Genomic DNA, 72,089 nt, shown 5'->3' on the forward strand with positions numbered 1-72,089 from the left:
TAAAATCATTTTCTCATCTTTTCCACTTATTCAAATAAATCTTAAATTTTCAAATCTTTTTAATAAAGTCTTTGACCTAATATTTAGGGTATTAAAATTCTCCCCCTTAAAAAAATCGTCACTGAATTTAAAGAAATACTTGAACCAAAGATATATGGAAACTGCATTCTCATGTCCTCCTCTCTTTCCCAAGTAGTTTCTTCAACCTTAAGATTTTGCCATAGTACTTTAACTAAAGGAATCTTTTTAATACGCAATTCCTTGTTTTCTCTAGCCAGGATCCGTACTGGTTCTTCTTTATAAGTTAAATATGATTAGATCTCTATCTTCTCTGGTGTGATAATGTGGGAAGGATCTGATCGATATCTTCTGAGCATCGATACATGAAAAATATTGTGGATCTTATCCATATCCAGAGGCAAAGCTAATTGATATGCTACTGGTCCGATCCTTTTCAAGATCTGATAAGGTCCCAATGAATCTCAGACTCAGCTTTCCTTTGCGCCCAAATCTCAAAACTTTCTTCCAAGGCAACACCTTCAGAAATACTTTACCTCCCACTTGTAATTCGATTTCTTTACGGTTCAAATCAACATAAGATTTCTGCCGATCGAAGGCTTTCTTTAGATTGCCCTAAATAATTTTTACTTTCTCCTTCATTTCTTTAATCAACTCTGACCCAACTAGGTCTCAGTCTTTCAGTTCAAACCAATTTAATGGTGTTTGACACAGTCTCCCATACAAAGCTTTATACGAGGCTGTCTTAATATTCGATTGAGAACTGTTATTATACGCAAATTCCACTAAAGGCAAATACCTTTCCCATAATCCTTTAAACTCAATCACAAATGCCCTTAGCATATCCTCAAGTATCTGGATAGCTCACTCTGACTACTCATCTGTTTGCGGATAAAAGTTGTGCTGAAGTTCAATCGAGTACCCAATGCCTCATGCAACGATTTCCAGAATCTTGAAGTAAACATTGGGTCTCGATCGGAATCTATTGAAATAGGCACTCCATGTAGTCTGATTATCTCTTTTATATACAACTCTATAAACCTATCCATCGAGTAATCTACCCGAATAGAATAAAATGAGATGTATTGGCCAATCGATCTATAATTACTCATATGGAGTCATTTTTACCTGGTGATAAAGGTAGCCCTGAAACAAAATCCATGGTAACTCGCTCCTATTTTCACTCAGGAATGGATATCGGTTGAAGTAATCCGGGAGGGTACTTGATGCTCAGCTTTCACTTGCTGACATATCAAACATTTTGTCACAAACTTCGATACAGCTCTTTCATACCAGGCAGGCCACCAATAACGACTTTTTAAATCCTTATACAACTTATTCCCTCCTGGATGCATCATCAAAGGGTTATAATGTGCCTTATAAAGAATATCTTTCTTTAATTCATCATTATTGGGAATGCAAAGTCTTCCCTAATAATATAAACAACAATCGACTCTTATTTCGAAGTCTTTGGTCTCTTTCTTTTCGACTTGTTCCATTCTCGCCAAGCATTTCTCATCTTGACCTTGTAGTTCTTTTATCCGAACCAAAAACATCGACTTTAACATAAGCTCAGTAATCAAGGCACCACCTTCTTTTAATGATATATTCGCATCCAAGCCCATAGAGACGAAAACATCTTTCGGCTCAGTGCATCCTCTACCACATTCGTCTTTTCGGGATGAAAATCGATAATTAGATCATAATCCTTTAAAAGCTCGATCCATCTTCTTTACCTCAAGTTCAACTCTTTCTGAGTCAACAAGTACTTTAGACTCTTGTGATCCGTATAAATAAGGCACTACTCACCACACAAATAATGACGCCAGATTTTCAATTCAAACACAACTACTGCCAATTCTAAATCGTGCATCGGATAATTTTTGTCATGATTCTTCAATTGTCTCGAGGCATAAGCCACAAATTTTCCATCTTGCATCAGCACACACCCCAATCCATTATGGGATACATCACTGAGAACAACATATTCTTTACCTGACTCAGGTTGTACTAGCATAGGGGCCTCTATTACTTTTCTCTTAAGCCTTTCAAAACTTTCTTGACATTTATCCTTCCAGAAAAATGGCATATCCTTTTGTAACAACTTAGTTAGCATCAACACTAACATTAAGAAGTTATTCACAAACCATCTATAATAACCAACAAGTCCCAAGAAACTCCTAACTTCAGAAACATTCTTTGCGGGTTGCCATTCCACTATAGCTTGGATCTTTCTAGGATCTACACTTATGCCTTCTGTGGAGACTATGTGACCAAAGAAAGTAACTTTGGCTAACCAAAATTTGTAATTTGACAAATTGGCATACAACTTCTTCTCGCGAAGTGTCTAAAGAACTACTCGAAGATAAGCATCATGTTCCTATCTTGACTTGGAATATACCAAAATATCATCTATAAATATTACCACGAATTGATCCAAGTACTGTTGAAATACTCGGTTCATTAAATCCATAAATGCTGCAGGTGCATTAGTCAAACCAAATGGCATCACTACAAATTCATAGTGCCCATACCGAGTCTGAAAAGTTGTCTTTGAAATATGATCCTCTTTGATCTTTAGTTGATGGTAACCCAACCTTAGATCTATCTTAGAAAACACCGCTGCTCCTTTCAATTGATCAAACAGATCATCAATTCTCGGAAGATGATACTTTTTCTTTATTGTTACTTTATTTAACTGATGATATCGATACATAATTGCATATACCAATCATTCTTTTTAACAAACAGCACAGGTGCTTCCCATGGAGAACCATTGGGTCTTACAAATCCCTTATCGAGTAAATCTTGCAGTTGGGCTTTTAATTCTCTCAATTCAGTCGGACCCATCCTATATGGAGCCATAGAAACAGTTTCGGTACTCGGGTAAACCTCAATCCTGAATTCTACCCTACGATCTGGGGGTAATCTAGGTAACTCCTCGGGAAAAACGTCCAGGAATTCTCTAACCGTGGGAATATCATTTACTCTAACTTCCGATATTTAAGTATCTATCACATTGGCTAGAAAAGTTATACATCCATTTAACATCATTTTTCTTGTATTCATAGCTGATATTAAATTTGATGGTGATTTCGCTTTTTCGCTGATCATTATGATTTCTGAACCTTCTGTATCTTTTAGAAGTAAGCGTTTCTTAGGACAATCGACTCATCCATAATGTGAAGACAACCAATCCATGCCTAAAATGATTTCAAATTCATGGTAGGGTAACTCCATCAAGTTTGTCGGGAACACAATCCCTTGGATCTTTATAGGGCATTTTCTACATACTCGGGTTACTCTCGCACTGTGACCCATAGGGTTTACTACTATCATCTCACTAACAATTGGTTTTAAAAAAATTCCTTTAGCTTTAACCAATTTTGTACTGATATATGAGTTTGTAGAACCAGGATCGACTAAAATAAATATATGCTCATAAAAAAGATGGAAAATATATGTTATGATTTCAAGGTCATTTCGGTCCTCATTAGTCTTAATGTTGTAAATTCTAGCGACTCCCTGAGTCTCTTGTCTTTACATTTAATCCAATTATCCCCTGGATCTACCCCTTTCTCTACTTTTATTCGAGGCGGCCACCGATCTTTCAAATTACACCGAATTATCCCCAGATTTCTTAGGACAGTTTTGAGCAAAGTGACCAGTCTGGCCACATTGGATGCAAGCTCTACTGAGAAGTCTGCATGCTCCACTGTACAATTTACCACATTTTTGACATGGAATTCTTTCCCCAGATGCTCTACCCAAGCTAGCATCAAAAGACTGAGATTGTTTATTTTTCTGTGAAGCTACAACAGAACTATCTCTATTAGTATATCTGGAACTCGAGCCCTTACCTCTTTTAACATGATGGGTAGTGGAAGGCATTCCCACACTTTTCCCCTTCTGTAAACTCTACTCCGTAGCTAACATCTCGTCTTGAGCTCTTTCAATAGCTTTGGCTCGGTTTATGACTTCTTGTAGACTCGACAAGTTCAAAGCCAATATCTTCTCTTTCAACTTTGGCCTCAAACCCTCTATAAACCAATCACGTCTTGCTTTATCATTTGGAACTACTTCAGTAGCAAAACGCCTCAACTTGTTGTACTCAGCCTCGAACTCATGTACGGCTCAATCACCTTGCTTCAGATTAAGGAACTTTAACATCATTGATTGTATGAATTGTTCACCCACATACTTGTTCTTGAATTCTTCCATGAAGAATTGCCAGGTCACTTGCTCTGGTGGTACATACATTATAATATTTGACCATCATACCCGAGCTGATCCTTTAAGTAAAGATACAATTCCACCCAACTTTTTCGGAATCGAGCATTGAAGACTTTCGAGCATTATTATAACATAATTTAGCCATAAGTCGGCCTCCATATGATCCTCACCCTCTTCTCCCTGGAACTCGAGAGCTCCCAAACTCTTCAACACTTTTGGGATCAACATTCTCAGTGTTGGAGGAGCAGGGGGGAGGTTGAAATTGAGTCAGTATGGTGTCAAGGGCTTGCATGAAAGTTCCAAACTCAAGCACCAGAATCCCCTGATATGCAGATGCACTAGCATTTTTAGAGGGGAGAGGCTATTCACTATTAGCCTCATAACATCCACTACTAATTTCTTCTTGCATCTCTTATTCCCCATCTCTTATTCCCTATCTCTTCGTGAATTCGAAGGTTTCGACATCTATTATGACATACATAATAATAACATTACAATTAGTAAGGAGTGTCATCAATTTCACTTTAATGACACCATACCAGTAACATTGACAATCTTTATGACATGTAATCCCTTTTCTATTTTAAAATAAAACCAGTTTTGACCGAGAATCGGCTAAACCTATAACTCTGATACCAATAATTTTAACACCCATCTCTTCTATACCTTTTTGTACACAAGGTACAAATGTCACATCACTTTTAAAGCATTTCCTCATTTGAAAACCCATAAAATTTTGTTTTTCGATTTCTTAAAACATAACATTTTTAAGATAAAGTCAAACATTGATTGTAATATATTACAAAGTTCTACTTAATTAAAAATTTAGAGCATTTTTAGCACTTTAATTACATGCCAAATAAGTTTTCCAAAAATAAACTGAATTGTCCTATTTTCACTGACGAGTCAACCTTAATTAATGATAACTACTGCTACAACTACACTCCTTACTCAGATAATATTTGTCTTTACCTACGTGTGAAATCAACACACGTTAAATATGTACTTAGTGAGACATAATATTGTAAATAAACAATAATGTATACTTAAGCATATCATGGTTATTTGATTTTGAACTAATTCGTATCATCCATAAGGATTAGATAAGTCCCTATTATTGAAACCAAACTTTGTTCACACTATTGTCATAAACATCCTTAGTATGTCCAATATATTTTTCTTTCTTGTACATTTTTTTTTTCATTTTTTAGTAATTATTTGTTAATTTCATTTATGGCACCCTTTCATGCCTTAATGCAACCTTTCATGCATTTCATTTATGGCATCCCTTCATGCCTTAATGCATCCTTTCATGCATTTCATTTATGGCATCCTTTCATGCCTTAATGTATCCTTTCATGCATTTCATTTATGACATCTTTCGTGCCTTAATGCATCATTTCATGCATTTCATTTAAGGATTCGTTTTATAGCAGTTTATACTCTAAAACTCATTCATAATATCCTTTCCCTACATATAATGATAACATATTAAATACTATAAAACATACATTAGCTTAAAACGTTCCAATTTGAATCATTGCAAATCTTCTTCATCTCAAATAATTATAATAAATGTACTCACCTGGTAATCCCCGCTAATAAGTTTGGCTAATCAGCAACTTTATCTTTCCCCCTTTTCTTGCAGATTCAATAGCTTAGTTAGGATCTACACAAGCATCCATTGCCGACATATATCATACCAATTGTTAGTATATTCCCTAACATTTATACTTTAATAATACTTAAAAGTACCATTACTTCAATTTCTATCACAATTTTAACCTATCTTATAGTTCCATACTCAATAGTATCGATACCCTACCATGGTATCGATAATTCTAAACTATGATACCGATACCTTTCTCTCAGTATTGATACTACTACACTATGGTACTGATACTCCCGTTTGGTATCAATACTATTTTGGCATTTTGTTATCTATGGTATTGATACTTCCCCATGTTAGTATCGATACCCCATCAATATCGATACCACTCACATCAGTACCGATACTGTTTGTCTCATTTCTACCCATTTAAACCTATAATATCGGTACTGTTCTATCAGTACCAATACCATTTCCTAGATTTACCATTTCTCAGTTCACTAAATTTTCCCTTCTAATCTTTTACTTTTAAATCCAACAATACTATTAAAGTCTTCTTTCTTTAACCTAACTAACTTTCTTTCATTTAGCCTCTTATAACATCTAAAATCTTCATGGAACATCTCAATCCAAGAATCATATCAATTTTTCTAACATGTTTTTAATCCTATCCAATGTTTCTAATATCTTATTCACTCCTTTGACAAGTCAATTCTACTAATAAACCTAAATAAAAACTCATATATAAACATATCATTCAAAAATTCATTTCCTTCAATCTCATATAAAACATCCACCACTTAGTTTTAATCATCTTTAATCCTTTCTTAAGCTTACATAAAACTTAATGTTACAAGAGCAACCCAAAATTTAAAGGAAAAACTAACTAATTGAAGTTTACCTTATGCTAGAGAGGATAGCTCTACCCACATGAGTGAAGAAAAAGAATAGAAATAACTTAACTTTCTTATTTTTCTCCTTTAAAATCCCTAATATGGGATATATTTTAAATTCATTTTCCCTCTTAAAAAACTAAAGTGCCCTCTTAATTTATCTATTGGTACAAATTAGTCTAAACAATATTTAAAATCATTTTCTCATCTTTTACCACTTATTCAAATAAATCTTAAGTTTTCAAATATTTTCAATAAAGTCCCTGACCTGATATTTGGGGTATTACAAAAACATCATCATTCAGCCAAAGAAGATAACTTTGGCGCCAAGATGAACAAGCATGTCACCATTCTTCCAAGGGAGATGTATCTTCATCCTAGCCGAACCAATATGACTCCTTTGAAGAGATAGTCGAACCATCATCATTCCAAGGGACTCATCCTTTCACTTAAAGTATTATGTACTTTCATTTAAGTTATGTACATAGACGAAACATAAGGTACCTATTCGGCCAAGCCCTCTCATTTCCTATAAATTGAGAGGCATGCTTTCATTTGTAATCATCTCATTCATATTATAAAAATAACTTCTTGTGATTTAATCATTCTTCAAAGTTCTTTGAGAACTTTATCGATTAAGAAAGTATATTTCTATACTTGTGGCGTCATTCCTTCACTTTGATTCTTATAATTCCTAGATCTTATATCTAGTGGGTTAAAGACACCATTAATATCCTTCAAGCAAGTTTGTGAAGATCGGGGTTGTGCTCCCTAGCATAGCTTTTTCTTTGGCGTGTTTGAGATACACTATCACCACCATTTTCCATACAACTTCAACATCATCAACCATCTTCCATTGAAGGCCACCAATATCATCATCTATAATTCTGTAGACATCTCTTTTCTCATTCTTATTTCATTACTTATTTTACTTATCCATTTCTTATACCATTACTAATATTACCTATTTATCATCCTTGTTGCAGCCATACTTATAATTCAAGGGCATTACTACTTATCATTCCTAGATCGGGACAACAATAAGGCTATCTATTCACTTCCCTTGAAGAGTGTAGATTTGTCTTATATCACAGTCCACCATACGCTACAATAAAGCAAAGTTGTTGAGCGGATGAATATAATAATAATGGATAGAGTTTGTTGCATGCTCTCCAATATTGGTCTCCTAAAGTTGTTCTAGGCTAAAGCGGCTTTGCTAATGTGTTTTCTAATTAACATGTCTCAATCCATGGCCACTGATAAAAAGTCTTCGCAAGAGTTATGGTTTGGTAAGCTTGCGGACTATTTTGATTTAAAGATATTTGGTTTTCATGCGTATGCTCATGTAAACAATGATAAATTAAAGCCTAGATCCAAAAAGTGCAAATTCATAGGATATAAATCATGAGAAAAAGTTTATAAGTTGTGGTGTCTCAACACTAGAAAGGTATTTATTAGTAGAGACGTGATATTTGATGAATCTGCTATGTATTAAGGATCACCCTTAATGAAACTACCAAGGATTTATAGGAACTAGAGTCCGCCCAGAAGAAGGTGAAGTTTCAGATTGAAATAGGGTCTGATTCTAATAAGTCTGTAGAGATTTGAAATACTCTGTAACAGTCTGATCCACTATTTTTATTGCACGAAATAGACCCAAAAGGGAAATCAAGCGTGCATAAAGGTATGTTGAGGCTGATCTAGCTCTGTACGCTCTAAGTGTTGTAGAAGATATTGAGGCAGACCCAGAGCCATCATCCTATAAAGGTAGTTGTGAAGACTTAAGAAAGTAAAGCCACCACCCACCTGCAAGACAAAAAAGGAGAGACAGAACGAGACACAGAAACAAAAAAAAAAGGATACCGCAGGAGAGACAGAAACCAAAGAAAAAAAAAAAAAAAAACAAACAGAGAAAGGAAAAAACTATACCACGATCCCAGTCTACAACCACAGCATAAACCAAAGGAAAAGAAGAAGAAGACTTACCCTTGAAGCTTTTGTGGCCCTCGGAAGCCAAACGTTGCCAAACCGCCGTTTAAGAAGGTAGAAACCCTTCGTTTGTTTAGATTTACTCCGATTAGGATCTTTTAGAGAAACAAAGACCGAATCGGTCTTAGGCATTTAGATCTACAATTTGGGGGTGTTTTTGGTGAATTCCGACCACCGTTACGGTGGCCGGCGGCGGTGGCCGGCGGCGGAGTACGGTGGCCTATGGCTGCCGGTTTCCCTCCGGTGGGGAAACCTAGAGAGGCGAGAGAGAAATCTCTCTCTCAGTTTGAGAGAGAAGAAGAAAGGAGAAATGAGATACTGGCCCGAAGGCCAGCCAACCTAGGGTATTTACCCTCTCTTAAACGGCGTCGTTTAAGGGAGGACCTGTGCGTAATTATAGAAAGGTTAATCCTTTCCGCAGTTCTCTAAATTTGTAAACTTTATATTTTAGTCACTGAACCTAATTTTAGATCTTTATAATTTGGTTCTTTAATTTTGGATTTATTTATTTTAGTCCTTTCTATTAAATAATATATTTAGGATAAATACGTATTTAATCCTTTAATTTTAATAAATAATATTTTAATCCCTAGCTTATATTTTTAATTTATTTGAATCTAATCCGAATTTTAGATGATTTTATTTTAGTCACTAAATAAAATAAAAAAATAACATATTTAATCCCTATAGTTTTGATTAATTATGAATTAGATTTTTTAATTTTATTGCAATTTAGTCATTTATTTTATATGTTTTAATTTATTTATTGTTTTTAAATATATTGTTTTAATAAATTATTCTTTTATTATATTGTTAAATATTTTGATATATATTTCATAAATATATATATAATAATATTACTTTTAAATATTATTTTTAATATCGAAGAAAAGGACAGTCTTAATACAACTGGATGTCCTATTCTGATATTTTAAATTAAACAATATTATTAAATTAATTTTATCATATCAAAGAAAAGAGCTGTCTTAAGGCACCTAGAAGTTCTTTTCGATATTTTTAAATAAAAATATTTTTTATATAATTTTGAAATAATAGAATTATAAATTAATATATTTTTGAATTTTTAAATTTTTAATACTAGAGACAATTTATTATTAAAAAGTACCAATTTTGGGCGTTGTAGGGGTGCTAATCCTTCCCTAAAGTAACCGACCACTAATCCCTTTTTATTATTAAAAAGAATGAATTTTTGGTTATAAACGCAGATCAGTTTTATTTTTTTTAATTGATGTTTTATTAAAACTCTTTTAAAAAAAATAATTTTTAGGTATTCGACCTACCTGACCCAAAAGGCCGATGGCGACTCCCAAATTATTTTCAAAACCATTTATCACACAATTTTCCCGCCAATAAATATTTGTGCCCGGACGAAAACCGGTTACACAGCTTGGCGACTCCGCTGGGGACCTGTCAAACTTTAAAATCATTGTAAATTGTCTTTATCAGTTAGAAATTAAAAATTCATATATTTAATTTTTAATTCTTTCCTTTCAAATTTTTTATTACTTATTATTTTTTTATATATATTATTATTACTTATTATTTTTTATATATATATATTATTTTTTTATTTTATTTATTTATTATATTCAAGATTAATTATTTTGTTTGTTAGAGGTTTTAACATTTCTCCTCAACACAACACTTGCATAACATAAAGCTCTATAATTGAGTTTGTCCCTTTTAAGTGGGAGTGAAAGCGACGTCTTCGTGAGAATTTATTCTCCGTGTCAGACCTAGCAAGTAACTTTTGGGGTTCATATGCTCTATGTCTTCGTGAGAATTTATTCTCCGTGTTAGTCATAGAGAAATGTATCCCCTCGAATTGAACTCGATCCGTTTAAGTCTGTAATGGACTATGATCGAGGGTTTGATAGCCCAAGGGGGCATCAACAAGGACAGTTCGAGTACCTATACTCCTAGAACTGAAAACCTGCATATAATAAACCCTAGAAACTCTCCCGATCTGAAACCATGCCGAAATTTTGTCAGTAGGTATACACAAAGGAGAAATAAACTCTAGCTTTTAATTTATTTCTTTTTCCTGAATAAATGCATGCGAACTAGAAATCATGCAGTTAGGTTAAATTTTCCAAACAAAGCATGGAACTAGAAATCATGAGGTTAAGATTTATACATTGACATATAGTTTTTTTTAGTTGGTACTAACTATTCTATTTTTTTTATTATTTTTTTTCATGTATATTACATTGCTCTAATATGTTCATATTGATTTCTTTTGTTTGCATTACATGATCATGCATAACCAAAAGGTGTTTGGCTTGAAAGACTGTTCATCATATTGGAAAGAAATCGTAATGGACAAAAAGTTTTATGATCAAACAAATATGATGCGGCCAGGAAAGACATCCTGAAGAAACTACGAGGATCGAGGGAAGTTCTGCACACAGAGAATCGGTTATATTAATACCAAAAGTAATCCATAAAGATTCTGCCAGATTGATACCAAAAGCAGTCTATGGTAAGAGTATCAGACATTCAGAGTAATGGAGATTTTTATGAAGCTCAAGCATGTTATTTGAAGGACTTGAATGACCAAAATGAGAAATTGAGCACAGAAATGAAAACCATGCATGAAGATTTTCAGAAGATCAGTCAAACCTTTCAAATGCTGGCCTAGGAAGTACCCCAGAAGAATGGATAACAGGGTCACCAAGCTGAAAAAGAACTGCAACATATATGAAGATCTTATTCAAACTCCTTGGACAGAAAAGATCTCTTACAAGGAAAATGAGCAACTCCGAGAAGTGACAGAAAATGAAAGAATGTCATGGAAGATGTTGCAGTCCAGACAAACAATATCCCTTAAGTTGATAGACTAATTTGGCTTTGGAAAAGTTAGGAATGAAATATCCCTACATGTAAAGTTTTGTTTGATGTACCAAAACTTTTGCGTTCAATGAATCTGTTCTAGATGATCACTCTTGAGTAACACCTTTTCATACATGCATTGTATTTTGCATTTGTACATTTTTACGTTTGTATTTACATTTACATTTTTAAATTTACATCATGCATTAAAACATATTTAATTAAATAATAATGTTTATTTATTTCAATATCAAAGAAAGGGCAGTCTTAATATAACTGGATGTCCTATTCTGGTATTTTAATAATTTACATTTACATTTTTACATTGCTATCTACATTTGGCATCTTTGCATTTTTATGTCATAATACATTAAACATTCATTCATTAAAATAGGATTTCAAACGAAGTGATCTTGGTTTTTCCTTGAAGCAAGAACGCTCAGCACGACACAAGAAAATGTCTAAAGAACTGAGGATATTCTATCCAAATTAAAGATAGAGCAAAAAGAGATACTGAAGAATTGAGGAGCAAGTAGGCACAAATCGAAGCTAATTCTCAGATCGATCTACTGAACAATATGAAAGAATGATTGAGAAGCATTTGCTGCTAGAAGAATCTTGTTGAAACTCCACAATCCTCTGGGTATTACGCCTGCTCATATTCCTGAGCACACCTCTGTACGTCAGGAAATCCAATCACCAGTTCACTTCACTGTTAAGAAACAACAATATCAGGCTGGAGTTTCATTCCCTACTGACTGTCTTACTGCTTCTGGGTTAAAGCCAAATGAATTCTGTACTACTTCTAGAGAGACGGTTGAGTCATTTTATGAGTTTGACGCCAAATAACTGAACTTGGTCCCCGACTTAATTCTCCCACCAATTTTAAAATTCCAGATTTTAATATAATGGGACCACATATCCTGAATATCATATCACTATGTACTGTCGTTGTATGACTGGCTATATAGAGAATGAGAAATTGTTGATCCACTGTTTCCAAGACAGTTATCCGGGTCTGCATCCAAATGGTATATCAGCTAAAACGTACTCAAATACGTTTGGAGGATTTAGCTCAGCTTTTTTGGGTCAATACAAGCATGACTGATATGCCCCTGATCGAACAATGTTGTAAAGCATGAATATGAAGTGTAATGAAAGCTTTCGACATATTCACAATGATGGAAAGACGTTGCTTCTCAGTACATCCACCATTGACTGAAAAGAGTTCACTACTTTGTTCATCAGCACATTAAAATTTCCTTCATCAAAATGGCTATCAAGAATGGCAAAATAAGAGGCTCTGACAATACTAAAGTCAAGAAAGAAGCTGGGGTTAATACAGTGAAGTCTTATTCAGTTAAACATGGTGCCAAATCTTATAGAGTGATCAAGAAAAGAAAAAGAATGTGCAGGGATTTCAATTTCCTCCCTTCCACTGTTCGAGTGAAAAATTGCATCAAAAAATGCTCTCAGCCAGATCAATTACTCTACAACTTGATCAATCACAATGGCCTCCAAATGAGAATTGGACCTATAAGGAAGTTCATTGGATAAATCAGACTAGAATTCCAAATTGTTCAGCTAAGGTTCCTGGTAACCTTAAGGGAAATTTCCAAGACCCTTTAGAGCAAGCAATTCAAAAATGCAAGATAAAAGAAGGGGTTAAGGTTCAATGTTCAGAAACCATTGTTGCAACAGAGACTAATGTGACCAAATCCTGCAAAGAAAATGGGAAAAGAATCAAAAGGCTCCCATGGATGTAATTCAAGATTGGCCCATAGGTCTAAGAAGGAATGAGGCAGATATAACCCAGAAGACACCTCAGATACATGTATCAGATTTTCCGAAACCCAGTAAGGCAAAGGACACTTAAGAAATCTGGTTAATATTACCCCAGTTATAGCTAAATGAGCATTCAGAACCCCCTCGATAACATGAGAGCATTCATTCGGTCAGAACGATCAAAGAAAGTGATAGCCTCGCGAGTAAGAAAAACTCTGAAGGTGTTTCAAGAATCTATCTCAGACCTGTACCCTCATTTGGTTAAAGGTCACTACATTACACCAAGATTGGTGAAGGTGTCACCAAAGCCTTATGCCCATTGCTATGATCAAAATAGCTTCTGTAATTTTCACTTGGGTATCTGGACATTCAACATGGAATTGTTGGTCACTGTTAAGGAAATAGAGACGCTCGTTGACAAGGGAGTCTTGACACAAGAAACGATCAAGAATGGGGGGCAAATAAAGATAAAAATCCTGGGCTAAGTACACACCCAACATTAGAGGAGTAATGATGCATAAACAAGTGGAAGTGTTATCTACCACTGTAGTACTTTCTATTTTCAGCATCTTGTTTGAATATGTTTTTTTGTTCCTTTCTCTGCCTTTTGTAATAAATAAATATGTGTTTCTTTTATGGTTATGAGCAAGGAGTCAAATTTTAATCTTGAGATTATTGAGTATCAAGTAGATTAAATATCTTTTAATTTTTCAAGAGTTATAGATCTATTGGCAAGTGGTAAAATTATATCTTCAATATCACATCCAATGCCAATTACTCAACCAAATCCTGACACTACAAAGATTCTGAAGAAATGTCTCCACCTGTTTTTACACCTACTCCAGATTTACCTTTTCGGGTATAGTTGATTGATGATACTACATTCCACCATATACATGACTTCAAAAGTCACACATTTGTCTTTTCGAACACAAAACCATCATAAACCAAAAGACCTCAAAAGAACCAAACTTTCAATTATCCGTGAATTTTACTGCAAGAAGAGACTAGATGAGGCATCATGGACCAACTCATTGATGATAATTTCGAGTGATTAGGGCATACTCAAAGAAGAAGGGGAAAGTGATTGATTGAAATAAATATATCATGCATTAATTACATTTTTTCATGTAAATAAAGTTAATCTTGAATATTCATCCCCCTGTGGATACCTCTTTTTACAAAGGTTTCTGTGTATGAGATGATGAACGGCATTGTTTCATTTATCCTTTAATATATATATATATATCCTTTGTTGTCCCCATTTGAGCCTGAATAATGTTTCTTCTAATTCAACCCTAACCAAGGATCACCCTCTACATTAGGGGCAAGGTAAGGATATTGGCTCACAAGAATAAAGATTGTCAATACAGTTTTATTACGAAGACAAGTTTCCATGAAGTCATGAAAGTTTTGAACTACAAAATATGTCAAATACAGAGTGCTTGAAGATCAATCCAATCAAGAATAATGGAAAACCTCCAAAATGCAAAAGGAAAAGAGGTGCTCAAAGCAATTGAAGTATTATACTCATCCAGCAAAGAAAGAAGAAGAAAAAAGAAAAAAAAAAAAAAAGGAAAATCGAATAAAGATGGGTGATTTATTGAGCCTCAAGTTACAAGGTTGATCAGTACAAACAAGAAGAGCAAGAAATGCTGGAGATATGAGAAAATGGAAATGAATCCAAATTTGGCACTCTAGAGGGATCCAGTTGATGGAAAATTCCTCAGCAAGCAGATCCAAGTCAAACAAAAAGATTGACGGCATCAGAATGAATTGATCCTTGGTTTGATGACCCTTAAACTTATTTGGGCCTTTTTATCCCTTTCTTTCGTAACCATAAGCCATGGCCTACGTTACGTACCTGAAAAGTCCATTCTAATCATACATGGGTTTCTAAGTAAAAGATGATATCTTTAGAATTCATTCCGCCTTCCAAGATTGATTTTTATTTGCAAAAATTAGTTTTTAAAATCTTTAATGCATGATATGAAAATGATAAAGGTGGTTCAAGATATAAATTTTTAAATAACATCTTGAAACCAAAGGAGGATTCGAGTTGAAAACCTGAAAAGGCGGCTCGAATATTGAATGGTGCAACAACGACATAAGAGACGATCTTAAGCTCTTAATAAAGCACCACACATCTCAAAAACGTTCCTGAGATTCTGGAAACGAGAAGCATCTCTACAATGAGCATAACAACCATTTCTTCAAGTTAGTGGAAGCCCGAAGCGACATACTGAACCACTTGAAAGAACCTACTTTACCAAAATCACCTACACCTCAAATCAGTCAATAATTTTGACACTTGCCATAGGACTATGATTTTTGAATGATTTAAAAGTGTGGTTGATTTATTTGATATTCATTAAACTCCTTGTTTATGATTCGATTATATTGTGAACCTGAAAGGGGTAATACTTTGCAAAATTCTTTCATTCTTCAATAAAGAAAGGAAAAAACATTTTCAAACAGTACATCTCAAATGAGGAGGTCCTTAAAGCAATTGTTGCTTATTCTACCTCTGTTGTAGAAAAAGAATGAACGAAGCCAAAATAATGAAGCACTTCACATTTTTGAAGGCAAGTGGTCCAAGAAGCCAGAAAGTCTGGAGAATTGAACTTGTGACACTCTCCTATGACATTATTAGCAGCTCATCAAGAAAGATCGTTTATCTCATACTGAGGGCAATAAGGATCACCAGACAGATTATTTTCTCCAACCATCAATTCATGTTCTCTAGAAGATTACATTATAGAACCATGAGCAAGTCACTACCTGCACTCTGGTTATACCGTGTGCTGGCTCAAGTCTTGATACATCATTGCTACTTCTTCTATGCCGATCACTTTCTTTGTCAAGATGATACCCATTATGTCCTTCAGAAGATTGCTGAATTTGAATTTGAGGACTTAGGGCACATAATAAGATATTGGAACAGATTCTACACTTGTATGCTGTACAGGATTCCAAAAGTTGAGATAACCAGTTTTACCATCAACTAAACCTTTCCATAGTTAAGGAAGAGTGAGATATGGCAGTGTGTATTTTGGCAGCAGAAGAGACAGCTGTCGTAGCAGTCATTACAAGAAAATGCACCAACAAAAATCTTCTAGTTAATCATGATGATGTTTATGCTTCCAGTAAGATTGTTACACGGGATGCTACCGACAACAAGGTCGAATCCGCCAAATCTATTCATCAATTGCTCCAACCGATCACCATTCAGTTCTTGCACATCTGTTTTCAAAGATGTACTGAAACCGTATAAGATGATCTTTGCAGTACTGATTCCAGCAAAAGAAACAATACATTGATATCACTAGGAAACATGTTTCTATACAAATCCTTGTAAGGTTTTTAGGAAACCTAGAAGCATTTCCACTCATCAGGTTCAAGTGGAATAACTTTATTCCTTCCAACCATACTAGATTCCATTTTCAGCACTCATCAAGAACATACTTCTGGACACTCGAAGGTGACTCATCGTCATGAGCTTCAAGAGCCTTACGGATCCTTTCTGTCAATTTGGTACTTCATGTACATGTTTGTAAACAGTTCAACTTTGTAACACATTGAGGAAGCGGAATAAGAAGAAATCTGTTCTCAATTGGCAGATTATGAACATAGCCCCTTTTCAGTGCAGCAACATGAAAATACTTTGAATCTTCGAATTCTGGCTCTACATCATTTCGGTCCAAACATCAACTAGAGCAAGTGCCACATTCTCGTAGTAGAAATAAGAAGACTCAATAGCATCTTCTGGAAGTGTTCTTTGAGTTATCTGATCTGGTTGGACAGAACATAGCATCTTCTGGAAGTGTTCTTTGAGTTATCTGATCTGGTTGAAGAACATAGCATCTTCTGGAAGTGTTCTTTGAGTTATCTGATCTGGTTGAAGAACATAGCATCTTCTGGAAGTGTTCTTTGAGTTATCTGATCTGGTTGAAGAACATAGCACTTCTGGAAGTGTTTTTGAGTTATCTGATCTGGTTGAAGAACATAGCATCTTCTGGAAGTGTTCTTTGAGTTATCTGATCTGGTTGAAGAACATAGCATCTTCTGGAAGTGTTCTTTGAGTTATCTGATCTGGTTAGACAGAACATAGCATCTTCTAGAAGTGTTCTTTGAGTTATCTGATCTGGTTGGACAGAACATAGCATCTTCTGGAAGTGTTCTTTGAGTTATCTGATCTGATTGGACAGAATCAAGCATTTAATTTGGAAGATGAATTTGCCAATAGCATCTTCTGAAAGTGTTCTTTGAGTTATTGATCCGAAGAAGTGCATCAGCAGCCTTAGTCATTTGAGCAGCACATATAAAATTATCAATTTTATAATTGATGAATCAGGACCACATTTCTACAGGATTGAAGTTTCAGCACTTGAGAATCCCATTTTTGTCAAGTATAACAGTTTATTTTCTTTATCAGAATCAGAATTCAAGATTTCTTGGTATTAAAAGAATTATCGATATCTGTGAAATCATCTTATGTAAACAATGATAAATTAAAGCCTAGATCCAAAAAGTGCAAATTCATAGGATATAAATCATGAGAAAAAGTTTATAAGTTGTGGTGTCTCAACACTAGAAAGGTATTTATTAGTAGAGATGTGATATTTGATGAATCTGCTATGTTTTAAGGATCACCCTTAATGAAACTACCAAGGATTTATAGGAACTAGAGTCCGCACAGAAGAAGGTGAAGTTTCAGATTGAAATAGGGTCTGATTCTAATAAGTCTGTAGAGATTTGAAATACTCTATAACAGTCTGATCCACTATTTTTTATTGCACGAAATAGACCCAAAAGGGAAATCAAGCGTGCATAAAGGTATGTTGAGGCTGATCTAGCTCTGTACGCTCTAAGTGTTGTAGAAGATATTGAGGCAGACCCAGAGCCATCATCCTATAAAGGTAGTTGTGAAGACTTAAGAAAGTGGATGATTATAATGCATGAGAAAATAAAGTCACTTCACAGGAATGACAACTCGAATTTAGTGAAGTTATCAAACAAAAAGTAAACCATTTACTGTAAGTAGGTGTAAAAAAAAGAAGAAAGAAATTCTAAGAGTTGAAGAGCCCAAATACAAGGTAATATTGGTTGTGAATGAGTTCAGTGAAATCCTAGGTATTGATTTTAGTGATGTGTTTTCTCTAGTGGTAAAGCATAGTTTAGTTAGAGCTTTGCTAGGAATAGTAGCTATACAAGACCTTGAGTTTGACCAGTTAGATTAAACAATGACATTCTTGCATGGAAAACTTGAAGAAGATATTTACATGCAATAGTTGAAGGGATTCATGGTCTCAGAAAATGAGGACTATGTATGTTCGCTAAAGAAATCTCTTTATGGACTTAAGCAGTCACCCAAAAAATGGTATAAGAGGTTTGACTCTTTTATGATTTCTTTTAATTTTAAGTGAATTGATTTTGATAGTTGCATTTACTTTAAAAAGGGGTTGTGATAGTTCGCCTATATATATGCTTCTTTATGTTGATGATATGTTGATAAATGTGAACAATAAAGAAGAGATTAAATAGGTGAAAACTCAACTTAATAAGGAGTTTAAGATGAAAGATATTGGTTCTGCGAAGAAAGATATGGGTTTAATAAAGAAGATTCTCAGAATATAGATTATAAGAGAAAGCAAAACAAAGAAGATTCTCAGAATATAGATTATAAGAGAAAGCAAAACATGTAAATTGTACCTAAGTTAAAAGGGGTAGATCTAGAAGAGAAATCAAGTATCCACAAAGCTATGCGAAGACTGAGCTAGTCATGTACGCTTTAAGTATTGTGCAAGATATTAAGGAAAACCAAGAGCTATCATCCAATTCAGAGGTAGTTAGATGTGAAGAGTTAGGCAAGTGGATGACCGCAATTTATAAGGAAATAGAGTCACTTCACAATAATGAAACATGGAATTTAGTGAAACTACCCAACGAAAAGGGGCATTCATTGTAAGTGGGTTTACAAAAAGAATGAAAGAATTTTAGGAGTTGAAGAGCCCAAACTGAATGCAAGGTTAGTTGCAATGGGGTTCAGTCAAATCTTAATTATTGATTTTAATGATTTTTTTCTCTAGTGGTAAAACATAGTTCGATTATAGCTTTACTTAGAATAGTAGTTATGGGAGACCTTAAGCTTCTCCAGTTAGACGAAAAAATGACGTTCTTACATGATGAACTTTAAGAAGATATTTACATGTAGCAGTCAAAGGGGTTTGTTCTTTGAATAAATCTCTATATGGACTTAAATAACCACCTAGAAAATGATATAAGAGGTTTGACTCTTTTATGATTTCTCTTAATTTTAAGCAAAGTAATTTTGATGGTTGCATTTACTTCAAAAGAAGTATTGATGGTTCACCTATATATTTGATTCTTTATGTTGATAGCTACAAACAATAAAGAAGATATTTGACATGTAAAAACTCAACTTATTAAGAAGTTTGAGATGAAAGATCTAGGTCTTGCGAAGAAGATACTCGAAATGGAGATTAGAAGAGAAATAAAAGCATGTAAATTGTACCTAAGTCAAAAGGAGTACATTGAAAAAGTTCTTTTCATGTTTATATACAGACTGCGAAGCATGTGAGCACCCTATTAACAACTCACTTTAGACTTTCATTGGATTGTTCATCACAAATAGATGTAAAGGTTGTGTACATGCCACGTGTTACATATTCTAGTGAAAATATATGCTATGGTTTGTACAGGTCCGGACTTAGGATACGCAGTCGGTTTAGTGAGTAGATGTAGACAATAATTTTCGTTCAAACTTTAACCATTTAATTTTAAATTTCAAACATTTAATTTAATTTAAATTTATTTTAACTATTTACTTTTAATCTCAATTATTTGCTTTTAGTTTTAACTATTTGCTTTTAAAGTTGGGTTAATATTAATATATGTTTATAATAAATAAATTCACCTTTTATTAGATTAGATTAATTAGTAATTATACTAAATTAGTAAATAAGAGATGATTTTAGTAATATATTAAATTATAGTTATACATGGATATATATTTTTAACTAAGAAATACTATTATTTTTTTTATTTTTTAGATTTTACAAACAAATCCAATACAACAATTCAACCACAATTTCTTAGAGACCCTAACCTAAGGAGACCCTAATCCCCTAACAAGTTGCCACCAAGACCATGAGGCCAACAGTCAGCAAGCCACCGTCGGTGGTTCTCATTCTACCTCAGATGTTGTTGTCACTCACCACGTCAGTCTAAGACAAAACACACAAGAAAGGACAATCATGCGACCTCTTCCAAGCCTCCCTCTACTGTGACAACAACAGACGTAGCAGGGACCTCTATACGAACGTGAGCCACGCACGTTTGTCCCCCATTTAGAGCAAGTATCACCGCATGATAAAGAAACAAAAAATGGCAAAAAGAAAAGGGGTTTTCCCTTTTATGTGATCAAAAACGAAAAACACGAAAGGAGGAGCCATTTTTATAACCAAAAAATAAAATAAATCGGGAGAGAAATAACCACACAACAACCAAAACGAAAAATCACAAAAAATAGAGCATTTTTAATAACCAAAACGATTCCAAAAATAATAAAAAAATGATAGCAACCATTCAAAAAAACAAAAAATGAGAAAGAAAATAGGGTACAGAGACTTCCTTTTACCTCAGTGGGAACCATGGTCATCCGAGTTGGAGATTTCGAAGCTTTGCCTTCAGATCTACGATGATCTAGCCCACATCTAGGCAAAATAGCCCCAGATCTATGCTCAAGAGGGTAAGAGTTCACTTTTTGGTTACTTTTTCTAATCCTCTGTCATCGGTCGCCGCTTCTTTTCTTCTTTTCCACGATCGACGAGTGGAAGGAAGAGAAAACCTACAGAGTTCTCAAAATTTTTAAGTGAAAAATGAGGGTTTAGTGTTTTTTTTGGGACTTATAATGCTTTTAAATGGGCTAATCCTTCTATAATTATCCTTTATTTGATTATTATTGATTTAGCCATATTGTTTTCCCCTTGCATTAATTTGAGTTGTGCAGTTTCGTATTTGATTCAACTTGGGCCCTTGACTATTTAAGATGCCTTTTAATTTTACTTGATTTTTGCCTTTTATTTACTTTTGGTTTTATTTTCGTCCAGATGCATGCTTAGTCATTGTCAATTTAATCCTATTGTTTAAATTTGTCTATATTTTTTTAGATTTGTTTATTTATTTGTTCAATTTAGTCCTACATATTGTCTTCATGTATTTATTTTAAACTGAACTTGTATGTTTGCATTTCTTTCATATTGCTCCTTGTAACATAACCTTTTTATATCCAACTTAGCTTTATGTTTTACGTTTCTTTTATATTGGCATATATATAGATATATAGATATAATATATAATATACCATATTATTATGTGTTCGTATTGAATATAAACTAGGTATTATGTATATATTTCATAGTCTATCTATGTATTATGGTATTTATGAATATATATACATATACATATATTTGAGTGAGAAATATTATTTTAATAATTCAAACAAAATGTAAACACATTTTTTATTATTATTTGTTCTGTTTTTGTTTTATCATTATTTTATTATATATATAAAAAAAGTAACATGATAGTATAGTGGTTGGGGTTATTACTACCCTTACTAACCCTTGTAACATAACTTCTCCTCTCCCCGAAAATTTGGGAATAAAAGACATTTTCTTTTGATTTTTTTCTCTCCGATGTTGCTTGCTTATTTTCCTTTCTCATGGTTCTTTGTTTTTAGTTTTGGGGTTTATGGGTAGCATAGGTGGGTGGCCACCGTCGAGCGGTGGTCAGTGTGCGAGAGAGACCGTCGAGCGGTGGCCGGTGTGCGAGAGAGACCGACATACGGTCAAGCAAGGCCAATTGTTGGTAGCCGACAGAGGTTTGGGAGTTTCGGTCGAGAGGTTTACGTTTGAGGCTTGGTTGTTGGGGCCTTTTTATGTCGTTTAAGTCAGCGGTCGGAGCATGGGGTGGTGACCAAGGGTGGTGACCGGCGTTGGGGCTCGTTTTTTAGCCCTCTCAACCGACGAATGGGAGGAGAAAGGGAGGAGAAAGAACGAGAGAGTGAGATTATGAGGGGAATTCTCAGCCTTTTAGGAGTTGGTTGGTCCTCCTCCGTTCATGGTTGAGGTCACAGATGGTTTAGGGTGGTCACCATCCCAATGGCCGGCCTATGATGGTCGGTGAGTTGTGGCTGAAGGAGAGTTTTTGAAGCTTGCAAGCTTCTCTGTAGTTACATAAATAGGGGATGAAATATTTGGTTGTATAAAAATGAGTTAATAATGTATCAGATCTCCGGTTTCTATGAGTTTTCTATTTTGTTCATCTATTTTAGGAGGTTAATATCAGTCCATGTCCTCCCAGCTTCAGTGTGATTTGCGCTTTGGTTACTATCAGGGTAAAATCATCTTCAAGTTCCATGTATTTTAGTTTCTTTTGCACTTTGGTCATTTACTTTGTTATTTTCTCGAATATGCTTTTTGATTTTATTAACTTTCGATTTGGTTATTATTTTTGCTATTTTATCCATTATAATTTAGTTGTTGTTTTATTATTTGTTGTATTTTGTTCACTGGACATTTTGTTTCTAATTTATTACACGTTTATCATTCTATTTTATTTTATTTTAAATTAGTCACTATTATTATTCTGATTTGTTCGAATTTAGTCACTGATTTTTACGTTTATTAATTTTGGCCACTATTTTGATTATGCTTCTTATTTTATTATGATTTGGATGTGATATTTACAATTTATTCATTTTAGTCACTTTTTAATTTCGGATTTAACTACTAGCTTTATTTTCTTGCATTTTAGTCAATGTAATTGGATTTTATTGCAATTAGGTCTTTGTACTTATTTTATTTTATTTTTTATTTTATGTTGTTTTTTAATGTTTTTATTTTTTATATTTACTTGTTGTTTTAATTATTTTATTTAAGTTTATTAAATGTTTTTTTCCATACCTTTAATTCTTAGATTTTAGTTTTAAATTAGATTAACATTCAAATCAAGCTTAGAAATTAGGATCTCACTTTAGTTATGTTCATAGAAGATTTATTGTAATATTACATTTAATTTGCTAATAATTAATTTTCCTCCTTTTCCATGTCAATTTGTTCGTGCATATAAATCTAAACATTTCGAATATGTATGAAAGCCTCATAATCTTAACTCATTCGATTTCATAATTGGATTAAAGGTAGTATTTATTTATTTTAAAATATTAAGAAAGAACTGTCTTAAAGTAACTAGATGTCATATTCCGATATTTTAAAATAAATAAATACTCTACTAGAAAAAACTAAAAAAATCTAGTATGCTAAAATTAATCAAGATTAAAGAGAAAAGGAAATGTTCTTTAATTTAAACTTGTTAAGATAATTTGTCTAATTTATATTAGGGATTTAGTCTTGATATTTTTAAATAACTGAATATCCCTGATCTTTTCTAATTAAATATGTGATTTGGATTAATTAGCTTAAATTTTTATTTGGTCGAATAAAATGATTTTAATCTTGAATTCTTGGGAGAAATTGTTATATTTCTTCTTATTTCAGCTGGAAAGAGAAATATTCGTCCTAAAGTATTTTAGGGATTATTTTCTCTTCAATTGGAAATATTGGAATATTTTCTATTCCTCTTTAGAATTTTTCGTTCAATAAACACTGCATGGTTGAATTTGGAATAATGAGATCGTAACTTAAATTTATATTTGAATTCTTAGATTTTCGCTATTAGAGACAATTTATAATCGATGGGGTACCAATTTTGGGTGTTGTGGGGGTGCTTATCCTTCCCCACACGTAATTGATCCTCGAACCCCTTTTTTATTACAAAAAAGAATGAATCTCTAGTTACACGTAGATTGGTGAATCTTTTAAAATGATATTTTCTTAAAAAACTCTTTTAAAAGGCAGTTTATAGGTATTCGACCTACCTAACCAAAAGGTCGATGGCGACTCCAAAATATTTCAAAACCTCTTCAAAGAAAAACCCCCAAGTCGTACTAAGTTTTCCCCCGCCCGGGCAAAGAACGGTGTTGACACAAAAATAAGGCAAATCCTATTTTGTGAGGGGAATCCATGAAAACGTCTCGACTATAAGGTAATCATATTTTCAAAGGTTATTTGTACAAAAGGTATTCATTTTTTCTATTCAACTGATTTCTTTTATATTCTAATATTATCCTTTTTTATATAATAAAATGAAGGCGCGATTTCTTTTTAGTGGGGAATCTGTGAAAGTCTCCTAACTACAACTACATAGGAAGCGCATTTTCGAAGATTGTTCGTAAAAATTTTTTAATTATTTTTTTGATAAATAAATAAATATGTATTTTCTTAATATATTATATATTAGTTATTCCATGATATGCATCCATACTCTTTAACTTTTGTATCCATTACATTTTTAATTTGTCATCATGTTTTGGTTTTAATAAATTTGAAGGCAATGTTGTTATAGTTTGGAGAATTGACAACATAGTTTCCCAACTCTAGAGGATGTCAATCTTCGTTGATTTTTTAAATTAAAAGGGCATCCTATTAGAATAAATCCGAGTGAACTGATTCATTTTCTAAAGTCAGATCTTTTTTTATCAAATTTCACTCATTTCAAAATAAATTCGAATAAAAAAAGGATCATAATTTAAATATATGTTTGAGTTTACAATTCCTAGTATTTAGGCAATGTATAATCACTTAGGTACCAAGTTTGGGCGTTGTAGAGGTGCTCATCATTCTCCACGCGTAATCGACTCTCGAACTCTTAAAAATGAACCTTTGGTAAAACGCAAACCAATTTTTGTCTTTTAAATGATTTTTATAAAATTCATTAAAAATATTTTTTTAGGTATTCGACCTAACTAACCCAAAGGTTGATGACGACTCTAAATCAAATTCTTTTAAGACCTAAATTTCACCACATTTTCTAAAATTCAAAAATTTTAAGTCTAACCGATTCTGCTCGTCGTTGAGCCGTCAAATTCTTTTAAAACCTTAAATTTCACCACATTTTCTAAAATTCAAAAATTTTAAGTCTAACCGATTCTGCTCGTCGTTGAGCCGTTGAGGGAGACCTGATGACAGTAGATACATGGAGAATCCCGATAAAGAACATTGGAAAGTTGTCTAATGGATTTTCAGGTATCTTCGCGGTACTAATGATGTTTTCTTGCAATTCGGGGAAACTAGAGATGGAGTTGGGGAGTACGTAGATACTAATTTTGTAGGAGATCTTGATAAGAGGAGATCACTTATGGGGTATGTTTTATTGGTTGAAGGATGAACTATTAGTTAGAAAACTACTCTGCATAGTACGATTGCCTTCTCAACTATTGAAGCATATTACATGGGGATCACTAAAGCTTGTAAGTTAGCGATCTGGTTGAAGGAGCTCTTTGGCCAACTTAGTGAAGATCTTCAGATTTGTACGATTTTTTGTTACATTCAAGGTGCTATATTTTTAACAAAAGTTCAAATATTTCATGAGCGAATGAAACATATTAACATTCACTATCACTTTTTTCTGTGATGTTATTGCTCGATGTGACATTGTTGTGAGCAAAGTCAACACCCACGAAACTCTTGCAGACATGATGACCAAACTGCTCTCTATAATCAAGTTTGAGCATTGCTTGGTCTTGGTCGGTGTTCATTGCTGAAGTTTACCCTTTGGAGGGTTGTTGTGGAAAAGGTAAAGAATCTATTTTATGAGAAATCATGTCTGCAAGGTTTTTACTCATTTCGTCATCACGGAGGTTCATCAGGTCAAATTTGAGTTTAATCTGGTGAGAAATTAGACTTATTGGAGATAAAAATGATTTTTTGTGCTTAGGAAGAATAAAATTAGACTTAGAGTGTAATTTACTCATTTGGGAAAAACATGACAGATTTGTGGGAATTTTTTTCTTAATATGGATGCGGGGTTTTTAGGAGAGCAAAAATCGCTTTCTTTCCTTCTTCCTATTTTCTTCTTTTTATTTCTTCTTTTTCTCTCTACTAGAGAAAAGCAAGAGGAAAAAGCTTCACTTTTCTTCATCTCCTTCTTTCATCCAAAAATTGTAAGATAAGATTCATAACATAGAATTCATAAGCTTCATGAAAAGCTCACTATCTCTTTTAATGGTAGTTTTGAGATTTTATAAGGTTTTAGGGAGGATTTAAGCTCCAAGACATTCTTCCAAAGTTCCATTTAGATTTCATGTAGCCCAAGTGTTTTTGGTAAGTAGTAATCATTCTTTTATTGTAAGGAACATCTTGAAAGCTTGGATTTATGGGAGAGTTGTGCAATAAACCCCACAAGAGCAAGGTCAAGGAAAGATTGGCTCTTGGATAATCTAGAGAGGTGTTTATGTTGAATGTAACATACTCTAACTATTCCCTATGACTTGTATGTCATTTACATGAGTTTGCTTACTTGTATGAGGTGGTGTCAATATTGTGGGCTTGGATGCTTGAAAGTTGTTGTGGACATTTGTCAATGTTAGATTGGTGTAAAAATGGTGTATAAAGACCCCTAATAACTTTCATAAGCTCCAATACTGAAGAATAGTATCGATACTCAATGAATAGAGGTAAAATTTGACTTTTTTTCAAGGGTAGTTGTCAACACACTTTTTCGTCCTACTAGGATTCAAACTCCTAAAAATAGGATAGAATTTTGCTAGGATTCAAACTTCTAAAAATAGGATAGAGTTCTACTATTATTTAAACTCCTAAAGATAGGATCCACAAGCATTATAAATAGTCATTGTAACTCACTATTGTAACACATTCGGAAGAGGTATACGAAATACCAAGCAAAAATTACAAGCAACTCGTAGCCATTTTTCGAAGCATTTATATTTTGAAAGGTAAAGTTCATACCTTCGCATGTTATTTTTCCTTACCCTTGTTGTGTTTTGATTCGAAAGAAAACTGAGAGAAGTGTTTTTGGCTGATGAACGGGGGCGTTTTCGAGAACTATTTTTGTAGATCTAGTCCCTGAGGCTTGTGTTTTTGAAAAACTATTCGGATTTTTATAAACGGGTCGTGTGGATCCGTGTATTTTATCATTTTCTTCGATTATCTTTTAATTTTGACCCCTAATTCATTTTATTTTAATTTAGCCCTTATTATTTATATGTGTATATATATATATTAATATATTTTATTTATTTATTATTTCTTTTTAGTTTTTGCCTTATATATATTTTTTTTCCTATATATATATATATATATAATATATTATTATCTATGTTACTTATTTATTTTTTACTATATTTTCCTAACATTATATATTATTCTTACTTCTATTATATTTCTATTATTACTATTTTGTAGTTAATTATATATATAGTTATTTTCATTTATTTATTTTCTATATTTTATTATATACATATTACTTCATTTTATTTTATATTTCTATTATTACTATTTTTTAGTTATATTATATGTATATTTATTTTTCATTTATTATATTATTATTATTATTACTATTTAGTATTTTATTATATTATACATACATTTTTATATTTTATATATATTTTTTATTATTTTATTTATACTATTTATTTATTTTTATTATATTTTTAGTTTATTTGCTCTTATTATTATTTTTCTTTTTTTAAAAAAAACACTTTACCTTTTTTATTCTTTTTGTATATATATTTTATCTTCATTTATTTTATTTTATTCAATTTCATTTTTTTTCATCCAATTATTTTATGTTTATTATTATTGGTTTCATTATTTCCTTGGTTTACTCTTAGTTTTGTTACTTTCTTATTATTATTTTCTTTTAAAATCTTATTTTTAAGGGTATTTCCGTAAACTCATTAAGGGTAAGTAATTCGGATCAAATTTTACCTTTTAATTTAACTTGCAATTTTCTTAATAAAAAACAACTGGAAATTACGTAGTACCGAAATGACGGTTCAAGGGTGCTAATCCTTCCTTGACCGTAACCGACTCTCGAACCCGACATATCTTTGGAAAGACGCAGATCAGGTAAGAAATAGGGTATCCGATCAACCCATTTATTTTTAAATAAATGATCGGTGGCGACTCCCAATCCATTTTTCACGTCGAAGACCAATTCCGGGGCACAACCGAAAGACGGTTGCGACAGCTTGGCGACTTCGCTAGGGACAGGTAAGTGAGTCAAGCTAAGGTAATTTTAGTTGTCTTTTTAACGAAAAGGGTAAGTTTAAATTTTAAGGTAACATTTCGATCCTTTTTTATTTACTTTTGATTATATTTTTGGGTAAATAGTTGTACTAATCGTTTTCTCGTGATTTCATCCTTCAAATCTTTTTCATTTAAGGCTCTATACCCGAGCTATAAACCCTGTCTTAAGTGGGGGTGAAAGCGACGCCTTCGTGTGAATTTATTCACCGTGCGGACCTAGCAAGTAGCCTCCGGGATTCATATACCTTATGTCTTCGTGTGAATTTATTCATCGTGCGGGCATAAGGGAATGTGTCCTCTCGAGTTTAACTTAGTCCACATAAGCCTGTGATGGGTTTAGGACTAAGGGTCTGGCAAGCCCAAGGGAGCACCAGCAAGGAGAACTCGGGTACCATTTTTAGAACCTAAACCGAAAAACCATGGAGAATTAGAGCCTACCCCAAAACCTCATTTTAAACCCTAGGATGCTGAAATTATTTTCTACTTTACTTTCTGTTCAAAACATGTGAACTATAAATTTATGCGGTTAGGACTTGTTCAAAATCAACTTGCGGGATAAAGATCATGTCCGGGTAGGAATAATAAGCATGTGGGGTAGGACTTTTATGATTCCTTTGATTATTATCTTTACCTTACTAACTCTTTTCATTTTTTCCTCTCTTTTATTTTATTTCCATCATCTGCATCATTCAAAAGAGGTGTTGATCCACCAAAAAACATGTCCGTTAACCATAAATAATATGCATTAATGGATAAAGGTGTTGTAATACAGGAGATTAAAAACCCCGAGGTACGACTATGGTCCGAGAAGACTCAGAAAGAAAAGGGAGACAGTCTTCAAGGAAGTTATGTGTCAGAGCTTGTTAGCTATGCCTCTATCGTCCTAAAATAGAACAATGTGCAAGAACTTCAAGACATCTGGGACAGTTAGAAGAATGGATGAAGGTCTTCACTCATCTTCAGGACCGGGATATTACTTAGAGAGCCTCCTGGTTGTTCTTTAGTGATGTTCTTTTCCGATTTGGGGATTCAGACACTATGACCTTACTTGGAATTTGGGGTGTAGTTGGGTATGCTCTGTTGTTGGCACTTAGACAGTATGGGGCACGTCAGTTTATCCCATCAACTTATGGATTATCTACATCAGAGTTTGTGTATCACGGTAACAGTTATAAGAAGAGGATCAAAGAGGCAGCCGAGTCATAGAAGAAAGTATCCCAGATGGATGTTGTGGCTGCCAGAGATATGCTTACTCCAGATTATATGGAGTGGCGAAGATTGAGAAAGAATGATAGCATCCTGATGCCAGACTGTGAAGACACCCGGACCATGGAGGAACATTTCAATCCTGTCCCTTCTGAACTTGAGATAGTCAAGGCAGAGTTTGAAGCTGTGAATAATGAGCTAAAACAGAGAGTTAAGGAACTTGAAACTGAACGTTATCAATGGAAACTAGATGTCGATTCTCATAAATATAGAGCAGACAAACTGAAAAGGGAGCAGAAAAGAGTCTATTTTGAGCTTGAAGACTTGAGAAAGGGGTACCAAGATAAAGTCAAGGATAACTCCTGAGAATCCAACGCCTAAGAATCCAAATGGCTGATCTGGAGAAACAACATGAGAAAGATGGTAAAACAATAGCTTCAAAAAGCAAGCGAGTGAGCTTCAAATAGTGCCCTTCGATGGGGGTTTGCAGTGGCGTTTCTGTTGGGAGCAAGCACAACAAAGGGTGAAAGCCAGAGACGCAGTCATCCGAGATTTCCTGGATCAAGTAAGGAAGGCAGCTCGCCATCTACACGGCCTGGCAAGGGAAGTTGGAGTGGTCCAACAAGGCATACAACCAGTAACAGATGAAAACAGAAGACTTGTTAACCTGCTGGAAGCTGTTCGGGGTCTAGAGGATTTAGTCCGAATGTACCTTTGATTGTTTTTATGTCTCTTACAATATAAAACATTTTTGTCGAAATAAGGATTATTTATAATAATGGGCACTTTCCTGGATCAATGCCTCGAACATTTCATGCAATTTTTTTCATTTTGCGTTGTGCATCTACATTTCATTTTTAAGCATTTTCATAAACATGAAATTTCTTCATGGAGGATTCGGTGAAGTGGTTTTAACCACATGACACCAAATGGAAGCAAGATTGTAACAACAAAAGAAAAAAACTGAAAACAATACAGTGGGAGCCTGATCAGCTGATTGTAGGACAAAGCCTGCCAGGATGATCAAAGAAAAGAATCCCCATATCCTAAGGGCTACGATGTTGAAGCTGTTAGTTGTTACCACATAAGAAGCCCCAAACATTCCTCTAAAAACTGTAAGGCGCTTGTCGAAGAAGGGGGCATGGCATATACCATTTGCACTTAGAGGATTGTTTTGTTTGAACACATCTTTGATCTTTCATATTTGCTTAATCTTTTAAATGATTGAATTTATGTTGCTTTCTAAGGTGGAGCAATTGAACAAATTTTAATCTTTAGTTCTTCGAATATTAAATGAATTAATGATTCTTTTAATTCTTCAAGAATTATAGATTTTTTACATATGGAAAGATTAGACCTTTTTTACCCTGTCTCAAACCCCAGAATAAAATACATTGATTCTTTGCCCAAAACAACTCGTGGTCATTACCAAAAGACGAAATTTTGACATTAGCTCCTTTTGAAATTCTTGAACATTTCTTTTATCTTTTTGATACACTCATACCTTTCTTTGAGTCAATAAGATAACACCGCTATCTTTTTTAGACTCAAAAATAACCTTTCTTACCATTAAAACCCAAGGCATTGAGTTGTTCATTTTAACATGAGTATTCTTCTAAAGAACCAACTTGGGGCATCTCGCGGGGAGCCTGAACATTGAGACATCTAGGAAAAAAGAAAAAGAATTCATTCGAAATAATTCTATCATACATTAATTACACTGTTTTCATGTGAATAGAATTAATCTTGAAAATCTATCCCCCTGGGATACCTCTTCTGTGAAGATTTACATGTATGAAATGATGAAAGGCTTTCTTTCTTTATCCATTCATAACAGGAGAAAAATATATCCCTTGTGTCCCCTTTTGAGCATGTAGTATTTTTCTTCTGATTCAACCCTAACCAAGGATCACCCTCTACACTGGGGGGCAAGGTGGAAGAAATATGCTCACATGAGCGAAGACATTGATTCAGATGAGATACCAAAAGGTGAACCAAATGGCAAGTGCGAAGATTCAATCAGAACAAAAAGGGCAAAAACAAAAAAGAAAAGAAGAAAAAAGAAGAAAAAAAACAAAAAGAAAAAAGAAAAAGGGACAAAAAAGCACATGCAAAGATTCCCTAAAGACAAATGGTACATCAAGCTTCAAACTATGAGATTGATCAACAAACATTCCCGAATCACTGAATCACTTCACTCGAAGATCATAGAGCATCAAGAAAGAGACATTTTGAGCAAGACATGATTGAAGGCATCAGAATGAATTGATCCTTGGTTCAACACCCTGAAACGCTTGTTTGGGCCTATTTATTCTTTTCTTTCATAACCATAAACCCTCACCTACATTACGTGCCTTAAAAGTCCCTTCTAATCATACATGGATTTCTAAACAGAAGAGAATATCTTCAGATTTCATCCCGCCCATCAGGATTAATCTTTTTTTGCAAAAAACAATGTAATTAATGCATGGAAAAGAAAAATAACAAAGGGGGGTTCAAGACGTAAATCCTGAATAACGTCTTGAAACCAAAAGAGGATTCGAGTTGAAAACCTAAAAGGGCAGCTCGAATATAAAAATTGTGCAACTGAGGCGATCACACAAATTCCTTGATAAGGCATCGCACAATCCAAATGTGACTATGAAAGCTGGGAGTCGGAGAACACTTCCAGTAGAGGAGCATACAAGCTACCCCATCAAACCTTTGAGCATCAAATGCCAAACCTTTGACCAAACACAATAACCTGAGACCTTTTTATCCTATCCTTACTTAACCATTTCCCAAAGATAGCTTTGATCTTGGCACGTGTCAAATAACTATAATTTATTGAAGGATTAACATTGTAATTAATTCTTTGATATCCGATGAACTCTAGTTTATGATGCGTCTCAATTGTAAAACCGTGAAAGTGATAATATTTTCAAAACTTTGGATCAAACATTTTTCAAAACTCTTTTAATTGATATTTTCATAACTTTGAAAATAAAAGAGAAAGAAAAACTTTTTTTTCAAACAAGACAGTCTCTCTAGAGTGGATCTTGGTAAATGACTTGTGACTTTTAGACACAAAACTCATGCTCAGAATCAATGCTGAAGCAAGAAATGAGGAACATTTGGGGCATCTTTAAAGATTTAACATCAAATATTGGGACATTTTTGGATATTGGGGCATCATTTGGGGATTCAACATCCTAATGCAAATTATCAGACCTTTTTCAGGAGATAAAATATAACCAATTCATGTTACATGCATCTTATGCATACATTTTAGAGCATCATATTTATCATTTTCCACATACATAATTTTTTGCAGCTTTTAGAGTCAAGTTTCGACTTCAAGATGAAGGATACTCGATTCAAAAGCACCTTTAAAGATTCATGTTGGTTGCTTACCTTAGCAGCAAGAAGCTACACTTCGACCAACTCGATAGATTGAAAGTTTCTCTCGAACTCACAATTTGCTCGAGAGTATATTTCAACTTCACAACGAAGGATATCTAGCTCGAAGCCAAACATCCACGATTTCAAATCCACGACGGAGGATATCGTGCAACTCAAGACAACACAAGTTCAACTTCACAACGAAGGGACGGCTGGTTGTCAACAACAACTTTCCAATTTCGTAGCCAATTTCAACTTCACAGCGAAGGATATTGCACTCCAGAGAACGCAAGTTCAACTTGACGACGAAGGGACCGCTGGTTGTCAATAAACAATTTCCCAATTTCATATCCAATTTCAACTTCACAGCGAAGGATATTGGGCTCCAGGCAACACATGTTCAACTTCACGACGAAGGGACCGCTGGTTGTCAATAAACAACTTTCCAATTTCAGTGCCAATTTCAACTTCACAGCGAAGGATATTGGACTCCAGACAATGCAAGTTCAACTTCACGACGAAGGGACCGCTGGTTGTCAACAAACAACTTCTCAATTTCATAGCCAATTTCAACTTCACAACGAAGGATATTGGACTCCAAACAACGCAAGTTCAACTTCATGACGAAGGGACCGCTGGTTGTCAATAAACAACTTCCTAATTTCAGAGCCAATTTCAACTTCACAGCGAAGGATATTGGACTCCAGACAACGCAAGTTCAACTTTACCACGAAGGGATCGCTGGTTGTCAACAAACAACTTCACAATTTCAGAGCCAATTTCAACTTCACAACGAAGGATATTGGACTCCAGACAACGCAAGTTCAACTTCACGACGAAGGGACTGCTGGTTGTCAACAAACAACTTCTCAATTTCAGAGCCAATTTCAACTTCACAACAAAGGGTATTGGACTCCAGACAACACAAGTTCAACTTCACGACGAAGGGACCGCTTGTTGTCAACAAACAACTTCTTAATTTCAGAGCCAATTTTAACTTCACAACGAAGGATATTGGACTCCAGACAACGCAAGTTCAACTTTACGACGAAGGGACCGCTGGTTGTCAACAAACAATTTCCCAATTTTAGAGCCAATTTCAACTTCACAGCGAAGGATATTGGACTCAAGACAACGCAAGTTCAACTTCATGATGAAGGGACCGTTGGTTGTCAATAAACAACTTCCCAATTTCAGAGCCAATTTCAACTTCACAGCGAAGGATATTGGACTCCAGACAACGCAAGTTCAACATCACGACAAATGGACCGCTGGTGTCAACAAACAACTTCTCAATTTCAGAGCCAATTTCAACTTCACAACGAAGGATATTGGACTCCAGACAACGCAAGTTTAACTTCACGATGAAGGGACCACTGGTTGTCAACAAACAAATTCCCAATTTCAGAGATAATTTCAACTTCACAGCGAAGGATATCGGACTTGAGACAACGCAAGTTCAACTTCACGACGAAGGGATCGCTGGTTTTCAACAAACAATTTCCCAATTTCGGAGCCGATTTCAACTTCACAGCGAAAGATATTGGACTCCAGACAACGCAAGTTCAACTTCACGACGAAGGGACCGCTGGTTTTCAACAAACAATTTCCCAATTTCGGAGCCAATTTCAACTTCACAGCGAAGGATATTGGACTCTAGACAACGCAAGTTCAACTCCACGATGAAGGGACCGCTGGTTGTCAACAAACAACTTCTCAATTTCAGAGCCAATTTCAACTTCACAACGAAGGATATTGGACTCCAGATAACGCAAGTTCAACTTCACGACGAAGGGACCGCTGGTTGTCAAAAAACAACTTCCCAATTTCAGAGCCAATTTCAACTTCAGAACGAAGGATATTGGACTCGAGACAACGCAAGTTCAACTTCACGACGAAGGGACAGCTGATTGTCAACAAACAATTTCCCAATTTTGGAGCCAATTTCAACTTCACAACAAAGGATATTGGACTCGAGACAACACAAGTTCAACTTCACAACGAAGGGACGGCTGGTTGTCAACAAACAATTTCCCGATTCCAGAGCAAATTTCAACTTCACGATGGAGGATATTGGACTCGGAACAATGCTACTTACTTGGATTTGAACTTCACGACGAAGGATATCTAATTCCAGGCTGAACTTCACGACGAAGGGGCCACCCGCGGTTTCAACTTCACGACGAAGGGAATCATGCACACAAGCATCATCCATCTTTAGATTGGATTTCAACTTCACGACGAGGGATATCCAACTCAAAGAAGGATTATCTGTCAATAAAGTCCTTCGAGTTTGACTACGCTCAGCTCCAAGGCACATCATTTACAATATAACTCAAGGCTAGAAGGGTTATCTGCCATCAAAATTGTCGAGTTCGATTCCATTCAGCTCGATTACACATCAATCGCACTACTTTCCGGTTGCAGTCGAGGTTTTCAAGTCGAGAAGAGGACCTGGGTTAGCCGTACCTGAGTGACAAGCAACCATTTTCAAGCAGCATAGCTTAAGTCAAGAAAAAGCTATATGTCAATGAAGATTTTTGAGTTCGATTCTGATCCAAGGTCTTTAAACCGAGGAGAAGACCGAAAGGCAATGGGAAGCCACGTGCTAATTCAAATTTCGAACTACGGCTTCAATTTCATATCATTTCAAGGTGAACTCGACTTCACGATGGAGGAGTCATCCGTAACTCAATTCGACAGGGAGTTATTGAAACATCAGAGTCAATTTATATCTCCACTGGACGAAAAGTGTGTCTTTTAATCTTTGCCCTATCCCTGTTACACGACTATGGGCAAAGAGGGGCAGCTGTCAACACACCTTTTCGTCCTACTAGGATTCAAACTCCTAAAAATAGGATAGAATTTTGCTAGGATTCAAACTCCTAAAAATAGGATAGAGTTCTACTATTATTTAAACTCCTAAAGATAGGATCCACAAGCATTATAAATAGTCATTGTAACTCACTATTGTAACACATTCGGAAGAGGATATACGAAATACCAAGCAAAAAATTATAAGCAACTCATAGCCATTTTTTGAAGCATTTATATTTTGAAAGGTAAAGTTCATACCTTCGCATGTTATTTTTCCTTACCCTTGTTGTGTTTTGATTCGAAAGAAAACTGAGAGAAGTGTTTTTAGCCGATGAACGGGGGCGTTTTCGAGATATATTTGTGTAGATCTAGTCCCTGAGGCTTGTGTTTTTGAAAAATTATTCAGATTTTTATAAACGGGTCGTGTGGATCCGCGTGTTTTGTCATTTTTTTCTTCGATTGGCTTTTAATTTTGACCCCTAATTCATTTTTTATTTTAATTTAGCCCTTATTATTTATATGTATATATATATATATATTTAATTATATTTTATTTATTTATTTATTATTTTTTTTCATTTTTCTTTGCGTTATATTATATTATTTTCCTATTAAATATATATATTTATATATATAATTATTATTTTTTATCTATGTTTACTTATTTACTATGTTTTTTTACTATATTTTCCTAACATTATATATATATATTCTTACTTCAATTATTTTATATTTCTATTATTACTATTTTTTAGTTAATATTATATGTATATTTATTTTTCATTTATTTATTATTATTATTACTATTTAGTATTTTATTATATTATACATACATTTTTATATTTATATATATATATATTTTATTATTTTATTTATACTATTTATTTATTTTCATTATATTTTTAGTTTCTTTGCTCTTATTATTATTTTTCTTTTAGAAAAAACACTTTACCTTTTTTATTCTTATTGTATATATATTTTATCTTCATTTATTTTATTTTATTCAATTTCATTTTTTTTCATCCAATTATTTTATGTTTATTATTATTGGTTTCATTTATTTCCTTGGTTTACTCTTTAGTTTTGTTACTTTCTTTTATTATTATTATTTTCTTTTAAAATCTTATTTTTAAGGGTATTTTCGTAAACTCATTAAGGGTAAGTAATTCGGATCAAATTTTACCTTTTAATTTAACTTGCAATTTTCTTAATCAAAGACAACTGGAAATTACGTAGTACCGAAAGAACGGTTCAAGGGTGCTAATCCTTCCTTGACCGTAACCGACTCCCGAACCCGACACATCTTTGGAAAGATGCAGATCAGGTAAGAAATAGGGTATCCGATCAACCCATTTATTTTTAAATAAATGATCGGTGGCGAATCCCAATCCATTTTTCACGTCGAAGCCCAATTCCGGGGCGTAACCGAAAGACGGTTGTGACAGTAGTGTCGATACTTTATAGGGTAGTATCAATACTACTCTACAGTGTAAAATATAATTGGATTTCAAGAGCCATCATCAATGTCTCTAACAATTTCTAGGGAAAGACGCTCTATACTAAGCACAAACAAATAAGGCGAGAGTGAATCGCCTTGTCTATTTCCTCTAGATGGCTTGAATTCCTCAGTCTTCTCCCCATTCCCAAGAACTTTGTAGTAACATTTCCCTTATGAAAAATAAGGTTTACGACTTATTTTGAATTTTTTATTTTGAATTAATTTAATTTGGAGTCGCCATCGACCTTTGGGTTAAGTAGGTCAAATACATAGAAATATCTTTTAATGAATATTTAAAAAAATCCCTTTAAAAAGAAAAATATTAGTATGCGTATAACCAAAAATTTCTTTTTAAAGATTAGTGAGTCAGTTACGTATGGGGAATGATAAGCACCCTGTCGAGACGTTTCTCTACCCGACGACGAAAAGTGCAAATAGTACACCTAAGTGTAGTTGGTCTAGAAAAAATAAGTGTTTAACTTCCTTGAATTATAAAACACCAATTTGTATAGTCGCCACCAATCATTTATTGAGGTGTAATTGGTCACCAAAATATTATATTATTCTAATAAAATTCCTGAGAATAATATTAAAATAATACAATATAGGGTTTATTTACTAGAGAATGAGTTATGGAGTCGGTTACATATGGGGAAGGATTAGCACCCCATAACACCCGAAATTGGTATCGGTGTTCAATAATTAAATATATTTGCAATAAATTAAAAAATTTGTATTTTAATTTAATTTATAAAAATAGGAATATCATTTCACTTCAATAACCATTTTAAAATACCTTCCTTAATTAATTAAAAAGATATTTAATGATCTATTGTATGAAATAATATAACTTAAATACACATATATAAAATATTATTAAAAATATAAAAATATCATAGTACTAACGCAAAGGTTACATATTTTAGGTATTCACATATAAATATCTTATAATAATATTAAATATTAAAATTAAAGGTATTAAATTATAAGATACTAAAATTACTAAACATAATTCAAAATATTACTAAAACTATGTACTAATAATGTAATTTATCATAAATTATTATATGGATTAAAATATAAATTAATAAATAATAGGAGCTAAAATAGATATTTAACATAAATATATATGCACATGCAATGACTGAAATTGAAATAAAATAAAATTAAAAGACCAAATTAAAACACGTAAAATCTGATTTTGGTGGCCAAAATTGAAGTATTACAAAATACGGGAACCTCGAGTATAATTTTCCCATGTGCTAATTACCCAGAAGCCCCTCCCCAAAACTACACCGTTTGGGGAGGGTATTTATAGCCCTAAACCAGCCCAAAGGACCATTCTCTCCTCATTTCTTCATTTAGCTTCTCTCTCCTAGAGAGAGAAGCTCTAAACTCTCTCTAAAATTCCCTCACCGGAGGGACATCGGTCACCGGCCGACAGCCGTGTTCCGACGCCGATCGTCGCCGCTGGCCACCACCCATGGCGGCCGAAAAATGCCAAATTACACCAAAATATGGATCGAAACACCCTCAACCCAAATCCAGCCTCTAATCTTCCTAAAAGCCTTCAGATTGTCCTAGATTTAAAAAATATTGAAGGTTTTACCTTTGATTTCACGGCGGTTCTGATGACGTTGAAGCTTCAATGATTGGGTAAGTCTCTCGGTCTCCGTGTTCTTCTTTTCTCTATTTTTTCCGTATGAATGCTTGTTACCCTCTGGTATATATCTATGTTTCTCGCTATTATCCTCTCTCATTTCTCTTGCAGGATCGGCCTTATATAGGCCTCAGAGATCGGCTGTAATGATGGTTTTTTCGGTGAGTCACTAGACTTACGGTGGAGACTCACCATAGACCAGTGAGTTGTGCAGCTCTGTTTTACCTTATGGAGCCTTCTACTAGGTTCTAGAGAGGCGGTGGAGACGTGGCAACCGTGGGTTGAAGCAGTTGGAGGCGGCGGCCGGAATAGGCCCTAGGTGTAATGAAACCCTAGGGCTTCTACTGGATAAATCTGGGCCCTTGATTCTCTTCTTGATCATGTGGTGGAGATGAGCTGGCGGCGCTGGAGTTGTGTGGAACCCTAGGAGTATTCGGGACAATTTGGGCCTGCTGGGTCATTGGGCTTCAGTTGATATAGGTCTAGGCCTGAACCGGTTTGTCGTAATCGGTCTTGGATCTTACTTTGTAATTGGACCTTTAGGTCTTGTAATATAATTTAATAATATTATATATAATATATATAATAACAATAATACTTGGACGAAAATGACTATAGACAGTTGCCATTCTTTGCTTATTTTTTTATTAAGAAGAATAGAGCAAATATAAAAAGACAAAAAAGTTTTCATCGAGTGAAGTTCATACTTTGATGGGAAATTCATTCTACTACTCTTTCATGGAGATCAAATTTCGATATTAACTTGCTTCACTACTCTTCCGTGAAGGCTGAATCTAATGACTGACTTCACTACTCTTCCGTGAAGGCTGAATCTGATCAATTTACTTCACTACTCTTATGTGAAGGCTGAATCTGATCGATTTACTTCACTACTATTCCGTGAAGGTTGAATTTGCATTACTTCACTACACTTCCATGAAGGTTGAATTTGCATTACTTCACTACTCTTCCGTGGAGGATGAATTTGCATTACTTCACTACTCTTCTATGAAGGTTCAGATTTGAGATTAATTTGCTTCCACTACTCTGACGTGGAGATTTTACGAATGGGTCTAAGGATTTATCATCTGGCTCGAAAGACTAACATTACTTCACTACTCTTCTATGAAGGTTCAGATTTGAGATTAATTTGCTTCCACTACTCTTCCGTGGAGATTTTACGAATGGATCTAAGGATTTATCATCTGGCTCGAAAGACTAACAGACGACCCGTAGGATTTTCAACATCATGCTCGAAAGATTGACATATGACCCGAATGATTTACAAATTACCCGGAGGTTTTACAAATTACTCAGAGGTTTTACAAATGTGAGAATAACTTACTAAGTAAGAAACTTCTTACTTTTCAAAAATTTCATTTTTAGCAATGATTAAATGAGAAACGTTAAAAATCATTTTCTCATTTTTCAAAACAACTTGTTGGTTGGGTATGCCCTAAAAATAATACTTCTTCTGTGGATCGCCTCCATCTATTCTTTAGATTTTTGCCTCTCCAAATATGATTCCTTTATTTGAGATCTGAATTTTACCTTATACTCGTAAGGTATTTTGCCTGCATCTTTATGTGATAAATGTCTTTATGCAAATACAATCAAATGTATCAATGTAATGCATGATCTTTTATGCAAATGATGTTATTATGAATGTATCAATCTTTATTTCACTTCACCATCTGATCTTCTTCCACTTGATCATTTCTTTCCGGATTACTACAATGCAACAACTTATGCCATCAAACTTGTATTTCTGAAGAACCGTATAATCAACTTGTATCTTTGTGTCTTCTTTGGCTCTATTTGTATCAAAGTCTTAGAAAAAACTGTTTCATTTATAGAACTCTTGCTTCAGTTAGAATTATGACCTTGGTGCCCCACTTTGTTCTTGATAATACCAGATTTCTTCACATTAACTTGTGTACAAATCCAATAAAGCTTTTATCTTTGAAAAGAGAATCTATCATCTTTACAGAGCGTCATCTCTTCTGATTTGATTCTTAAAACACATCACAAGGAGAATTTATCCTAATTCCTTTCATGTCTCAACATCTACATCTAATCAGATTTCGAACAAGGCTATTCAAACCATATCATGTTGAGATGCTTAACAACAACCCATCGTTCAATCTTAGTTGACTCCACTAGTTTCTTGTTGTTAAAATTCCAGCACCCCTTTGTGGAAAGAAATCTTCATCACTTTTCATTTCTAAATCTTGGTTTTGAAGATAAACTTCATCTTAATTACTAGTTTGTAAAACATTTAACAACACATTCATCCTTTCATGTGGCTTCTACCTAGATTTCAACCAGGGAACTCTTTGTATGGTGTTCAGAGCTTCGGTATGGCTTTACAAGGATACCAAAGAACAAAGGTTATTGGGAATAAAAGTAGGATGCTTTGACTTGTTAGCATCAATGTAGGTAAAATTACCAAGATAATACAACTGTCATTGTTTCACCATTTTCATTCTTCCTACCTTTCTATTTCATTGGAAATATTTGCTTAAATCAATGATCCTTTCACTGATAAGGGCTTTCAGCTTTGCCTCAATATTTTCCTTTAAAATGCCCCACATGGATTTCTGACTGAAATGGGCTTTCAAAATGCCCCACATTCTTTCACACTGATATGAATCTTCAAAAATGCCCCAACATGCTAAGTTGTAAGGTTTTCTTTCAAAGACTGTTTAATTTAGATCATATGCTTCTCACGAGGTTCGACTTTGATAATGCCCCATTGTGGGTGTTCGTGGCTCTATTCGCTTCCAAATCTGTTAATTTTGAATTCTCTCATTCTGGTGTTACTAAACAACATTATTGTCAAGTAATCTTAAGAAGTGATTAATCCTTCTGGCAAAATTTCTGAGATGTGTGCCCCTTCCATACAAGGGTGGTCATCTTCTTCTTGACTGGTTGTTACAAAAGGAATGTTACAAATCCAATTCTTTTAGACTTCTGGTCTCTCGAGCCACTTGCTTTCAAGAATGTGAAATGCTTCATTATTCTGGCCTTGCTCATTTTTCTCCAACAGAGGTATAATATGCATCAACTTACTTCAAGAACCTTTCTCATCTGAGAATGTCCTATTTGAAAATGTTTTTCCTCCCTTATTTATCAAATAATGAAAGAATTTTGTAAAAATATTTTCACTTACAGGTTCATAAAAGAATCATATCATAAGCATGAGTTGAAATAATATCAAAAGAATCAACAGTTCTTTAATATTTCAAAATTATAGCTCTTTGACAAGTATTAAGATTTAGAGGTTAGTTTCATGTTGGCTTCCCTATTTTATATGGTTTCATCTTATTGAAGATATCACTCCTCTCTCACTCTTTGTGAACTTTGTCACATGCCTCACTTTCTTGACTTGGTATTTTAACTAGATGTGGACAAAATGACGCAGTTAGCATAGAAAGTTACTAGACTTTCTAGAATATCTTTATTTTGGTTCACTAAAATCTTATATTTAACCAAAACAGTGCAAAAATATCGATCTAACAACGAAATTGCTGTGTGCACATGTGTGAAGTTGACTATAACATGTATAATGTAATTTCCTTACAACAATTTCTTATTTAGTAACCTTTTTCCATTTTGGCTAGCTAAATTCAGCTTTATTGAAATTAACCATCATTGGGCTAGCTGAAACTTATCCATAAAGCCGGGTTATTAACCAATTGCTCTATAGGGACATCTTTATTGTATATAATAATATAACATGGGTATATAGCTCCGACTTCTTTAAGCTTATTAAGAACCTGTTATAATCTAAGTATTTTGGTGGAAATTAGAAAAAGCTCATCATTAGAGTTCAATTCCCAAGAAACTGACTTTACCTATTTGTGAAGATTTCATCATTGAATGTCATCAATAAAAGAGTAATCTAGACAGCTTTGCAATGTTACACATAAGATGTCCCATGTTGGACACTCCTATATATAAATACCAAGCCTTTTGTCTAATTCCTTGCAAATAGGAGAAGGCTTTCTTATCTTTTGTAAAAGGATACTAGGGTATATTTCATCTGAGGTAAGATCAAGGTCCTTATTTTACCAATTTTCAATCTTGATACTTTGTCAAAGATGTATAACTCTAATCATAAAGAGTTTTTAATCCAGTGATATTCAAAGAACTGCAAGATTGAAAAATTGATTCAATGCTCATAACCTAAAAAGCAATACAAATTTATTTATTACAAAAGGCGGAGAAAGGAACAAAAACTCGTTCAAACAAGATGTTGAAAATGAAAAGTACAACAGTGGTATAAAACAACTTCCACTTATTTATCTAACTGCCCCATTACTCCTTGGATGTTGGATATGTAATCAGACCAGGGTCTTTGTCTATATTTGCCCCTAATTTCTTGATCATTTCTTGGGTAGCTTCTTTGGATGAGCCTTCAAATATGCAAATTTATACTTTCTCCTGAGCAGCTTTTTGGTCAAATCCTATCATCATCTTTTCCTTCTCTGACTGAACATTGTAAATTACCCTCTGCCTCTTTTTATTTTCAGAAAATTTGATATAGGTGTCTGAGGTGTCTTCAGGGTTGTATCTGCCCAATTTATTTTTAAACCTGCAGGCTAATCTCGAATAACCTTTTCTTTCACTTCTTTATTTCTTATTTCTTTCTCATTCTTTAGCATCAGAGAAGTATCGAGAGTTGAATCTACCATACATACTTCACCTTCCTTAGCTTTTCCTTATTTCCCTTTAATGTCTTTGTTGTATGAACTTCACTTGTTTTGACATTATTAACTTTATTTCGGGGGTTGAATCATAATTGTTTAATCAAAATGGACTGAGTATTAGCATCCACCTTTATGATTCCATGAACCAAAAGGTTTTGAACTCGTCGTTTGAAGTTACCGTAATTTTCGATGGAGTGTCCTCGGATTTCAGCATGATATTCACAAAAGACTTTTTCATTATACTATCTCGGGTAAGGAGGTATCATAGGTTTAGCCAAACATGGGGCAATAAGTTGGGCTTTTTGTAACTTGGAATATAACTCGCTACATGAGACTGAAGGAAAACATGATAGAAATTCCCTTGACATCATTATCTCTTTACTATTGCTTTCCTGAAGACCTTGATAATCAAAATGTTTGCTTTGAATGTTTGATTTTTTACCAACATCATGAGAGAGACGGCAATTTGAGGATTTCTCTTTCTCAACCAGCTGAGAAGCTTAGATTTCCCATCTTCGAAACATAACAACCCTTCTGCTATAAGGTCTTGAACTTTTAATCTCAGAATTATGCAATTTTATGTAGAATGTCTGAAATCTCCAAAATGATAATTGCATGAATCTTTGACATTTTGCCAATCTAGGTGCAAATAAGTACTAGGAGGAATAGGTGTTACAAGACCACTTTCAAAGAGAAAGCGCAACAACTCTGAATATGAGATTAGAATTGGAATGAGATGTGTCATCCTCTTTTCCTTCTTGCCTTTTTAACCTTTTTTAATTGGACTTGGTTCTTTTCTATGTTTCTTTTCTTTGTAGCAACTTCAATTTCCATGTCCTCTGTCATATTTCTCGATCTCTGAAGCTGAGTTGGATTTCTAAGTTCCATAATAGGTTCTTGGTCATTTATCATCATAACATTAAGATCCAGACTTTTTCCCATGGTTTTTATCTTTTCATGCTCAATAAGGTCTTCTAATATCTTCTCCCCATCTAGTAGAGTAACCATCATACTCATTTTCTTAGACATCTGTTCTCTGGACTCAGCTTGAAACATTCTTGTTTCTTTAAACATTTCTCGTTGAATCTCTATAAATTGCTCTTGGATTCTTTCAATCTTTCCAACTTGTGCTAATATTCCATTCATTGCTCTCAATCTTTTAAAGACCTTCCCCAATTATTGAATGCACTTTCAGAGCTCCTGGTTTTAAAATTCTTCACTAATTACTCGCAAGTCTTCATTATTAACACATTTTAATATGTTATGCAGAATGTAAAAATAAAAATAAAAATGCCAATGTATGAATGAAAAGTGCATGATTCAAGAGTGATCATCTTAAAACAACTTTAATTGATCACAAAAGGTTTTTAGTATATCCAAAAGATCTTTACATATAAGGGATATTATTTCCTCCTAATTTCTCTATCTCCTTAAAAAGCCAATTTAATTTCCATTTATGCTCCATAATCGAGTTGTCATTCTGCTTCAATTCCCTTGTAAAGCCAGCTAAGTCTACCAGCTTGTGGGCCACATTGCTTGCTTGGATAGAAGCTTTCTTAATGCCATCTTCTTTTTCTTGAATCTTACATGTCATTTCTCGGAATTGTAGACAATATTGCTCATTTTCCTTCATAAGAGAACCTTTATCTTCAAGAAGCTCTTGTACGAGATCTGTATAATCTTCTATCGTCTTCATTAATGTGTGATTCTTGGCTCTAGTAACTTTTAATTCAACATTAATCTCATGTTGATGAATCAAATATGAGGTTTCCATGTCGACTATAACCTTCTTCAATATACGATTTTCAGCTTGACATTTTCCCAAATTGATGACGGTTGTATTGCACCTTTCTTCTACAATCTGTAAGTCATAAGAGAATTTCTTCACTTGATCTTCATGTATCTCTTTATTCTTTTTCCAATGCTCAACATCATTTTTCAGTTTGATAATCCCTGTTGTCTATTCTTCTAGGGTATTTCCTAGGCCAGTATTTTCAAAGGCATGAATGATTTTTCAAAAATCATTAAGCATGGCTTCGACCTCTGTGCTCAATTTCTTTTTTTCATCTTTCCAAAAACGTGCTTGAGTTTCATAAAAACTTTCTCCCTTCTGAATGCTTCTATTGATGTTCTTACCATAAAATGCTTTTGGTATCAATCTAACAGGACCTTTAGGTACATAACTTTCAACTTTTTTGAGAGCTTCCTCAAGATTCCAATCCTTGGCTGAGTTATAGTTCACTTGATCATGAAACCCTTTATCCATAATGAAAACCTTTTAATTTTGATGACCACTCCTGAACCAACATTCTTGATTATGCCATGATTATGCAATGCAAGCAAAAGAAATCCATATAAACAAATTTAGGCCTAAAATAAAATGTATATACATAAAAAAATATCTATCTATAAATACATCTTATCCTCATGCTTTCTAGTTCCATGCTTTGTTTGGAAAAATAAATCTAACCACATGATTTCTAGTTCGCATGCATTTATTCAAAAAATAAATTAATACTAAGTAAATTCAAAGACTCAACATGCTTTTCCTTGTGTACTAACCTTACGAGACTCAATTGGGTTAGACTTCACCTGGACTCAAGTTCTAGGTTCACTATATGTTGAGTTTTGGCTCTAAGGTAAAAAGGGTAAACGAATTGTCCTTTGTTAGTGCCCCCTTGGACTGCCAAACCCTTAATCCTGGTCCATTACAGACTTTCAGATCAAGTTCAATTCGAAGGAACACACTTCCTTATGTCCATACGGAGGTGTAAACCACACGAGGAACATAAGGTGTGAGCTCAAGGAATGGTCCCCTATCCCATACGGAGGTGAAAACCACACGAGGGGGTAGTTTCTCATTCGAGCTAACTAGGATAAGAGCAGGGTTTTAGCTCATGTCATGAATGCAGTGCATAGTGAGTGAGGAAAGGCATAAACAAATAAAATAATGTTCATCAAGTAAATTTATTCTAAAGACCCTAAATTAAATCTGTACACAAAAAAACAAGTTAGTATAATTATTAAAATAATTAAGGAATTAAAAAACAAAATTAAAAAAATTAATTTTATTGCAAAGACAATTAATTAATAAACTGGTGGCTTGACTCTCTTTTTTTAAAAAAAAGTCCCCAGCAGAGTCGTCATGCTCTCGAGACGTTTCTCTGTCTAGCGACGGAAAGTGCAAATAGTACACCTAAGTGTAGCTGGTCTCGAAAAAATAAGTGTTTATCTTTCTTGAATCAGATAAAACACCAATTTGTAGAGTCACCACCAATCATTTATTGAGGTGTAATTGGTCACCAAAATGTTATATTATTATAATAAAATTCTTGAGAATAATATTAAAATAATACAACAAAGGGTATGCTTACCAGAGAATGAGTTCGGGAGTCGGATACGTATGGGGAAGGATTAGCACCCCCATAATGCCCAAAATTGGTACCGATGTTCATTAATTAAATGTCTTTGCAATAAATTAACAAATTTGTATTTTAATTTAATTTATAAAAATAGGAATATCATTTCACACCAATAACCATTTTAAAATACCTTCCTTAATTAATTAAGAAGCTATTTAATGATCTATTGTATGAAATAATATAACTTAAATACACATATATAAAATAATATTTAAAATATAAAAATATAAAAATATCATAGTACTAGTGCAAAGGTTACATATTTTAGGTATTAACATATAAATATCTTATAATAATATTAAATATTAGCGGAGGAGACGTTGTCAGTAGCGAAGATGTTTGGGATCACATTTGCTGGGTCTGACAGAAAGGTTCTTGAGGAGATAGTGTCGTTAGAATTGTGTTGAGGGTAGAGAGGGAGTTGTAGGGCAGGCGTGTAGATTTCTTTTGGTGGTATTTGATAGGTGAGGTCCCTGTCGTGCTTTGTTTTGGAGGTTCTGGGAATGTTCAGCTTAAAGGGTTGTGTGTCGGCATGTTTTCGTCGTGTAGTGGGGTTTAGATATCGGGAGTATTTCAGTTTCTTTTAGTGTGCAGGTCATTTTCACGGGTTGGTGTGATTTTTAGATTTTAAACTGGATGATTTAGTTGGGTTCTCAGATTGGAGTTCTCTAGGCTACTGAGGAGTTTTTGATGGGGTCTGGGTTTCTAAGGTTAGAGTGCGTTTAGCAAGATTTTCTCGGTTTGTTCATGGGTTTTTGCTTTCTTGGTAGGGGGAGGTGCACGCGACTCTTACATGTTAGAGGAGAGGTTTTTTTATGTTTTGGAGGTAGGTTTTGGGGCGGTAGTGGGAGCTGAGGCCGAGGTTTGATTTACTTTTCAAGGCTTATTGTTTGAATAATCCCTCATAGTACGTTATGGGGTTTTATGATTTTTGTCCTTTGTCAGGGGAGTGGTTTTTCTTTGGTATTTTGCATTGGAGGGTGGAAGTGGAGTGCATGTGCGTGTCTATAGGGCTGTTTTATTGCGTAATGCGCAGGTGGTTAGTGGGGCGCAAGAGGGCGGTGTGGGGGTGTCGTGCACAGCTTTGGAGGGTATTGAGACCGGGATTCTAAGCGCATCGTTTAAGGTATTGGAGGTACAAACGGGTCTATTTGCCTAGGTATCATCTCGCCGCTTCTTGTAGTCTTCTTAATGTTTAAGAGGTAATGAATTTGGATTGGTGGAGTGTAGGCCGCACATGGGTGGGTGCGTGTGATATAGTGGTCGGTTAGGTGGTTGTGTGTCCTTTTTGAGGGACTTTTGAATTTTGTTTTGTTGGTAACATGGGGCGCACGGCTTCCTATAGAGAGGCTTTTCTTCGGTTGCAGAGATTTAATTCCAATTTTCAAAGGCAATTGGATAGTTCGAGGTGGTTATGGCATTTTTGTATTCTCAATTATCTTAGCAAATTACAGGACTTTGTGTAGGCTCTTTTCCACCTCTGCTGCCGCATTATGGCCATATTATAGGGAACTCCAACGTTTTGTCCCATCTCAAAATGTAGTGGACTATTGATAGCAATTTATGCAAAGTGGAGGCCTTAAGCTTTTTTCTCAAAAGTGGTGGGGTACAAGTTAAAGGAGCATCAACTTGTGAGATAATGGTCGAACTTTTTTCAAAATTGTCATACTTGCTAGCATCTATGCAAATGCCAACAGCATTCCAAGGAATCCAAGAGTTCCTTTCCGGAACAGGGAGCGGATAACATTTGTTCATTTGGTCTCTTTGAAGAAGCCCAATGAAACTGCGTTTGTTAAAGTATTGAGAAATGGTGAAGAGCAAGCATTCACTGTCACCCTTCGACCTTTGCAGCCGCTGTTCCAGTTCACCAATTTGATAAACTTCCTAGTTATTACATTTTTGCTGGTCTGGTTTTTGTCCCACTAACCCAGCCGTACCTGCATGAGCATGGAGAAGACTGGTATAATACTCCTCCCCGTCGGCTCTGCGAACGTGCTATAAGGGAGCTGCCTAAAAAGGCTGGGGAACAGCTTGTAATATTGTCTCAGGTTTTGATGGATGATATTAAGCATTGCAATCATCGACCTTTTTCTATGGATGTCCGCTTTGGAGCTTTGGGAATCGTTTTTTGCTGTCCTGGGTTCGCTATTGCGATCAGTGTTCGCGTTGATGTTGTCGAGGAAGCCTTTTCGGTTGGATTGGTTGTTATCTTTTAGATGGTTGCAGTCGGTGAATCTTATTTTTTAGTCGGTATTGCTTTTTGTTATTGAGTTACTTCCAATTAGGTGTTGGTGATCTTTGTATGCAGTTTTCGTTTTAGGGTTGTGTTTGTAGTGTTCTCTTTTGTAGCACTCTTTTCCTCCAATTAGATTAGGGAGGTTTTTAATGAGGATCATAAGTTGTTCCTCTTATCTAGATTTTAATAAATCTTATTTCTTATCAAAAAAAATTAAAGGTATTAAATTACAAGATACTAAAATTACTAAACATAATTCAAAATATTACTAAAACTATGTACTAATAATGTAATTTATCATAAATTATTATACGGATTAAAATATAAATTAATAAAATAATAGGGACTAAAATAGATATTTAACATAAATATATATATGCACAGGCAATGACCGAAATGGAAACAAATAAAATTAAAATGCGTAAAACTTGATATTGGTGGCCAAAATTGAAGTATTACAAAATACGGGGAGCTCAAGTATAATTTTCCCATATGCTAATTACCTAGAAGCCCCTCCCCAAAATGACACCATTTGGGGAAGGTATTTATAGCCCTAAAACGGCCCAAAGGGACATTCTCTCATCATTTATGCATTTGGCTTCTCTCTCCTAGAGAGAGAACTCTCAACTCTCTCTAAAAATCACTCACCAGAGGGACATCGGTCACCGACCGACAGTCGTCATCCAATGTCGATCGCCTCTGCTGGCCACCACCCATGGCGGCCGAAAAATGCCAAATTACACCAAAATGTAGATCGAAACACCCTCAACCAAAATCCAGCCTCTAATCTTCCGAAAAGCCTTTAGATTGTCATAGATCTAAAAAATATCGAAGGTTTTACCTTCGATTTCAAGGCGGTTCTGATGACGTTTAAGCTTTAGTGATTGGGTAAGTCTCTCTGTCTCCGTGTTCTTCTTTTCTTTATTTTTTCCGTATGAATGCTTGTTGCCCTTTGGTATATCTCTATGTTTCTCGCTATTGTCCTCTCTCGTTTCTCTTGCAGGATCGACCTTATATAGGCCTCAGAGATTTGCTGTAATGATGGTTTTTTCGGTGAGTCACTAGACCTACGGTGGTGACTCACCATAGACTAGTGAGTTGTGCAGCTCTGTTTTACCTTTGGAGCCTTCTACTGGGTTCTGGAGAGGTGGTGGAGACGTGGCAACCATGGGTTGAAGCAGTTGGAGGCGGCGGCCGGAATAGGCCCTAGGGTGTAATGAAACCCTAGGGCTTCTGCTGGACAAATCTGGACCATTGATTCTCTTCCTGATCGTGCGGGGGAGAAGAGCTTGCGGCGCTGGGTTGTGTGGAACCCTAGCAGCATTCGGGCCAATTTGGGCTTGATGGGTCATTAGGCTTCGATTGATCTAGGTCTAGGCCTGAACCGAGTTGTTGTAATCGGCCATGGATCTTGCTTTGTAATTGGGCCTTCGGGTCTTGTAATATAATATAATAATATTATATATAATATATATAATAACAATAACACTCGGACGAAAACGACTGTTGACACACCCCATAGCATCCAAAATTAATTTCATATCGCTTATATGTTCTCTTAATAGTGAAATTTGTGAATTCGAATAAATATTTAAAATGTGACATTTTTATCGAATTTGAGGAGGACATCCTTTTATTTCGGAAAACTAACGAGATTCGCGCTTCTACCATTTAGAAGTCTATCTCATCAAATTTTCAATTAAGACAATGTCACCTCTTTATTTATAAAATTTATGCACGATTTGAATATGAATGTATTAAAATGCCAAATGCACAACTAAAACATGCTAACAAAAATTTAATGTACATATAATATTATTATTAATATTTTAAAGAAAATTATTGTTTTATTCGATTAGTTTTACGAAATCGTACTTAACTCATTCATAAGAATTTTCCAACAATTATTTAATTGGTGGAAAATAAAAGAATATATAATAAAGCCTTTGATCAAAATAATTAAAATGACCCTTGAAGAATACAAATAATAGTTTTTATCCCAAGTACACTAGATTCATTCCAAGTTCGCTTATTGTTCGAATGGTCATATTGAATTGTACAGCCGCTATTAAGAAGTATTTTCATGACCATTCTACTATAAATGTCCTTGAAAATATGCAAGTAAAAACTTTAAAGATACTATTAAACATAAAAATATTTTATAAATTTCAAAATATTGATTAGAAAATTTAGTAAAATATATACATTAATATGTAAGATTTAAAATATATTTATTAAATATATATAGTATAGCATGCACAGAATAAAATAAAAGGTATACAAAAAACATTTATTATAACTAACTATAATATATATTTACAGTATAGTACGTATGTACATTTATATTATGATGGATTAAAATGCAAACAAACAAACATGGCAGACCAAAATATAAAAACCTACACTAAACATGCTAGTAAATAAGGGACTAGATTAAAAAACAGTAACATTAGTGACACAGCAGCAGACAGGGCAAATTTCATAGCATAAAATGCAAAAATCATAAAATACAGGTACTGAAATAAAAATAAATCAGTAAGTAATATATGGGACTAAGATGAAAGATGTTAAAATGATGGACATAAAATTAATAATCAATAAATGAATCATTTAATAAAAATAATTTAATAGTTGTAATTAAATCTTTTAATCCAATGATGATAACTAATAACTTATTTAAATTGTGAAGAATTATTTTTTATTAACTTTATCAATAACATGTTATTAATTCAATATAAATTTTTAATATATTTTAGACTATAATTTATAAATATAAAAAGTAAATATATTAATTTAATGATCGTAGTTAATCATAAACTTTAAATAATGAAAAAGAATTTTGTCAAACTATAATATCATAAATCCATAATCTCACAACTGCATCAATTATAATTTACAAATCAGGTAAATACCAAGTCAGATAAATATCATATTAATTTAATAACAAGTTAGATCATTTACAGATTGAGTCAATTAAAGGTCAGATCCATAACATGTCAATTAATATAATTTATTTACTAGTTAATCTTAGGTTCGTGATCATATCATGTCGGATGCAAGTTGGATTTGATTATCACATTATCATATTTAATTCTAGTTTAGGTCGTTTAATAGGTCAAATACAGGTCGGGTTCATATCCAAAATTCTCAAGTCTAACTCGGGTTCAGGTCAACACCAGTTCGAACTCGAATCAATTTCGGATCATCACCACATCAGGTCACAAACAATTCTGACTCAAATCGGTTTAATTCAATTTTATAGGTCGAATTAATCTTTTACATCCCTAATCAGAAGGAGAAGCAAGTGATTATTTTACATATCAAGTCAGTTTTTACATCCCTAATCAGAAGGAGAAGCAAGTGCGATTATTTTAGTTTTTTTTAAGTAAAATACATATTTAACCTTGAACATTTTACCTTCTTTATCCTCGTAAGTTTGACTTATTTGTCTTGTTAAGATATTTTTGTCTAAACAAGTGAGTTCTATATCTAATACTTGTGGAAATCCGAATATACCTTTTTACAAAATAAATTAATATTTTGTGGAGATCCGAATATACCCTTTAATTCAAACGCCCCCATTGGGAATAACTAAAGTTACATCATTATTCTTGGGATAATCCAATGCCACTATACGACGGTCGAAAGTAGAGACATATATAAAACCAATTCAACTAAACTTGCATATCCTAAACTGAACAAAGCTAGCAAATCAATTAAGGAAAAACATGTCAACTGAAGAGTCTAGGACCGTCCTCGTCGAAGAAGAATCCGGTGATGCTTGGCGTCTGATCAACCGGAGTGGATTTGATTCCCGTACCGGAATTTATAGTTCGGTCCAACAACTTCCCACCATCTCAAAATTCCAACTGATCCTAACCTTGACATTGCTTCATTTGTGTTATCACAGTTCCCTCATCCTCATGTTGCTGAATCAAAGCCTGCACTCATTGATTCAGCAACAAACCAGAAACTCACATACGCTCAGCTTTATAGATCGATCAGATCGCTTGCCGGTGGTCTTTACGGACTTGGAGTCCGCAAAGGCGATGTTGTGTTTCTTTTGTCCCCTAACTCACTCTTGTACCCCACAATATGTATGTCAATATTCTCAATTGGTGCAATACTCTCACCTGCCAATCCAATCAATACCCCTTTGGAAATAGCTAAACACGTACTCGACTGTGACGCTAAGCTCGTGATTTCAGCTCCGGAAGAGCTACACAAATTCGAACGAATTTGGGTGCCTACAATTGTCACATCTCGTCAATCGAAAACAATGATTCGATATCGATAGAGGAATTAATCGAATGTGGCGATCGAGATGAATTACCTGAAATTAAGATTAAACAGTCCAATAAAGCGGCGATATTATACTCTTCGGGTACTACTGGAACAAACAAGGGTGTCGTATTAACGTATTCGAATTTAATAGCAACGGCTAGATTTGTAAGATGGTATGCAGAGGGAACTTCGTCAATGAACGATATATTTTTAGGATTCATACCAATTTTCCACATATACGGGCTCGGGTTTTTCGGATTCGGACTATTTTGTTGCGGCATCACTACCGTGTTAATGCAAAGATTTGATTTCCAGGAAATGGTGAAAGCAATTGAGGTTCATAAAGTTAACAACATCACTGCAGTGCCCCCAGTGGTGCTTGGCCTAGTAAAGTACTGCAAAGGCAATAGTAGGTTGTCCACAGTAAGAAGGATTGGATCAGGAGCTGCACCGTTGAGCAAGGAACTAACGGAAGCATTCAGAGCACAGTTTCCATGGGTGGAGCTGAGGCAAGGATACGGGTTAACCGAAAGCTGTGGCGCGGCAACTGCATTTGTATTGGATGGAGCCAAGGCTCATCCAGGTCATGTGGGGCGTTGTTGCCAACTTTAAGTGCCAAGGTGGTCGATATCGAAACAGGTTTGGCTTTGCCACCATACAAGGAAGGAGAACTATGGTTAAAAGGCCCTTCAATCATGAAAGGCTACTTTAGAAATGAGGAAGCAACGAATGCAACGTTGGGTAAAGATGGATGGCTTAAAACTGGGGATCTTGGTTATTTTGATGAGAATGGTTTTCTTTACATTGTTGATAGGATAAAGGAGCTTATTAACCACAATGGGTATCAGGTACTTTTATTTAGATCTCTTTGGTATGGCTCTTATTTCAACAACAAATAGGGATGGACCGCCAAGGGTGCAAGTGGAGGCAATACCGTATATTTTAGATTTTTTTGTATATATTTTCTATTGAAAATCTGTTTCCGTTTCCATGAAATTTTATAAATTTGCCCCCTTTTAACATAAAATTTTGCGTCCGTCGCTTATAAAGAAAGGTACCATTGATTATTGGTTGTTGTGGCAGGCTGCACCAGCAGAATTGGAGGCAGTGCTTTTGAGCCATCCCAATATCCTGGATGCAGCAGTTATACCGTGAGTGACCTTAGGGAATCACTATGGAGGTGTTTATGTGAGTAATATTTGACAATGTTTTTGGTTTTTGTAGGGTTGAAGATGAAGACTCAGGGCAGATACCAATGGCGTATGTGGTAAAAGCATCTGCTAGCTTCTCAACTCAGTGAGGTACAAGTCATTGAATTTGTAGCTGCCCAGGTTCGTACATTTTAACTCGTTTATCTTCTTTATCAATCATTTAGCCGTAGAGTATGAAATATGAATTTTGAACATATGAAGAAACTTTTAATTAAGGATATTTGTATTCAGTGATAGATCTAGGGGACAACTTACAGATATTTTAAATTCATGACTTTAAAACAAAAATGTGTACTTGTTTGGTGGCAGGTGGCTCCTTATAAGAAAGTGAGGAGAGTGGGATTTATAGATGCCATCCCAAAGTCAGCAGCAGGCAAAATCTTGAGAAAGCAGCTCATTTCACAAACCCAACGCTCCAAGTTGTAACTTTTATACCTTCTATATGATGTTAGGTGTCTGTGCTTCTAGCATTAGGCTAGAATAACTGGATAGATATTTGAAATAAAATATTTAAGACTAAATACTAGTTGTTTTCAAGTTGTTTTTATATTTCCTCAAGTTATGAAGGTTATTATGAAAAATATAATTAATAGACAGTCTAGATAATATGATTGAATCTCATAGATCAAACGAATATATGTTTATAAAATAGTCAGTTTTTTTTAAAGAACATTAACAATCATCATATCAAGTTACTCGAACTCGAGTCTTTTAGGAGAACAACATTCTCTTTTATCACTGAAGTCACTTAATGTGTTCAAAATTCATATAATAAAAATCAAGTGTCTACAATATAATGCATTCCAAAAACATAATCCAAATTCCCATAATATAATGTCTCAAAAATCCAAATATATAAAAAATATTCAAATGTGAATAAAAAGTTTATAATGAAAATAAAACCCAATAATAGTCATATTGTATGAAAGATAATATGTCATTAGTCACTCGTTCAAATATCAATAGGAACTTTAAAGGTTAAAAGAATCTAAGTAGATAGACTAAAAAAGGGCAAGTTAAATAGTTTAGTGTGTCCTCTAGTGCAACATGGACTAACATGGAATCATAAATAATCCAATCAATGTGGCATATCATACAACATAGTAATCGAGTAAATTAATGAATCAAACTATCTACCATCAGAACACCATAATAAGAGGTTATTATAATTTTGTATCCTTACAATTATACAAGATAAGGATCTTGTCCTCCGCAGAAAAATTCAATACCTTCGTAGAGAGTCCTAAAATAATAAATATGATGGGACATGCCCTTCGAAGAAAAACCCGGTTTAACCTCCAAAGAGAAACTCAAAACAAGATGAGAATTGTACTCTCTACAAAAAAACTTGAGATATCTGTAGAGAATCATGAAATAAGAATCTTCCACCATATCATCCCAAACCCCCAATACATAAATAAAACTTGAATCATACATAATCATAATAAAAAAATAAGCATGATTGTATGACATAAAACAGGAAAATTAGAACATGCTTACAACCAGAAATCATACAATATAAATATTACATACATATGCTGTCACACACTTAAGACAAACACATGAAAAATAAATTATATATAATCTAGCACAAAAAATATAAAATGTAGAACTAGTCAAGGAACACACTCTAATAGTTAAACAATACCAACTAAACCTTATACTTTCCACGATTAGTAGTACTAGATCTTGTGGTGTAGAAACCTACACTAACATAACACTATATAAGCACTAAAATACTATACTTAAATGAAAAGAAATCATTAATTCAATTAACAATACTCACGCATGACTCGGGTTGAATGTGCAGAGTCAAGCTAAACTAAATGAGAGTGGTCTTGATTTGTCAGGGAGCAATGGAGAGATACATGATCATTTTCGCAACATAAAATTAATGAATAAGTACTTTAATTCCATAATATACTCAATATAAATACAATTTAAAGCAATGCGAGATGCAAACCAAGTTTTCGGGTTAGAATTTGACAAATAGATTGTAAAAATGGAATCGACACGTCAAAAAACATAGAATCAAAGGTCAAAACAAAAAGTCAATGATAAAAGGTAGCGATCAATCGATTTAGGTAAGGTCAAACTTAATCAGTTGATCATCAAATCATTAAATGGATTAACTTCAGTTCGGGTTGTAATTAGTTGGTATTGGTTTAGTCAAGATTAACTGAGTTTGTTAAAGGTTGGTTAGTTTGTTAGATCAAGTTGTTAAACATGGTTTAGTGGTGCTATATAAGTACTGTTGTAATAGGTTAAAGACTCAAGCATTTTGTAATTCATTTCTTCACATTTAGTAAACATAGTTGCCTCTTTCACAGCTTCTCATCTTCATTCACTATCAATTACTTTCCTTCGTCTTCTTGTCATCAATGACACCTTTCTCACATAGTATCATTCGCTAAAAGATCCTGTCATTGTTTTCTCTTCCGCCGTTGCGCCGACGATTCAGTTCCTTTACTCTCACACCGTTTCTACATCAGAGTTTGTTGTAGTCCTTCGTTGCTTCCTTTTTTGGATTTGTTTGACTTCACTGACTTTGGTGATCCAATTACTTCCTCGTCGTCATTCTTGGTTGAGTTTCATCTACATCAACTGGAGCATTACCCTCGCTGGAAAGCACTTGGTTGAGTTTTAATTTAATAATTAAACTTTATATATTGATTTTTTGGTCACTTCACCGTTAATTTTATAACACCGTATGTTGTGAATTATTTAAATCATTTTTAATAAACCTTCTGCTCTATAGTGTAAATTTCACACCTACAAAAAAAAAGAGGCTTTGTTAAAGCCCCCCACCATAGTGGTATGTGGTCCACCCCTTATACATTAGCAATGTCACTAGGTCTTCCACAACTGAGGTCAGATCAACAACCACCGCAACTGCAACCATGGTTCTCCCTCAGCCATGGCATTAAACTGGTTCTTTTCTTATTGTATTGCAGCTTCAACAACTGAAGCAACAACTTATCTTCCATATCCATGTGAAAATCATCGTTTTTTAGAAACTGAGGTGGAAGGTAAAACTTAGGTTGTCTAAAACCTTTTCCATGAGAAAGAAAGCAAAGAGTAGAGGAGAAATTTTGACTCAGTCACTGATTCCATCTCCTTCGGTCACTTTTCCCTTTCACCAGTAAAGTTCCAAGGTTAGGAATTTTAATCTTAAAAACTAATTTATTTTAAATTGCCCCAAATAAATAAATCCTAAACTTTTATTTTATTTAAATCCTATGTGGTTGGTTTTAATATTAAATTAAGGCACATCATCAAACTGCTAGTGAGAAAAGTTGGAGTGAAAAAAAAACTAATGTATAAAGTTTAGTTATTAAATTGAAAATTTTAATGAGTAAAATAAGAGAAAGAGTAAAATTCAATTGTTAAATTTGTAATTTACCCTTGTTTGAAGATAAGTGAGTTATACGTTATTATCATTCAATAATTTAGCACCACGTCATGTGATGACAGATTCGTCATAAACTATAAAACCCTAAACCCAAACAAATTTAATTGATCTTATTCCATATGTAATGGGGTGAGGGGAGGTAGGAAAGTAGGTTGTCCCCAACGCCCGGTTGAGAGTAGTTTTCGTGGAAGACCTCCGGCAATCAGAATTATAATTGCCTACGGTGAGACTCGATCCTAATAAAACCTAGACACAGATTTCACAAATTATTCTTTTGGTTTTTCAAATTTCAAAATTTTTTCGCTAAACTTTTTCAAATTTCAATTACCACAAAACCGTTAAAACTCAGCATTTTTCTCTACCTTTTGCCCCCTTAACTAAATTTATTTATTTTTATCATTTCCCCAAATCTGATCGTCAAATTATTCGTTGGATTTATTTGAACCCAAAATTCTGTAGAAATCAATTGGAAATTCCCATTTGATTTTACCCCGACGAAGAACCATTTTAGTACTTGACTTTGTGTTTTGGTCGTTCTCGTTTGTTTAATATATTCCCGGTTCACATTTGTTGGAGCTCAAAATCGACGACCTAAGAACGTTCAAGTTGCACTTCAGGCTAAGTGGTCGGGTACTCCATTGCTTTTGGAAGCAGGGTCTGTTCCTATTTCTCAATTCATTTTAGTTTGGCTTCCTTGGATTATTTTTTCTATTCTCTATCGTAATTCATTTATTTATTCGTTTATCTATAGCATTCCTTTATTTTTGTCTGTTTTTTAAAGTTATTAATGTGATGGTTCAACCATTTGTTTCAAGACCTGTCTAAATCCTTTCAACATATTTTTTAATTTACAGTGAATTACTTTCTAAAGAGTCAAGAAATCTTTTCTGGGAGTTCATTGATGACTGGCTACTACATGTTGCAAAAACTGATGTCGATTCTCATTCAGCTAAAGACTGCGTTAAAACAATTTTAAAACATGGTAGCCATTTCTTAAGTGAACCACTTGCATCCTTATTTGAATTCTCCTTAACTTTAAGATCAGCATCCCCATGATTGGTGCTTTAACGGCAATTAGCAGAGGAGTCTCTGCCTTCTTTTCTACTGGAAGATGATAGTTACTCAAACAATGTGAAAGAGGTAGATGCAAATAAAACCATAGAATTTAAGAAATTGGATCCCTTGCTTGTCGGAGCAAATCCACAAAGCCCGGGTAGAAAAGGTTGTTGGGTGGATACTGATGGGGCATTGTTCTTTGATCTTTCTGATATGTTGTCCTGGCTTCAACGACCTAATGGACTGTAGCTGCTCTTTATTAGTAGTAGTATTTTTAATAATTTTTAATGGTTGGAAACTCATAATCGTTGTTTTATGGCTGATTTGTCGCTTCTTCCATTTGTTTGGTTGCCAGCGGTGGAGATGCCTCTCAGCAGCCTGAAATATATGATTTTTTATCACATCCATTTTGACTCAATTATTATGAATTCAGTTGCTATTCTGTATGGTGCTCTTGGAACGGATTGTTTTAAGGAGTTACAGCCTTTAGGAGGATGCCGTTTGGATTATGTAATGCCCCAACAACTTTTCAGAGGTGCATGGTAGCCCTTTTCTTAGACATGGTGGAGGACTTATAAATATTTATGGATGATTTTTTCGTCTTGGGCGATGACTTTGACCGATGCCTTGACAATTTATCTAAAGTGTTGAAGCGATGTGAAGAGTCCAACCTTATGCTAAACTGGAAAAAATGTCACTTTATGGTGATAGAAGGAATTGTGTAGGGACACAAAATTTATTACCAAGGCATTGAGGTTGATAAAGCCAAGGTGGAAGTAATTGAGATTTGATAAGATGCATATTAGCCATATATTCTATGATATTTTCCTCATATTTAAAAAACTAAAATTGCTTAAATCATGGATTTTGATTATATTTCGTATTTTGTGCATTAGGTTGAAGATTTGAATTAAACAAGTTCAAAATCTAATGAATAACATGATCTTCACGAAATCCCCAAATTAAAGAGGAAGAATCAAAATCCAAGAAGTTGGAAAGACCAGAAGAGGTTTTCGCATAAGCGTGGGCACAGCTTATTCATCCTGAGCTATTGTAGAAGAAGTCTACAGTTAAGGCATAGGCATGCCTTACCAGTCCGTACAACCCTAAATTAGGGTTATGAATTCAAAAGGGAAAAATGAGTTTAATGACGATTGAAAGACTCTATTGAATCATTCTTATATTTAGAGAAGGATGAGGGTATTCAAAAATCCCTATTTTAGTGGGATTCACTTTTGAAAAACTTCTTTATCTAGAATAGGGCAATCCTTATAAAAGGGGAGCTAGGGTTTTCATAGTTTTTAAATTTTCTTTAAGTTTAAGTTTTTCTCTAGAATTATTTACAGACTTCATCTTTATTTTCTTTTGGTGTTATTTCAATTATGAGTAGCTAAATACTTTTGTTCCAACTGAAGGATAATTGAAGTTTTGGTTCTTCAAGGATTGTGAGGTCTAAATAATTTTCATTGTTCTTTTACTTCTTCGCTATTTATATATCTTTTGTTTTTATCAAGAATTATTGTCTTGATTGATTGTTACAAAGGGCCTGTTGTTCAATTATCAGGTTGATAAATTGTCATTTAGAACTTTAAATCCGTAATTGTTTAAACGTTCTAATATTGGTGGTAAAGTAACATAGTTGATTTTTGATTATGTTATAAAGGTATATAATCTAGTCTAAATTAATCGAGCTTGTGTATTTGTCGGCTAGAATTAGTGGTCTCTCTAGTAGTTAATGCTGTTGGTGGATTAAATCTTAAGCGCTTGTCTAGGGTTGTTCATAGGGGTGTTCTAATTTTCGAACTAATTCGGTTAACTGACCGAACCGAATTAGTTCGGTTAATTCGATCACCACCAAATTAGTTCGATCGGTTAACGGTTAAGAAAATTTTAGAATTTGGTTAACGGTTAATTCGGTTCGAAATCGGTTAATTAACCAAATTAACCAAAATTAAATTTTAAATATTAAATATATTATAAAAGTTTTATTTTATAATTATATATTATTTAAATTAATTGTAAACTATTTTTTTAAATTAAAAAATATTTCATTTTTATAATTCGGTCAGCCACCTTCTCTTCTGTGTGTCCCCCGTTCAAATGTAATGCTCTCCCCTTTTAATTGTTTTATTTTTTAATATTTTTCACCCCATAATATGCTGCCCCCCACTTCTGCTCCTCGGCTATCAATTATTTTCAGCCTTGATTTGTGAAAGGTATGGGCACCGGGCATGGGAGAATGGGCAAAAGTTAATAGTGGAGCATAGCCCGTGGAAAACGATGTTAAGAACATTGTTCTTTGTCTTGTGTTTTGAGCCCTCCATCACCCCATATCCTATTTGATTATTCAATAATTCTTAGACCATAGTTAATTATTTGGTGGTTTTCATAGTGATCATACACATGCATGATGCATGCAATTATTTTGTATATATATTAAGATACCAAGGATAGACACAACACAAAGACTTGGCCTTTTTTTGTTTGTTTTTCAAGTGTCGTGCCTGAAAATTTTCTACTGTCTTCTAGTTCTTGTTGGAAAGCTTGGTATTGTTGCTTTTGTTTTGTATATATAATTTTTTGTCAAGCCGATGGTTGAATTTCTATTTGTTTCTCAGTTCAATTTATTTATAAAAAAGTAGACAAAATTTCATCTCTTTAATGGAGAGCGTTTTCTTTGATTTAAGAGTTTTCTACGTAAGAATAAACAAGTTTGCCACTGATGAAGGTTCCAGTTCAACACCCACATATTGTATGGGTGAGGCAACAACATGGGGTTACTCTGTAAAATATTCAAGGAACCCTTAAATATAATTATATTAAGAGAAACACAATTCATTTAAAACTCATTTAAAACCCAAATCAATATTAATTAATTAAAATAATATTAAAACTAAATACAAATGTTTGAATCAAATTAATTAGATATTATTTATAATTAGATATTATTTAAATTAATTGTAAATTATTATTTTCAATTAAAAAATATTAAATTCTAAAATTCTAAAAAAATTCGGTTAATTCAAAAATTAACCGAAATTAATTCTGTTCGGTTAATATTTTCAGAAAAAAAGTTCGGTTCAGTTAACGGTTAAAGAAAACAAAAGTTCAGTTAATTCGGTTAAGGGTATTTCGGTTCGGTCGACCACCGTTTTAACCGAATGAACACCCCTAGTTGTTCATTAACAAGGGAAATAATCAAATAACTTCTCTTGCAGGTTGTTAGAGCTTGTCAATAACCATAACCAATTTAATGAAAAATAGAAGATCTTATCATTGTATCTATGATCAATTCTCTGAACCAATTATGAAATTATACATTTAGGGTGATATTTGCTTAATATTAATTTCTCTAAATTATTGGTTGATTATAATTGCTTTTTCTTTTGATTTTTCTCAATTTCAAAACCCCTTTTCTTTTCTTTAATTTTTATTAAAATACGTCTACCCAATCCCTGTGGATTCGATCTTGCTTATCACTACTACAATTTTATATTTCTAAAAGCAAGTATTATTATTTGTTGTATTCAACACCCACCAAATTTTTAGTGTCGTTACCGGGGATTAGTGTCATTTAGACGTATTTTGATGCTACTTTCTTCTCGTGCAGGTGAACTCCATTACGATCATGAGATCGAGAAGACCGCTCGTAAGCTAAGAAAATAAACTAACTCGCACAACAAATAAGATTCTTCTTCTTTATCCCCTGAATCAGAATATGCTCTCAACTTGGTTGATTCATCCAGCAATTCTGAAATAGAATGAACAATGGCCAACGAAGAAAGAACTCTAAGAGAATTGGCTACACCAAATGTGAATCAACAACTGCTCTGCATTGGCTACCCAACTTTGGAGGTAGCTTTTGAATTAAAATATGGTTTAATTAATTTGTTGCCTACTTTTCATTGACTTGAGAATGAATACCCTCACAAGCATTTGAAGGAATTCCTCGTGATATGTTTAAGTATGAGACTATAAGGAATGACTGAAGAGCAGATCAAACTCTATGCTTTTCTGCTATCGCTAAACCATAGAGCTAAAGATTGGATCTTCTATTTACCTTCTGGTTCTGTGACTACTTGGGTTGAGATGGTGAGTTGTTTCTTGATAAAGTTTTCCCTGCTTCAAGAGCCGCTGGCATTCGAAGGGAGATATGTGGAATAAAACAAAAAGATACTGAGACCCTTCATGAGTATTGGGAAATATTCAAACAACTGTGTGCAAGCTGCCCTCAACTTGGGATTTATGAGCAACTTCTCATCCAATATTTCTATGAAGGACTACTACCCATGGAGAGGAAGATGATGGATGCAACTAGTGGAGGTGGCATAGTGAATAAGATTCCTCGCGATGCGAGGGAATTGATCTCCATCATGGCCGGCAATTCACAACAATTTGGCTTTAGCCAAGACATATCTTTAAGAAGGGTGAATGAGGTAGGTCTGTATTCCATTGAACGTCAATTATCGCATCTCACCTCCTTTGTTCAACAAATAGTTGTAGGAAACACACAACAAGTGAAAGCTTATGGGATATGTGCTGCGATTGGTCACCCAACTGACATGTGCCCTACACTTCAAGATGATTTCATGAGTACGCCAATACAGTTGGAAGGTTTCCAGACCCACCACAAAGTAAGTGTGATCCTTACTTAAATACCTATAATCCAGGATGGAGGGATCATCCTAACCTTAGCTATGGACCAAGACCAACACAATTCTAACATTTTCCACCTGAGTAGTCTTCTTCAAAGCTATGCATGTCTCTATAAGAAATTGTCAAATCACTTGCAACTGATACACGACAGTTTCAACAAGAGGTAAGAACAAGCATACAAAATTTGGAGAAACAAATGAGTCAATTGAATCATTTTGTAAGTCAGTTATAATCCCAAGGTAAGCCACATTCACAAACCATTGTTTATCCAAAGCAAAATACTAGTGTAATCACATTGAGAAGTGGGAAGGAGTTGAAGGAACCTAGTCCATTGGCACATGGGAGAGCCTTAGAGGAAGAAACTAAAAAGGAAGTTGTTGCTCCCAAGACTCAAAAAGACCAACCCAAAGGACTCGAAAGCGAACAACCGAAGGCATTGGTCATAAATCCTCCTTTTCCCGCTAGATTCACTGAGTCCAAGAAAGAAACAGAAGAGAAAGAAATTCTTGAGATATTTCGCAAGATCGAGGTAAATATTCCTTTACTTGATGAAATTAAAGAAGTACCTTGATATGCTAAATTTCTTAAAGAATTATGAACCAACAAGAGAAAGATCAAGGGTAATGAAAAGGTAAGTATGGGGGAGAATATTTCAGATGTCCTCCAGAAAAAACTACCCCCAAGTGCAATGACCCAAGTATGTTTACTATCCCTTGTAAACTCGGTAATGTCAGATTTGAGAGAGCAATATTAGATATAGGAGCCTCAATAAATGTAATGCCTCTTTTTATTTAATCATCTTTGAATGTTGGTCCTTTGAAAGAAACATGAGTGATTATTCAACTTGCAGATAGATCTAATATATATCTTGAGGGAGTTTTAGAGGATGTTTTGGTGCAAGTTAATGAATTAGTTTTTCACAAAGATTTTTATGTGATAGATATGCAAGAAGATGATTCTTCTAAATCCACATCAATTTTGTTAGGAAGGTCATTTTGAAAATAGCTAGGACAAAAAATGATGTAAATGATGGTACACTTACCATGGAATTTGATGCTGAAATTATTAAATTTAATATTTATGATGCCATGAGATATCCTAGTGATGTATCCTCTGTTTTTGTCATGGATGTTATTGACTCTCTAGATCATGGAACTTTTGATTTAAATGATGATGACAAGTTAAAAGTTGCACTCAACATGAATTTCACTTCTGAAGGATTGCAGGGAATCATGAAAAAGTTTGTGTTGGATATTGATTTGCAAGATGCAATCCAAGAACTAGAATCACTCAATCCCATGAGGTATGATGTATCTTATATTGAGTTGCCTCTTTCTCACACCAAACTTCTTCATTCTCTTGTGTAGGCACCAAAATTGGAAATAAAGCCTTGCCAAATCATTTGAAGTAATTCAGGAGAAGATGAAACTCTCCCGGTGATCATTTCCAACAAACTCTCTCGCTTAGAAGAAGAAAAGTTGATTCGAATGCTTAGAGAGTACAAGGAAGCTATTGGGTGGAGGAAAAATTTCTCTATTGTTAAAATATAATGTTTGGATACAGGTCAAATATTTAAGGTCAATGATCATCCTTTGAAACCTTTTTTATGAAGGTTCTCAGGTCATACTGTTGGTGAAATCATTTTGGAGTACCAAACTTAGGATGATCGAGAAGCTACGAAGTCTAGACAAAGACATTAAAGAAAGACGCTCTTGGGAGGAACCCAAATTTTCCTTTTCAATTTCTATTTTTGTTCTTTCTATTTTTATTTTATTTTTATTTTATTCTTGATTTGGCGAAGTACAATTAACCTTGTTTTCTTCTTTAGGTCAGAAGATGATTTTTTTGTAACCTGTGGGTACGCCTTACAAAAGTAGAATTGTTCCTAAAGTCTTTCATCATCCAGAAGATGTTTTTTATAAGACATGTCCATGTCTAAACTCTACACCACTACTTGTTTAAGAAGCAAGATTCAAAGAAATTTTTTAAAATATAAATGTGCCCTATCGTTTCTCTATTTTCTCTGCTCCTTCAGAAGAATGCGTGCCACCAGCCGTCCTCCCTACTCTACCTCACCCACGTCTCCATTCAACCTGAGAACCAACCTAGCCGACACACAACACCTTCACCCCTAGCTCGTGATAGATATCGGGGTTGATGCTCAACATTTTCAGAGGAGTTTTATACTCTTATTTTTTATGGTTTTTTAGAGCATCTACTTTTGATACATTGAGGACAATGTATGGATTAAGTGTGGGGGAGAGCATTTCATATTGGTTTTGCTTTGAACTTAATTTTGCTTCAATTTTGAAGGAAAAAAAAGTATGCTTTAGTTATTGTTTATAATTATTCTCTTCGAAATTCTAGATTCTTTCGATGTTTATCCTTACATGATTTGGATTGTTATGAATTATTGAATTAAGTTGAAGCATAATAGGAGATTATCTTGAGTAGTTGAATTCTTATTTGCTACACACTGGTTGATTACTCTTGATGACTGATTGAAAGAAAAATGTGTGGGATTTGATACATGTTTACCCTTTATGCGAGTTTTTGAGCCAATGAACACTCATTTTACAATATACACCATTTTTTGATTGAGTGATTTTCGTACATAGTTGATTTTTCTAGAACTTGCTTTGCTATACATATCGAAGACCACATTTTATAATTGGATACATCAAGAACGATAAGGGCATTTAGGTGAAACCATTTTAGCTCTCGTAAAAAGCCTACCCTAATTCTCATCCTTAGAAAGCCAATTTTGAGCATGAGCCTTTTTGTTCGAAATTAACGATGGTACAAGCAAATATAAAATCCTTTTTGTTAATTTCCCCTCTTTTGAACCTTAAATTGGAGGATTGTATGAGTTTCTTCACATGGAAATTTCAAATTATCTTGAGAAGATCGGAAGATATTGGAATATAGTGATTCGAGTTGCAATCTCTTTTATTTGAATAAAAAGGAATAAAAAAAGATATTACAAAGTAAAGGAAGAAAGAGAGATTGTGCAATAAAAAAAGTTATGTGGCTTGAAGAGAACATTTGAGATTGAGTTCCATGTGGATAAGTTTGTATGAATCTTTCACTAAAACAACTCAAATTCATTTCCTACCAATCCTCACCTAAGCCCCATTACACTCTGTTTAAGACCCTTAGGTTTTTATGCATTCAATTCATTGATTAGTGGTGGGGATTTGATAGGTTAGCAAGCTTATGGTAAAAATCTTTATATGTTTTGGCTTGAGAGTTTATTGACACCCTAAACAATTCAAGCGTATTGAGTGAATCCAATGTGAGGGTATTAGATCCCACTGCATTTTGAAAAGTTTGATGGAGTGATTATTCATGTGTGTTGGTTTATGAGAATTTATTCTACGAATTGCTCGTTCCTTATTTGTGTCTAGATTTGAGTCTTTAAGGCATTACAATTTTGATTGTGGAATGATGAGTAAAAGAAGAATAAGGATTGATGTTGAGAAGAGTTATGAATTTGAACTATTGTATGCTTGAAGACATATTAGCCATATATTTTATGATGTTTTCCTCATATTTGAATAACTAAAATTGCTTAAATAATGGATTTTGATTATATTTCGTATTTTTGGATTAGGTTGAATATTTGGATTAAACAAGTTCAAAATCCAATGAATAGCATGATCTTCACGAAATCCCCAAATTAAGGAGGAAAAATCAGAATTCAAGAAGTTAGCAAGACCAGAATAGGTTTTCGCATAAGGTGTGGGCACGGCTTATTCATCCTGAGCTATCACAGAAGAAATCTATAGTTAAGGCATGGGCACACCTTACCAGTCTATATAACCCTAAATTAGGGTTATAAATTTACAAGGGAAAACGAGTTTAATGACGGCTGAAAGACTCTATTGAATCATTCTTATCTTTAAAGAAGGATGAGGGTATTCAGAAATCCCTATTTTAGTGGGATTCACTTTTGAAAAACTTCTTTATCTAGAATAGGGCAACCCTTATAAAATGGGAGCTAGGGTTTTCATAGTTTTTAAGTTTTCTTTAAGTTTAAGTTTTTCTATAGAATTATTTACAGACTTCATCTTTATTTTCTTTTGGTGTTCTTTAAATTATGAGTAGCTAAATACTTTTGTTCCAACTGAAGGATAATTGAAGTTTTGGCACTTCATCTAAATAATTTTCATTGTTCTTTTACTTCTTCGCTATTTACATATATTATGTTTTTATTAAGAATTATTGTCTTGATTAATTGTTGCAAAGGGCTCGTTGTTCAATTATCAGGTTGATAAATTGCCATTAAGAACTTTAAATCCGTAATTGTTTAAACGTTTTAATATTGGTGGTAAAGTAACATAGTTGATTTTTGATTATGTTATTAAGGTATATAATCTAGTCTAAATGAATCAAGCTTGTGTATTTGTTGGCTAGAATTGGTGGTCTCTCTAGTACTTAATGATGTTGGTGGATTAAATCTTAAGCGCTTGTCTAGGGTTGTTCATTAACAAGGAAATAATCATAGAGATTCTTTTGATTATCAAGAAACTAAGGAGGGACAGGTTGTTAGAGCTTGGCAATAACCATAACCAGTTTAGTGAAAAATAGAAGATCTTATCATTGCATCAATGACCATTTTCTGAACCTATTCTTAAATTATACCTTTAATTGGATATTTGTTCAATACTATTTCTCTAAATTATTAGTTGATTATAATTTCTTTTTCTTTTGATTTTTCTTAATTTCAAAACCCCTTTTTTTGCTTTAAATTTCATTAATATAATTCTACACAATCCCTGTGGATTCGACCTTGCTTATCAATACTATAATTTTATATTTCTAAAAGAAAGTATTATTATTTGTTGTATTCGACACACAAATTTTTTCTGCCTCCACCCACCACTGTGAAGGGCATAAGAAGTTTCTTAGGGCACACAAGATTATATAGGCATTTCATCAAGGATTTTTCAAAGATTTCAAAGCCTTTATGTTTTCTACTGTAGCAAAACCAGTTGTTTGTGTTCAATGAGGAATGTCACGGTGCATTCATGGACTTGAATAAAAAATTTTCCTCGGTACCAATTGTTGTTTCACCTGGCTGGGACCATTCGAGTTGATGTACGATGCAAGTGACTACGCTGTAGGGGAAGTGCGAGGGAAAAGAAAGGTAAAATCTTCCATGTCATCTATTATGCTAGCATACCCTTAATCATGCACAACTTAATTATAACACCGCTGAAAAAGAATTGCTTGTCATAGTATTCGCTTTTGATAAGTTTAGGGCATACCTTATAGATACTCTTGTTGCAAGAATTCAATTTAGAGGCGAAGGATAGGAAGGGTACTGAAAACCAAGTAGAAAATCACTTGTCTAGGCTAGTGAACAAAAATATTTTCCATGATATTAAGGACATTCAGAGGCTTTTCCTAATGAGAAAATTTTATTTACCGCAGCAATGCCGTTGTACGCTGATATAGTTAACTTTCTTTTTAGTGGTGTTATGCCTCTAGATTTATCTGGCTAGTGCCGAAAAAAGTTTAGACATGATGTACGCCACTATTATTGGGATGAACCATTCTTATTAAAAATGTGGCACTTTGGTGGGATGATAACTGCTGCAAAGGTCCTCCAATCTGGCTTATACTGACCCATATTATTCAAGGATACGCACGACTCTATAAGTCATGTGACTGTTGCCAACATACTGGGAATATATCGAAGAGAAATGAGATGCCATGGCAAAATATCTTGGAGGTTGAAATCTTCGATGTATAGAGAATCAATTTTATGAGACCCTTCCCGTCATTTTTTGGTGATCTGTACATACTCTTGGATGTGGACTATGTGTCTAAATGGATTGAAGTCGTGGCAACACCACGCAATGATTCAAAGACTATACTGAAATTATTGCACAAAAATATATTCACTCGTTTTGGAGCACCACGAGAAATTATCAATGATGAATAGTATATTCCCTAACATTTATACTTTAATAATATTCAAAAGTACTATTATTTTCAATTTCTATTACAATTTCAATCAATCTTACAATTTCAGGCTCAATAGTATCGATACCCCTACCATGGTATCGATACTTCTATACTATGGTATCGATACTCCCTTTCAGTATCGATGCTATTTTTGCATTCTGGAATCCATGGTATCGATACCTTTCTCTTAGTATCGATACCCACATCAATATTGATACTAATTGCATCAGTATCGATATTGTTCATCACAATTCTTCAAATTTAAACCTATAATATCTATATTGTTCTTCCAGTACCGACACCCTACCCATATTTTCCATTTTCAGCTCAATTTTTACCAAAATTTCATTTAAATCTCTTACTTTTACCTCAAACAATACCCTTAAACCTAACATCACTTAACCCAACTAATTTTCCTCTATTTAGCTTCTTATAACATTTAAATTCTCCAAAGAACATCTGAAACTAAGAATCATACTACTTTTTCTAACATGTTTTTAATCACCTCCAAGGCTTCTAATCTCTTATTTACTTCTTTGACAAGTAAAATCTACTAATAAACCTTAATAAAAACTCATATTTCAACATACCATTCAAAAATCCATTTTCTTCAATCTCAAATAAATAATCTATTTATTAGTTTTAATCCTCTATAACCCTTCCTTAAGCTTCCACATCACTTAAGGTTTCAAGAACAAACCAAAAAATGAAAGGAAAAACTAGCTAGATGAAGCTTTACCTTTGGCTTTGGAGGAGAGCGCGGTCACAGGGAAGAAGAAGAGTAGATGACTTAGTTTAGTTTTCAAGTTTCCCTTTTTTCCCTTTCTTAAATCCCTAATAAAATTAATTTTAAATTTATTTCACTCTAAAGGACCAAAATACCCTTTCACTCTTCCATTCTTACTAATTGGTCTTAATTAAATCATTTCTTATACTTTACCAATTATTCAATTTAATCCTCCAAAATTTTAAATCCTTTTAAAATAGTCACTAACCTAATATTTGGGGTATTACAATTAGGTTGTCAACGAAGCCCTCAATAAAGTAGAAAAGATTTCCAGAAAAGCCAAGAAAGATGAAAGACAAGATTTACTAGTGGAGAGGTTTAATGGGAACCAATGGTCTTTCTTCCTCTTTGTGAAACCTTCATGTCTTGGGGTATTGTGTTTAAGGGAAAACAAGTGATGGCCTTATCTAATGTGGAATAAGATTTGAAGGATTAGGGCATTAACGCCATAATAGAGGATGGTGCAAAAGAGATTGATAGATATGGGATTCGTCCATTACCGTCAGGGTTCATGCCTAACAACAGGACTATTGAAGAACTACTCAAATCTATTTCAGAGTAATGCTCAAACTTTCCCTATTCGCTCATACTCGGGGCAATAAGTGATCTTTTGTAAGGGTGTATAAACTAATTTTATTTATTTTTCAATAAAAGATAGAGTCCCTTTTTATTTCTGGCAAACATATTTTCCATTCATTTTTGTGTATATATATATATATATATTATATTTGTTTCTACTTCCTATGTGGGATAGTTTCTCTCACATGTATATATGTATATACCTTTCATTCCTCTTTTATTTTAGGTCTTTAGATGTCAATGGTATGGATGACAATAATTTTGACCTGGAGATCAATTTCTAGCATCTATGTATCTCGAGGAAATTGATGAGTGTGAAAATGAGGAAGTATGCAACTACCTTCTGAGTTATCAAGAATGGTGGAAAGGGAAGACAAACAAATTATGCCCCATAAAGAAAAGATTAAAGTTTTGTTGGGGCCTGAATAAGAAACAAAAAGATTAAGATCTGTACAACGCTTTCGGCTGAAGCACGACTAAGCTTCATAGAGTTGCTTCAAGAATACAAAGACGTGTTCGCATGGTCATACCAAGATATGATCTGACTGACATGAATATGGTTGATCATAAACTACTAATCAAGCCAGAATACAGACCCATGCAACAAAAATTGAAAATAATGAGA

General features: G+C 34.1%; 1 pseudogene; it reads left to right on the top strand.

Annotated features, from left to right (window-relative positions):
- Window positions 1-53,234: 53,234 nt before the first annotated feature.
- On the top strand, window positions 53,235-55,427 carry LOC120184479 (annotated as a pseudogene).
- Window positions 55,428-72,089: the final 16,662 nt, after the last annotated feature.

This window comes from Hibiscus syriacus, unplaced genomic scaffold (assembly GCF_006381635.1).
Source record: "Hibiscus syriacus cultivar Baekdansim isolate YM2019G1 unplaced genomic scaffold, ASM638163v2 tig00112912_pilon, whole genome shotgun sequence".
Taxonomy (NCBI): domain Eukaryota; kingdom Viridiplantae; phylum Streptophyta; class Magnoliopsida; order Malvales; family Malvaceae; genus Hibiscus; species Hibiscus syriacus.